Source organism: Sus scrofa, chromosome 6 (genome assembly GCF_000003025.6).
Source record: "Sus scrofa isolate TJ Tabasco breed Duroc chromosome 6, Sscrofa11.1, whole genome shotgun sequence".
Classification (NCBI taxonomy): Eukaryota; Metazoa; Chordata; class Mammalia; order Artiodactyla; family Suidae; genus Sus; species Sus scrofa.
The window spans coordinates 55734800-55793581 of record NC_010448.4 but is presented as its reverse complement, the minus strand read 5'-3'; the positions used below and the strand labels follow the sequence as shown (position 1 = coordinate 55793581).

At 53.2% G+C, this 58782-nt stretch overlaps 4 protein-coding genes across 16 annotated transcripts; 2 read left to right on the top strand and 2 right to left on the bottom strand.

The window, feature by feature from the left end:
- On the bottom strand, positions 1628-12144 carry LOC100515551 (sialic acid-binding Ig-like lectin 5). Of its 2 annotated transcripts, none has more exons than XM_021094843.1 (9): positions 11622-12144; positions 11179-11556; positions 10686-10970; positions 10433-10477; positions 6202-6459; positions 5821-6117; positions 5201-5297; positions 4808-4889; positions 1628-2555 (listed from the first exon to the last, which is right to left on the bottom strand). In XM_021094843.1, exons 1-9 carry the CDS (start codon positions 11656-11658, stop codon positions 2379-2381), a joined length of 1656 nt encoding a protein of 551 aa, XP_020950502.1. In that variant the 5' UTR covers positions 11659-12144; the 3' UTR covers positions 1628-2378. The 2 variants fall into 2 exon arrangements, with proteins under 2 accessions (XP_020950502.1, XP_020950501.1); XM_021094842.1 differs by having other exon boundaries at positions 10427-10477; positions 11622-12131.
- LOC110261034 (myeloid cell surface antigen CD33-like) lies at positions 14593-47718 on the bottom strand. 9 transcript variants are annotated; one of them, XM_021094851.1, is made up of 8 exons: positions 46633-47718; positions 24000-24141; positions 20330-20704; positions 19888-20166; positions 19618-19665; positions 17477-17573; positions 16861-16942; positions 14593-15083 (listed from the first exon to the last, which is right to left on the bottom strand). In XM_021094851.1, the coding sequence occupies exons 2-8, from the start codon at positions 24007-24009 to the stop codon at positions 14913-14915; spliced, it is 1062 nt and encodes a 353-aa protein (XP_020950510.1). In that variant the 5' UTR covers positions 24010-24141; positions 46633-47718; the 3' UTR covers positions 14593-14912. The 9 variants fall into 9 exon arrangements, with proteins under 9 accessions (XP_020950510.1, XP_020950505.1, XP_020950506.1 ...); XM_021094846.1 differs by lacking the exon at positions 24000-24141 and adding an exon at positions 18807-18963 and having other exon boundaries at positions 46633-47657; XM_021094847.1 differs by lacking the exon at positions 46633-47718 and adding an exon at positions 18807-18963 and having other exon boundaries at positions 24000-24024.
- Positions 33794-44358, top strand: CEACAM18 (carcinoembryonic antigen related cell adhesion molecule 18). 4 transcript variants are annotated; one of them, XM_021094856.1, is made up of 7 exons: positions 33802-33973; positions 35380-35736; positions 36948-37217; positions 40406-40681; positions 41560-41698; positions 43626-43671; positions 43974-44358. In XM_021094856.1, the coding sequence occupies exons 1-6, from the start codon at positions 33922-33924 to the stop codon at positions 43642-43644; spliced, it is 1113 nt and encodes a 370-aa protein (XP_020950515.1). In that variant the 5' UTR covers positions 33802-33921; the 3' UTR covers positions 43645-43671; positions 43974-44358. The 4 variants fall into 4 exon arrangements, with proteins under 4 accessions (XP_020950514.1, XP_020950515.1, XP_020950517.1 ...); XM_021094857.1 differs by having other exon boundaries at positions 33820-33973; positions 43626-43683; XM_021094858.1 differs by lacking the exon at positions 43626-43671 and having other exon boundaries at positions 33804-33973.
- CTU1 (cytosolic thiouridylase subunit 1) lies at positions 47839-55366 on the top strand. Its single transcript, XM_021094859.1, is given in 4 exon segments — positions 47839-48012; positions 50453-50997; positions 53631-53966; positions 53969-55366. Coding segments are annotated over 3 exon segments (1047 nt in total). The 5' UTR covers positions 47839-48012; positions 50453-50489; the 3' UTR covers positions 54172-55366.

Below are 58782 nucleotides of genomic sequence, written 5' to 3'. Positions count from 1 at the left end.
CCAAGGCTGGCCTCTGAAAATACAAGCCTGGACACAGTATTGTCCCTGCTGCAGGGGAGCTTATAGTTTGGTGGAAGCTTCAGTTAGAAGCTTACAACACCAGCCGGAATGGCCATCATCCAAAAGTCTACAAACAAGTGCTGGAGAGGGTGTGGAGAAAAAGGAACCCTCGTACACTGTTGGTGGGATTGTAAATGGGTGCAACCACTGTGGAAAGCAGTATGGAGATTCCTCAGAAAACTAAACATAGAACTACCATGGGATCCAGCAATCCCACTCCTGGGCATCTACCCAGAGAAAACCACGACTCGCAAAGACACATGTACTCCAATGTTCATTGCAGCACTGTGTACAATAGCCAAGACATGAAAACAACCTAAATGTCCATCGACAGAGGAGTGGATCAAGAAGATGTGGTACCTATACACAATGGAATATTACTCAGCCATCAAAAAGAATGAAATACCAGCATTTTTAGCAACATGGATGGACCTAGAAATGATCATGCTGAGTGAAGTCAGCCAGACAATGAGACACCAACATCGAATGCTTTCACTGACATGTGGAATCTGAAAAAAGGACAAACTGAACTTCTTTGCAGAACAGATGCTGACTCACAGACATTGAAAAACTTATGGTCTCCAGAGGAGACAGTTTGGGGGGTGGGGGGATGCGCCTGGGTTGTGGGATGCAAATCCTGTGAAACTGGATCGTGATGATCATTATACAACTACAGATGTGATAAATTCATTTGAGTAATAAAAAAAAAAAGCTTACAAAGATCATTTTTTTTTTTTTCTTTTTAGGGCCGCACTTGCAGCATATGGAGGTTTGCAGACTAGGGGTCTAATAGGAGCTGTAGCCTCCGACCTACACCACAGGCACAGCCACTCGGGATCTAAGCTGCGTCTGCAACCTACACCACAGCTCATGGCAACGCCAGATCCTTAACCCACTGAGTGAGGTCAGGAATTGAACCTGCTACTCATGGATCCTGGTCAGATTCGTTTCTGCTGAGCCACGACGGGAACTCCCTGTTTTTATTATCTCAGCCAATGTGGCAGCTATGCGGTGGGACCCCATCATGATTTTAACTGGCATTGCCTTTTCAGCTGCAAAGCTGAACACGTTTCTGTAGGGTTATTGGCCATCTGACTATCTCATCTTTCTATTGGGTTGTCTGCCTCTTTTCTTATTGATTTGTGGAAGATCTTCATGTATTCCTTAAATTTTTTTAAATTTATTTTTTAATTTTTTAATTACTAAAAACACATACACATTCGCTGGCACCAGTGTTGGAAAGTTCCAGAGTGGACTTCCCATCGTGATGCAGCAGAAACGAATCCGGCTAGGAACCACGAGGTTGCATGATATAGAGTGCTGACTCTACTCGGATCCCGCATGCTGTGGCTATGGTGTAGGCTGAGAGCTGTAGCTCCGATTGGACCCCTAGCCTGGGAACCTGCATATGCCGCAGGTGTGGCCCTAAAAGACAAAAAAAAAAGATGAAAGTTCCAGGGCCAAGGGTCAAACCTGTGCCACAGCAGTGATCTGAGCCACAGTAGGGACAAAGCCGGATCCTTAACTCACTAAGCCACCAGGGAACTCCAAAAATATATTCTTAATATACTCTTGAGGTCCTTTATTAGATACATGTATCAGGAAATAGCTTCTCCACCCAGAGAGTTGCATCCAATTAGGTTTATTTATTTATTTATTTGCTTTTTTTTTTTTTGAAGGGCCGCAGCCAAAGCATATGGAGGTTCCTGGGCTAGGGGTCCAATTGGAGCTGCAGCTGCCGACCTCTACCACAGCCACAGCCATGCTGGATCCTTAACCCACTGAGCAAGGCCAGGGATCAAAGCCACATCCTCATGGATACTAGTCGGGTTTGTTGACTGCTGAGCCACGACGGGAACTCCAATTAGATTTACTTTTTAAAAATAATACACGTTTGCCTCACCCCCCCAAAAAAAAGAAAAACAAAAAAAACCATAATGCATGATCTTAAGCATCATCAAATAGAAGTACATGAGAACGCCAAGAGCTAAGTCCCCCTCCATCCTGAGGCCAACTTAACACGTCAACAATGCAGTTTTACCACTGAACCATCTATTGACTAGATTGTCTCCCCATTTTATAGAGAAGGAAACTGAGGCACAGAGAGGTAAAGGGACTTGCCTGATACCACATCAAGAGCGATTTGAACCCGGACTCTCTAACTGCGACCTGCAGCCACTCCAAGGAACTTGACGCTTTCACAGAGAAGCTCTGGCTCAGAGGACGGGTGAGTCTTCCAGAACCGCTGCCAGACGCATTTGTCTCAGGGCGGCATTTTTGCCAGGCTCCTGCCAGCTCCCGGGGGGCGGGGCGGGGCCTTAGGGCCCGAAATGGATCTCTGAATACTCGGCCTCCGGGTCCTGAGAGTTCTGTGACTTCCGCACGTGGAACTTGAGGGTGGCGTAGTGGAGCTCCTCCTTGTCCGAGGCGGAGTCGGCTGGAGCGGGGGTCCCCTGGGCCGAGGGGCTGCCTGCGCAGGGTTCATTGAGGTGACCCTGCGCGGGACGAGAAGGGCTCCAGAACTGGCCCTTGCGGTCCGGGGACGGGAACGTGGGACCGGAGGGGACATTTACTCACTTAGCAGCAGCACACCCATTTCCTGAGGATGCATCCATTCATTCATACCTTTCCTTTTTTTTTTTTTTTTTTTTTTTTTGTCTTTTCTAGAGCTGCACCCGTGGCATATGGAGGTTTCTAGGCTAGGGGTCTAATCAAGACACCGGCCTACGCCAGAGCCACAGCAATGCGAGATCCAAGCCGCGCCTGCAACCTACACCACAGCTCATGGCAAGGCCAGATCCTTAACCCACTGAGCGAGGCCAGGGATTGAACCCTCAACCGCAGGGTTCCTAGTCGGATTCGTTAGCCACTGCGCCACGATGGGAACTCCCCTACCTTTCCTCTTAATGGTCTCTTCTTCCTACTACTCATCTCACTGAATCCTTCCAGCCGCCCTCTGAAGCTAATAGAAATGCTATCCCCATTTCATACATAGGAAAAGTGAGCAAGCTCAAGGGAGTGAACAAGGGCACATGGCCAGCAAACAAGATCCTTGACCTTGGACAGTCTGTCCGGGCAAGGAGACAGCATGAAATTGTCATGCTTGCAAAATGTATTCCATTGCAAATTGTGATCTGATGGACAGAGCGGGGAGCTGTGGGTGACTCCGTGCTGCCCTCCAGGGGCTCACGGTGTAGTGGGGACAGGCCTGTGATTTTTACAGGGATGCCTAGTGACAGACCACCTGGCACAAGGCAGGGGAATATTTACACTGAGGCATGCCATAAAAAAGAACGAAAAAATGTCATTTGCGGAGTTCCCATCATGGCTCCGTGGAAAGCAATCTGACTAGCATCCATGAGGACGCAGGTTCGATCCCTGGCCTTGCTCAGTGGCTTAAGGATCTGGTGTTGCCATGAGCTGTGGTGTAGGTCACAGATGTGGCTTGGATCCTACACTGCTATGGCTGTGGTGCAGGCTGGCAGATAGAACTCCTATTCAACCCCTAGCCTGGGAACTTCCATTTGCCAAGGGTGTGGCCCTAAAAAAAAGAAAAAAAAAAAAAAACCAACAAAAAAAAAACCCAAACCAAAAAACGGACAAAACAGAAACAGACTCACAGACATAGAAAACAAACTTAAGTTTACCGAAGGGGAAAAGGGATCAATGGGTAAATTAGGAAGTTGGGATTCACAGATACAAGCTAGTATATGTAAAACAGATAAAAGACCAGGTCCTACTGCAGAGCACAGGGAAGTATATTCAATATCTTGTAATAAACTATAATGGAAAAGAGTCTGAAGAAGAATATATATAGCTGTGTCACTTTGCCGTATACCAGGAACTAACACATTCTAAATCATCTATACCTCAATAAAATATAACAACAGGGAGTTCCCTTGTGGCTCGGCAGGTTACGGCCCTGGCATTGTTGCTGAGGCTTGGGCTGCTGCTGTGGCACAGGCTCGATCCCTGGCCTGGGAACTTCCACATGCCCTGCGTGTGGTGAAAAAAACAAAAAAGCAGTAGTCAGGGGGTGGGACTGAAAGTTCCAATCCCCCAGTCAGGCAGTTGGTTCTCCTGGCAACCAGCCCCACCCTTAGGTGCATTTCAAAAGTCACCTTATTATCATGACAACAGAATGTCTTTATCACTCTCCTCTCAGGAATGGGCACTTCTCTTTTGTTCTTTCTTTCTAAGGCTGCACTCTCAGCATATGGAAGTTCCCAGGCTAGGAGTCCAATTGGAGCTGCAGCTGCAGGCCTACACCACAGCCACAGCAATGCCAGATCCCAGCCGTGTCTGCCACCTACACCACATCTCACCGCAAGGCCGGATCCTTAACCCACTGAGCGAGGCCAGGAATCCAACCCACATCCTCATGGATCCTAGTCGGGTTCCTTAATGCTGAGCCACGAAGGGAACTCCCCAGCTGGGGAATTTCTTGCTGAAAGCTTGTTGCGGGGGACAGATGGGAGCCAGTGACTCAGGAGGAGACAGCTGGGGCTCAGCAGGGAAGGAGCCAAATGGGAAAAAGCTTTGCTCAAGGGAAACGGACCCAACGTGGGAAGTGAAGGAGACCCGAGAGTCATCTGAGTGCAACAGGAAATCCGGCGGGGGGAGGGGGGATGGGTGGGCGGAGGGACTCCTTTTTGGATGTAAGCTGCCTAGTTGGGAGGTGGCGGCATTTGAGGGGTAGGGGCGCCCAGGGGAGATGCCCGGACCGAGAGGGTCCCTCGTCACTCACCTTAGAGACCGGGCTCAAAGCGGGATCGTTGCTGTCCGGGTTCGATGCCTTCTCCGCCAACTTCCTGCGGTAGATTCTCACGCTGCGGGGTGGGGGGAGACCCGCGTCTTTCAGCCTGGCCAGCTTGGGGCTGGGAGCCTAGAAGCACAGGCTCGTCCCTCCTCCCCCACGGCGGGCACCAAGACGCCACCGTCCTGGTGGAGATGCCAGGAGGCTAACTTCCCGAGGCCAACTAACCGCACCCTTTCCTGGCTTCCTTGTCTCCCCAGTTCTGGGCTTTGAGGGGTGAAGACTCCCACCTCCCCACTCCTCCCCCATCCCCAACCCCCACCCCACCCCCAACCCACCACCTCTCCGCCGAAATCTTTCTCCCAAACCGGGGCCACCACTCACATGAAGAAGGTGACGCAGAGGCAGAGAGCCAGCAGGATGGTGACAGCAACTCCCCCCAGGGCCCCCAGAACCACACTGCTCCTGGCTCCTGGTCTCCCTGCAGACAGAGGACCTGTGGTGACCTCCAGTCCCCCTAAGCAGGCACCCCAGCATCCAGCCTTCTCAAATCCATGACCCACTTTCTTCCGGGACTCTGACCATCAACCCCCCTCCTTGTACAGGATGGCAGCCTCCCGTTCTCCCAGCCCCTTCCCCAGCCAACCGCCAGAGGACTCTGAAGGCTAGGACTTTTTGCTTTGTTTTTGTTTCGTTTCGTTGTGTGGCATATGGAGGCTCCCGGGCTAGGGGTGGAATCGGAGCTGCAGCTGCGGGCCTACACCACAGCCACTTGGGATCCGAGCTGCATCTGCAACCTACACCACAGCAACACTGGATCCTTAACCACCTGAGCGAGGCCAGGGATCCAACCTGCGTCCCCATGGATACTAGTTGGGTTCGTTCACCGCTGAGCCACGACGGGAACTCCTAAGACCTTTCCCTTTGAATCAGGCCGATTTCTCTCCCTCTCGGTGTCTTCGAGGACGCAGAATTTGTCCTCTTTCCCTGGACACGGCACTTACCGGCCCCCGGAGTTGGCAGCAGCAGAATCGTCCCGCTCTGTTTCCCGTGGGCATTTTGGGCCTCGCAGCTGAGCCTGAGGTTGGAGCCCAGACCCTCGTGGAGGCTCAAGGAGCTGTTGGCCCAGGGCCCGGCGGAGCTGGAGGTGATCTTGAAGGAGGCGTTGCTGAGGTTGCCGTCCAGCAGCTCCTCCCGCAGCCGCCAGCGCAGGGACGGGACCAGCTGGGATTGAGCAGAGCAGCAGCAGTGCAGACTCTCATCCTCCCAGGAGCAGGAGGGACCCAGTAGCTGCGGGGGTTCTGTGGGGAAAGAGAGAGGGGTCAGGGGAGCCTCCCCTCTCCCTGGAACCCAGGCATCCTTCCCCCAGCGGTGCACCCACTCACTTTTCACCAGGAGGGTCAGGGAGCTTTCCCTGGAGCCCAGTGGGTGGTGAACTCGGCAGGTGTATTTCCCATGATCCCCGAGTTCTACCCGGGGCAGGTCCAGGACCCCGGAGTTGAAGGAATTTGAAGGGCTCAGAGGCAGGCTCCCCCGGAACCAGCTTATCAGGGCAGGAGGGTTGCTGTCGGCAGCACAGAGCAGGCGCAGGGACTGGCCCTCCTGGGCTGGAAGAGCTGGGCTATTGCCCAGAGTTTCAGATCCTGGCAAGACAGAAATCTAGCCTCAGGCAGTATGTCTGTCTGTCTCTCTCTTCCATTGCTCATGGCTCATACTGTCCTGAGCATTTGTAGCATTTGTCAATTTCCTCTGTGTTGGAGTTGCTACCGTGGCTCAGTGGGTTAAGAATCTGACTGCAGCACCATCCCTGGCTGGTGCAGTGGGTTAAGTGCGGTGTGCCACAGCCGCAGTTGTGGCTGAGATTCCATCCCTGGCCTGGGAACTTCCACATGCGGTGGGTGCGGCCATTTAAAAACAAAAATTCCTCTTTGTAAAAACTCCCATCTTGGCCAATTTCAGGCACCTAATTTGAAACCCACTGAACCCACAAGTGGAAAAAGATGGACACAGTTGCAAAATTGGCTCGTGCCATACCAGTACATCACTGAAGGCAACTTTTAAAAAGTGGCATGATTTTGCCTGGCAAAGTCACCATACACGAAGTCCGAAGTCCGTCACTAGGCTGGAAATCATTCCTTTCAGCTAACATACCACTGATCGCCTTCATATGAAAAGAGCTTGTTCAAATCATTAAGAAAACGTCCTCAAAGAAATACAAGTGGGGAGCTCCCTGGCAGCTCAGTGGGTTAAGAATTCAGAGTTGTCACTGCTGTGGCTTATGTCGCTCCTGTGGCATGGGTTCCATCCCTGGCCCAGGAACTTCTGCATGCTTTGGGGGCGGCCAAAAAAAAAAAAAAAAGTAGAGTTTTTAAACATGATGAAAGATAATCTCTCTACAGAATCATAATGAAAGTTAAAATGACAGTGAATTCACTTAGAGTATCAGCAAGAATGACAACGCTTAGCAAGGAAGACAACGCTTAGCAAGGAAATAGACATATAGCCACAGGGTGGGGAGGGGATTATGAACAGAAAACTTCCCTGTTACTCAATTTGACAATATCTGCAGAAATTACAAACATACCTTTTAATTTTGTTTTGTCTTTTTGTCACTTTAGAGCCACACCCGCGGCATATGGAGTTTTCCAGACTAGGGATCTCATCAAAGCTGTAGCTGCCGGCCTACACCGAAGCCACAGCAACTCGGGATCTGAGCCATATCTGCGACCTACAGCACAGCTCATGGCCAGATCCTTAACCCACTGAGCGAGGCCAGGGATCGAACCTGCAACCTCATGGTTCCTAGCCAGATTCATTTCCACTGCACCACGACAGGAACTCCCTACAAACATACCTTTTGATCCAGGACTTTCTTCTCCCTCCAAAATTATCTTCCAGACACATTCATTTGCCTTATTTGTCTTAGCAAAACAATGGAAACGCCACAGTTTTCCATTCAGGGGATCAGTCAAGTAATTTACCGCATAACATACTTTTAATTGGAGGACCACAGGGTCATTATTAAGAATGAAGAGGTTTCCAGAGTTCCCTTCGTACCTCGGCAGTTAACAAACCCAACTAACATCCATGAGGATGTGTGTTTGATCCCTGGCCCTGATCAGTGGGTTAAGGATCCGGCTTTGCCATGAGCTGGGGTGCAGGTTGCAGACGCAGCTCAGATCCGGCGTTGCTGAGGCTGTGCCCTGGCCTGAGAACCTCCATGTGCCTCGGGTGTGGCCCTAAAAAGACAAAAGAAAAATAAATAAATAAAGGGGTTTCCTATGTACTGACACAAGATCATCTCCAAGATTAAATCTGAGAAAACAGCCAGTTTAGTTTGTAGAAATGTACCAACGTCACGTCCTTAGTTGACAGATGTGCCCTGTTGATGGAAGATTTTAATGGTGAGGGGAGCTGGGTAAGAGATTTGTGAAAAAGCTCTGTGCCATGTGATCTAAAATTATTCCACATGGAAAGGTTATTTTAAAAGTTGGGAGTTCTCAAGAAAAAAAAAAAAACATGGAAAAAAAGGGGGGGCACATAAATAAAAAAAAGGGCACATTAAAAAAAAAACAAAAAACAGTTGGGAGTTCCCATTGTGGCTCAGTGGTAACAAACCCAACTGGTGTCCATGAGATGTGGGTTCAATCCCTGCGCTTGTTCAGTGGGTTCAGGATCTGGAGTTGCCATGAACTGTGGCGTAGGTTGCAGATGAGGCTCAGATCTGGTATTGCTGTGGCTGTGGGGGAGGCCGGCATCTGTAGCTGCGATTCAGCCCCTGGCCTGGGAATCTCCATGTGCTACAGGTGCGACCCTAAAAATAAATTTTAAAAATAATAATAATAGGAGTTCCCGTCATGGCACAGTGGTTAACGAATCCGACTAGGAACCATGAGGTTGAGGGTTTGATCCCTGCCCTTGCTCAGTGGGTTAAGGATCTGGTGTTGCCGTGAGCTGTGGTGTAGTTTGCAGACGAGGCTCGGATCTGGCGTTGCTGTGGCTCTGGTGTAGGCTGGGGGCTATGGCTCCAATTCGACCCCTAGCCTGGGAACCTCCATATGCCGCGAGAGCAGTGCAAGAAATGGCAAAAAGACAAAAATAAAAAATAATAATAATAATAATGATAAAGGTACAGGAATTCTCTTGTGGCACAGCATGTTAAGGATCCAGTGCTGTTGCTGCAGTGGTGTGGGTTGATCCCTGGTCTGGAAACTCCACATGCCATGGCTGTGGCAAAAAAATAATAATAAAGATGCAAAGCAGTGTGGATATCAGGGTCTGCACCTGTGTCTGTGTGTGCACCTGCGCCTGCAGCACGTGGGAATTCCTGAGCCAGGGATCGAGCCCATAGCACAGATGTAGTCAGAGCCGCAGCACTGACAACTCCAGGTCCTTATCCCACTGAGCCACCAGGGAACTCCATGTATGTTTTAAAATGTATACGTGTGGATTACATATGTGTGGAAAGATAGCCAAGAGGGAAGGCGCACAGGTGCTGAAGAGCATCTTACTCTTCAGTTTTGCTAGGGACTCAGCCGTGTTCCCCTCAAATTCATACGCCAAAGCCCTAACCCCCAAGGTGATGGTATCTGGCGGTATTTGGGAAGTTATTAGGGTTCAATGAGGTCCTGAAAGTGGGACCCTCATGGCCTCTGAACTGTTGTCATAAGAAGAGATAGCAGAGAGCTCGCTTGCTCGCTGTCATGGGAAAACGGAGCCAAAAAGCAGCCATCCACAAGCCAGGAAGGAAGCTTCCCTAGGAAGCCCACCAGCCAGCACCTGGACCTTGGACTTCCCAGCCTCCAGAACTGTGAGAAACGAATTCCTGGGGTTTTGCTTTCTTTTGTTTAATTTTTTGACTGTCCTGCAGCATACGGAGTTCTGGGGCCAGGGATCAGACCGGAGCCACAGTGGCAACCTGTCACAGCAGCTGAAGCAATGCCTGTTCCTTTAATGTGCTGTGCCAGGCCAGGGATTGAACCTGCATCCCAGAGCTCCAGAGATGCCTCTGAACCCATTGTGCCACAGGGGGAGCTCCAAATTCCTGGGGCATGTTTTGTTTTGTATGTTTTGTCATTTGTCCATCCCATAGCATATGGAGTTTCCAAGCCAGGGATCAGATCCAAGCCACAGTTGCGACCTATGCTGCAGCTGAGGCAACACCCGATCCTTTAGCCCACTGTGCCGGGCGTTGCAGAGATGCCGCTGATCCCCTGGTGCCTCAGCAGAAACTCTAAAATACCTGTTTTTTAAGCCACCCAGACCGAGCTGACTAACCACATGGTCCCCTCACCATTTGAAATGATAACATCACCATGGGTCTAGATCCTAAGGAGAATGAGGCAGGATTTGGGACCAGGGTGTAGCCCTGGGGACAGCCCCATCCATCAGGCATGGGAGAGGCCTTGCATACCCCTGAGAGCAGGGTCCAAGGAAGAGGGGGGTGCCAGTTTAGAGGCTGATGAGAGAGTTGGGGGGTATGCCCACCCCTGCTGTCCCCACACCTGGCCTGAGCCACTCTCCTATGTGAGTTCTGAACTCCAGCTCTGCTCCGAAGGCAGAGACAGAGCCCACCTCCTCGACAGCCCAGGAGCAGAGAGGGTCCCCCACCTGTACCTTCTTTCCGTGTCATGCTGATGGTCGGCGACTTCTGGGGCCCATCTGGACAGAGAGACACAATTGCCCCCTTTTCAGGGACAGTTTCTTTTGCCCCAGAAGCATTAGAAACAGGAAGGGGGTGGCACAGGGGGTCCTGATTCCTTCCTCCTCGGGGCAGCTCCCAGGGCTCAGCACCCAGTAGCCCTGGGCCCCCCTCCCCATTGGCCCCTGCCCACTGCCTCAGGGCCCCCCATCGTGGCCCAGCACTCACATGACACGTTCAGCCTGATGGTGCTCTGGGAGCTCACACCGGCTCCAGCTCCGGGGAAGGTCACTCGACACGTGAGGTCAGTGCCGTGGTCCCCGGGCCCCGGGGTGAAGGTCAGCGCTGAGGAGCGGGGGAGCTGGGACCCCAGGGAGCGGAGGGCGGCCCGCGTCCAGGAGAAGGTGGGGGGTGTGCCCCACTCACAGGCTGCGGGCGGGGCACAGGTGATGGTCCCGGGGCGGCCAGATTCCAGGGTCCCCTGGACCTGGATGTCAGGTGTCTGGGTCAGAGCTGGAGAGGAAAGAGACACGGACCCCGGCCCTGGAGGTGGGAACCCCGAGGGTGCCCCCAAGAGCAGATGCTGCCTCAGGCCAGCCCCTGTGTCCTGTCCCCTGGGTCCCCTGATCCCTCCCAGGATGAGAAGACAGAGTATCCCCTCCTGGGCCTCCCCTGGGGACCCCAGGGCCCCGAGTGGGTCCTCTCCTTGACCCGTCCTTACCCATCACCCGCACAGAGAGCTTGTTCTCTAAGTAGTTATGTCCCACATTAGGACTGCCCTCCACCCTGAAGAAGTATGTCCCGGTGTCCCTCGTCTGTGCGTCTCTGATGTCCAGGGAGCAGCTCTTGTTCCGCGGTTCCCCGAGGAGGCGGAATCGGCCCCGGGTCTCCTCCCGCACTTTAGGAGCTGGGTTGTTTGTGGCCACGAGGGTGTCCCAGGAGGGATGTGGCCCTTGGCGGAACCAGTAGCCGTGAACAGGCGCAGACCAGGAGATCCAAGAATGGAAGAAGGAGCAGGGCACGCGGACACACAGGCCCTCCTGCACCGTCACGGTCTCCTGCACGTCCAGCCGGTAGCTCAGGTGCCAAGCCAGGGACCCTGCGGGGGGACGAGGATCAGCCGCAGCCCCGCCCCGCGCGGCCCTCTCCCAGCCGCCCACTCACCTGCCCACAGCAGCGGCAGCAGCAGCAGCAGCCGCATCGCGGAGGGACAGAGTCATGGGGCCTTGGTGTCTCACGGGAGTGAGAGGAAGCCCCAACAGGAAGCCCGGGGCCGAGGTCTGAAAGTGACCGACCTCAAAAGAGGAACTGGGCACCCAGGCGCTGCCGGCGCTGCGCGGCCCCGGGGGGTTGATCGCTTCTACTTCCCGAAGGAGACCCCGCCGAGGGTCCTGGGCAGCGAGCACGGCCGGGCCCAGGCTGCTGGCTCCCTGTCCCTCCCCGAACCCCTGGTCCCAGCAGGAAAGCGGGGGCGAGGGGGTGGTCAGTCGGCGGTGGGGGAAGCACGAGGCCTGAAAGATGGGGCTGGTCCTCCCTCCGCGCGCCCGCGCGCGCGCGCGCGTGAGGCACATGGGGATGGATGACGGAATGAACAGGACAGCGGCCTGTGAGCATCTAACCCTCTCGGGGACTGGAGTCAAAGGGGGGCATGGGACACTTGCTGTCGGTCCTTGAGAAAGTCTCTGATGCCAGCGCTGGCGGAGGAACCCCGCTCCCTTCACCCACCCTTGACCGCGGTGGCGGAAGCACAGGCGGGGGCAGGCGAGGAGGAAGCCCCATACTCTGTGCAGCTGGCAGGCGAGTTCCCAGAGCGCCCTGGTGGCCGAGTGCTTAAAGGATCAGGCGTGGACCCCTGTGGTGGCCTGGCCTGGGAACTTCAGCATGCCACAGGGGTGGCAAAAGACAAAAAAAAGGAAAGGAAAAAAAGAAGGAAAACAACCACAAACCTCAGACGAGTTCCCAGGTATAATCGGCCAGAGTGGTTGGGACCAGGATTCCAGGGGGTCCTGGAGTTTGCTTCATGGCTCAGCAGTAAGGAACCCAACCAGGATCCATGAGGATGGGGGTTCCATCCCTGGCCCCGATCAGTGGGTTAAGGATCCGGCGTTGCTGTGAGCTGCGGTGTAGGTCAGCAGCTGTAGCTCTGATTCGACCCCTAGCCTGGGAACCTCCATATGCCTTGGGCGAGGCCCTAAAAAGCAAAAAGAAAATGAAAAATAAAAAGCTTCCAGGGGCTCCCAAGCATATGACCCGGGAGGTGGACCTGGGGCTTCCTGACCTGCTCCAGGCATCTCAGGTGTTGACTGCAGATGCCAGGCCCGGGGGCTGGGCCTTGGGAGCAATGACAGCCCAGCGAGACACTGGGGGTGACAAGGGATGCTGGCTTTGGAGGCAAGTGGGCCTGGCCTCCTCCCCCCACCCCACCCCACCCCCCGCCGGCCTCAGTTTCCTCCTCATGGAAGGATCCCAATTTCCAACCCTTGTGTATGGGAGAATCTGATTCCTTTGCCTGTGGACTCTCCTGGGGCCGTCTTGCAGGTCACTGTCCTTTGCCCTCTCCTCCCTGGTCATTCTCAGTGTTCCACCCCCCCCCCCCGCCCGCCACCCGGTGGTCAGCCCTTCCCTGGGGCTTCCTCATGAGGCCTCCAACCAGGGCGTCAAGAGCACATGCTCTGCAGCCAGACGGCTCCCTCAAGGCTCGCTGTGCTGCCTTGGGGAGGGGCTTGACCACTCTGTGCAGAATCGAGTGTCTATGCTCACGGGGTTTGGGGGGCTGACTTGGGTCCCCCCAACATTCATATGGATATGTCTCAAACCCCACTGCCTCCATACGCGATTGCATTTGGACACAGGGCCCTTAAGGAGGTCGCTAAGATAAAACCAGGTCACGGGGGGCGGGCTTTAACCCAGCAGGACCGGTGTCCTTGTGAGAGGAAGACAGGCACCCTGAAGACCCCGTGAAGACCCCGGCAGAAGACGAACGCCTACTAGCCAGGGTCCAGGTCTCAGAAGCCGCCAGCCCTGCCAGCACCTTGATCTCAGGCATCTAGGCTGCAGAACTGCGAGAAAACGAATTTCCGTTGTGTAAGCTGTCCAGACAGCAGTACTTCCTCAGGGCAGCCCTCGCAGAGACACAAGGCTCTCGGGAGGATCCGACATGCCTGGTCAAGAGGTGTGCCCTGGGTCGGCCTGGTGGCCCGTGGTGGACACAGCCTACAGAGCGGCCGGAGGTCAGCCCGCTGAAAGGGGCCGCTCTCAAGACGAGGGGGGAAATTGATCTGTTAGACAGTCAAGATTTCTGGCGTTTTGCTTTTTTTTTTTTGCTTTTTGTCTTTTCGGGGCCGCACCCATGGCACAGGGAATTTCCCAGGCTAGGGGTCCAGTCGGAGCTGCAGCTGCCGGCCTGCACCACAGCCACGGCAACGCCAGATCCGAGCCACTTCTGTGACCTACACCACAGCTCATGCAATGGCAGATCCTTGACCCCCTGAGCGAGGCCAGGGATCGAACCCACATCCTCCTGGATCCTCATCAGCTTCGTTAACTGCTGAGCCACGACGGGAACTCCTGAACTGAGATCTTCCTCCTCTGCTCAGGAAGGGAACCTGGGCAGCCTGGGTGAAAACCAGAAATCCTAGCTGCAAGACCAGCCTGAGGCTGAAAGCACAATTGTCCTGATTTTTTTTTTTTTTTTTTTTTTTTAAGGGCCGCTCGCAGGGCATATGGAGGTTCCCAGGCTCGGGGTCGGATCTGGGCTCCAGCTGCCCGCCTACACCACAGCCACAGCAGCACCTGATCGGAGCCGTGTCTGTGACCTACACCACAGCTCGCAGCAACACGGGATCCTTAACCCACTGAGCGAGGCCAGGGAGCGAACATGCATCCTCGTGGGTACTCGTCTGATTCTTGACCTGCTGAGCCACAAGGGGAACTCCTGTTTTGTCAGGTGAAACCTCTGAAGCTCCCTGCTATCCCCTGTCAAGGGAGGACAGTTTTGAGGGCATTAAGCGGCTGTGGTCTCCTTTGCCTGGCACAGCCATGCAGCTGTTGCTTCTGCTTTACTCAAAACTCTGTCTCCAAGACCTAAGAGGTGCCAGTGTACAGACGGCGCTTTCAGCTACACACGTACCAAGACTTCTGTTGCATCATTGCCAACCACGCTTCCATTTAATCCTCACAGCAAACCCGTGAGGCTGGACTCCTCACACCCCCTTCCCCAAAGCAAGACACCAAGACACAGAGGGGTAAGGAGGCTGCCTGGTGTCCCGCTCTTCCCAAATGGAAGCGCCCTGGTGGGACCTTGAGTCTCTGATCGCAAAGCCCAAGACAGTGTCCTCCCAGGCGGAGCGCTGGAGACAGCAGTTCGGAAACCCACTGCCCGCAGGGAGACGTCCGGTCGCCAGGCGTCAGCCTGCGGGGCCCCTTCTCGCAGAGACCGGGAGCTGCATCACCTCCTCACCGGGTCCCGATCTCTGTGTATTCCGGGTTGGTGTCCTTCTGCAGCTTTACCCCGTGGAAGACGAGGGACGCATAATGCACGTCCTGATCCAGCCCCAAGGTAGGCGCGCCCCCCGCAGAGCTGGCGGGGCCCGGAGGACCCTCGTCCCGGGACTCCTGCTGGCGACGCTGTGCGGAGAGCAGAGAAAGGGGTCCGGTCAGGGCAGCTGCCCTAGGAGAAGGCGGAAAGAGCCCAGGAGGTGAGCTGGACTCGCGGGCAGAACCTCAATTCCTCTTTCCCTTCTTTTTACCAAACTTGAAGATTTTCGTGCATTCAATCGGCCAACACAGAGCATGCCACGGACTGTTTTCCAATCCGACTGCGCCCTCACCCAGACCCACGCAGAAAATACTGCGATGTCACCGGGAGAGAAACTGAGTCTCCGCGGGGGTGGGCAGGTACTTCCCGAGGTGCCACATCTACTGGTCACGAACGCGTTACCTGGGCCCTCCGAGGTCTCCCGCGAGCCCGGCCCTGGACACCCCGAGGGCCCTTAGGAAGAACTCCCTTCTCCTGGCTGTGCCTCCGTTACCATCCCCCTCACAAGACCTCTGACACCAGACGGGTGGCTACTTCTTCCCGAGCAGCCAGGCGTCCTCACACGCCAGCTGGGTGTACTACCATCTGACGCCGCTCCACCACCGTCTGCCCGGGGAGTGTGTCGGACCCCACGGGGGAAGGGCTCAGTCCCCCAAGCCTGCCCGTGCCCCCTCCACTTCAGATGCCAATCACCAGTCCAGGCTGTCACCCACACTTCGGACCAGAGGCCTGTCCATCAGAGCTGCCCGTGACCTTCTCCTCAAGTTCACGTGATTTGCCAGAGGGACTCACAACACTCAGGAAAACCATCTCCTTACGAGATACACTGGGTTGCTGTTGGGTTTTTTTTGTTTTGTTTTGTTTTGTTTTGTTTTTGAGCTTTAGAATAGGATAGAGCTCAGGAAAGCCTGAAAGGCCAGATGAAGAGACACACAGAGCAGCTTATATGGGAAGAGGTGCAGGATGTCCCCCCCTCCCCAGTACCTCCGTGCGTTCACCAGCTAAACGCTCCCAGAACCCCACCCACCTGGGCTGTTTATGGGGCTTCATCGGATGAAGGGATACCTCGCCCAGAGGCCCCGGGCTTGTCCCAGCCCCCGAGCCCAGCGCTTGGCTCCCTCCATTCAGAGCCTTGGTGATCCTCTTTCAACAGTGGCATCCTTGACTTCCTGCAGGCGTTTCCTCCAAGGCTCCCCCGACCCCCGGCTCCCCCAGGACTGTCCTCCTCACTCTCCATCGCACTTCCCTCCAGAGCTCTTGTTCCCTGCGTGTGGTCTCTACTCTCCTGCTCGCTGCTGTCACCCCTCCCCTCCCTATAAACGACCCACAGCAGGGACAAGTTTCACGGGTAACAGGGGTCTTTGTGAAAATACCCAGATCCTGCCCGAGCACCCAGGACAGTCACGTGCGAGCTCTGTGATGAAGGAACAGGTGATCGCATGGGTGACTGCTGGGCTCACAAACCTCAGCGGTGGGAGTTCCCATCGCGGCTCAGTGGTTAACGAATCCGACTAGGAATCATGAGGTTGTGGGTTCCATCCCTGGCCTTGCTCAGTGGGTTAAGGATCCGGCGTTGCTGAGAGCCGGGAAGTAGGTCACAGACTCAGCTCGGATCTAGCACTGCTGTGGCTGTGGTGTAGGCCGGCAGCTGGAGCTCCGATTCAACCCCCAGCCTGGGAACCTCCATATGCCTCGGGTGTGGCCCTAAAAAGCAATAAGTGAATAAATAAATAAAAATAACCTCAGTGGGGACCACACGAGTCCGTGCTCAACAAGTTAATGAAAGCCAGGGAGTGGAGCCTGGCTATGGGCCACCCCGGATGATGTGGCCAGACGGCTGCACACCAGGGTGTCCCCGTCACTCACCAGGGGAGCTGGCCCAAGGGCGGGGTGCTGGTCGTCCACACCCTCTGTGGTCCTGGCTGCCTTCTTCCTGCAGGTCTTCGCTCTGATGGGAGACACCAGGGTCTGAGACCCAGAGTCACTCTTTTGAGGCTCGAGTGAGGGGCTTGGGCAGGTCAAGGGTAGGTAGGGCGAGCCCAGGAACCAGTATAACAGGACTTTGCAGGGAGTTCCTGCTGTGCTCCAGTGGGTTAAGAATCCTACTGCAGAGGCACGGGTCCGATCTCCGCCCAGCCCAGCGGGTTCAGGATCCTGTGTTGCCATAGCTGTGGCTTAGGTCGCAGCTGTGGCTCAGATTCAACCCCTGGCCTGGGAACATGCATGTGCTGCGCCTGGGTGCCACCATAAAATTAAAGGGGGGGGGGCTTTGTAACAAGGTCCCTCCAACCGGCCCCTGACTCCGGGATGTCTGGGACCAGCGCTGGGAATCCACACACACAACCGGCTTGGTGGCAACAAGCTGGACTCTCATGGCCCCTGTTCGCTCCCCAACCCTTGCTCCAGGTGCTCACAACCCTCTCCCCTGCTCCGACTTCAGGGCCCCCTTCTCTGCCACTGGCCCGCATCCAGTCCAGCTCACATGAAGAAGACGAGGCAGAAGCAGAGAACAAGCCCCATGGTGACGCCGGCACCCGCAACGGCCCCCTTCACCACTGCTGCCCTGGTCCCTGGTTCCCCTGCAGACAAGAGAGGCGTGGCAGAACTTCAGCCGGAAGAGCAGGCACCAGTGCCTACCTCTCCAGCAGGTAGAGAGGGGGTGCCCCTCCCTCCCATCCAGGGTTCGGCCCCTGGCTGCCCCCACACCTCGCAGCACCTCGGGCTCTTCCAGGAGAATGCAGTCTATGCCACACCTCGTCTCCAACCCCACCCTCCTGCCCAGGAAACTCCAGATCTCCCTGGAGCCAGCTTCCTCCCCACCCTCAGTCCCTCTGCATCAGACCCCAGATGCGGTCACAGCTGGACCCCGAGGCTCTGGCTCCTATGGGCATTCCAGGGAGACAGACAGACAGACAGAGCGGGCTGTGGGATGCTTGTCTTTCCTTCCTTCCTTCCTTCCGAGGAGGAGGAGGAGGGGCTCTGAATCTGCTCTGGTCGCTCAGGGTCCCCGGTGGGTGTTGGTGCCTCCAGAGGAGGTGGGAGCCGGAACCTTCTCAGACCTTGAGGTCAGACCCAGGCAGCTCTCCTGGCTCTGCTGGGCCCCCCCTCCTGAGCCCCCAGCCCTCATGGGGAGGGATGTTTGTTTGGGGACCACCTGTCGACAGTGCGGCGGACACTGCGAGACAGTCCTCAGGGAGCTCACTGTCCACTTGGGGGACAGATGTCATGACCAGTGAGAATAAAGCAGCGAGGGCAGCGCTGGGCTCCCGAGAGGGGTGAGGGTGAGGGCTGGGCGGGTGGCCGACAGTCCAAAGATGGCCCAGAGAAAAGATCCCCCCGTGGCACCACGGGATCGGCAGCATTTCTCAAGTGCTGGGATGCTGGTCCACCCCCGGTCCTGCGCAGTGGGGTAAAGGATCTGGTGCTGCAGTGCCGGACCTGGTGTAGGTCACAACCATGGCTTGGATCTGAATCCTGACTCGGGAGCTCCATATGCCGCAGGGTGGCCAAAAATGACAAAAAAGAAACCAGAACAAACAAAAACACCATTAAAAAATGGTGCAAAGCAATGCTGGGGCCACGAAACACCTCTGTGTGATACTGCGATGGTAGACGTGTGTCCTTCTACACCTGTGCAAATCCATGACACGTGCAACACCAGGAGCGAACTGTAACGTGAGGAGGGACTGAGGCTGAGAACGACCCGTCCGCGTGGGTTATTCGGGGGTGACGCACACACGCCGGTGGGGATGCTGACCTTGGCGGCAGTGCGCGGGTGGGCGAGTCCAGCTAAGATAAGAGAATCTCTTTACCTTCTGGTCGCTTCTGCTGGGAATCTAAATTTGTTCCAAAAGTAACGTCGGGAGTTCCCATCGTGGCGCAGTGGATGACGAATCCGGCTAGGAGCCATGATTGCGGGTTCGATCCCTGGCCTTGCTCCATGGGTTAAGGATCCAGCGTTGCCCTGGGCTGTGGTGTAGGTCTCAGAGGAGGCTCGGATCTGGCGTTGCTGTGGCTCTGGCATAAGCCAGTGGCTACAGCTCCGATTAGACCCCTAGCCTGGGAACCTCCATATGCCGCAGGTGCGGCCCTAGAAAAGGCAAAAAGACAAAAAGACAAAAAAAAAAAAAAAAAAAGTAAAGTGTGCCAAAAAAAAAAAAAAAAAAAAAAGGCAGGGGAGTTCCCGTCATGGCAGAGTGGAAACAAATCAGACTAGAACCATGGGGTTTTGGGTTTGACCCCAGGCCCTGCTCAGTCGGTTAAGGATCTGGGGTTGCTGTGACCTGTGGTGTAGGCTGCAGATGTGGCTCGGATTCCACCCCTAGCGTGGGAACCCACATATGCCGTGGGTGCCACCATAAAAAAAAATAAAGGCCTCCAAGTCCTTCCGTGACTGGAGAAAGATAAAGAGCATGTTTAGAAGGGGCAGGGAGGAAGGTGTGGGTGACTCCAGCAAGACCAGAGCTGGAGAATGTTGGCGGAAGAGACCTAATGGGGGCTTCTCATGTCTCATCACAGGACCCCACGGGAACCCCAGCATTTGAGCTCCGAAAGGCCAGCTCTGACCCAGCCTGGAAGAGACTCCGCCTAAGTCCAAGCCCCATGGATGGGCCTCCTTCCTACCTGGGCCTCCCCCTGGGCAGACACCCATCGTTGAGTTTAGCGGAGCACCTGCAAGGGAAGGGGAGGGGTGGAGGGTGGAGGAGGGGAGGAGAGAGGTCCAGGTGGGCATCCCCCCACCCCCAGGAGCCACGGAAAGACAGGAGGGACAGGGCTGGTGTCCTTCTGGCCCCCTTCTCAGCTAGGGCTCCAGGGCAAAAGCACCCAGCATCCCCAGCCCAGCCCACCTGCTCCCCCCTGCGCCCCCCCCCCCAGACCCGGCCCAGCGCTCACAGGTGACATTGAGCTGGATGGTCCTTCCCACGGTCACGCCACTTGCGGGGAACATCACCTGACAGGTGAGGCTGGTGCCGTGGTCCTGGGGCCGTGGGGTCAGGGTGACCACGGAGGAGAGGGGGGTCCTGGGGCCCAGGGCGGGGAGGGCAGCTGAGGCCCAGGAGAAGACGGGGGGCGTGCCCCGCTCACAGGCCCAGGGCACAGAGCAGGTCAGGCGCCTGGGGCGGCCGGACTCCAGGGTCTCGGGCATGAGGATGTAGGGCGCCTGGGTCAGGGCTGGTGAGGAGAGGGGGAGACAGGGTTCAGGAGGGGGGATCCAGGCGGGCCCGAGAAGCCTCAAGCTTGGGACTGAAACCCCCTCAGGAGGGGCTCCCAGCCCAGCCCGGTCCTGGGACCCCTGTGTCCCTCCCTGTGGCCTCTCCTGGACCCGGCTCCTTACCTGTCACGTGCACGGAGAGCTGCTTAGACTTGTAATTCCATTTTGTATTTCCTCTTTCCACCCGAAAAAAGTAAGAGCCATTGTCACTCCTCCTGGCGTCTCTGATGCCCAGGGAGCAGTTCCTGTTCAGAAGATCCCCAAGGAGGTGGAATCGGCCCCGGGTCTCCTCCTGCACTTCACGAACTTGGTTGTTTGTGGTCACTGGAGGGTCCTGGTCCGTATTGGCCCCTTCGCGGAACCAGTAGCCGTGAACAGGCGCAAACCAGTCCTTCTCGGGATAGGAGAAGGAGCAGGGCACGCAGACACACAGGCCCTCCTGCACCGTCACGGTCTCCTGCACGTCCAGCCGGTAGCTCCAGTCCTGAGCCAGGGACCCTGCGGGGGGACGCGGATCAGCCGCAGCCCCGCCCCGCGCAGCCCACTCACCTGCCCACAGCAGTGGCAGCAGCAGCAGCAGCGGCCGCATCTCTCAGACCCGGGGGTGTCTGGGCGTCCTGGGTTTGAAGAGGGAAGGGGAAACCCAGTGGGAGGCGGGGCTGCGGGGGACCCGTGGAAGCTGGGGAGGAGCCCGGGACTCACCGGTCTCAGAAGAGGAACCTCAGAGCGGAAGCTCGTCCCCACTCTGCCCAGAGCCCGTGGTCGCCCCTCGGCCCAGAGACCCGGGGACCTGCCCAGAGAGGAGCCGACCAGGGGGAGACCCCCGTCCTGTCCCCCATCTCTGCCGCCCCCTCTCCAGCGCCTGGACCACAGATGTGGGTCCTGCCTGCCAGGCTCTGGGCCGTGATGGAGGCCCACCCTGCCTCCCTGTGAGGGATGAGCCCGGGGCTCTGCAGCCCTCTCAGCCTTAAGAGACAGGGGGCTGGATATCTGAGTCCTGCTGCCTCATCAGGAGACGGTCACACTCTGGTCCAGATGGATGGTTCTTACCCTGCCCCACCCCTGGGGGACATGTGGCAATGTCCGGACACTTTTTTTTTTCCCTTTTCCTTTTTCCTTTTCAGGGCCACTTACTCAGCATATTGAGTTCCCGGACTAGGGGTCAAATCAGACCTGTAGCTGCCAGCCTACACCACAGCCACAGGATCTGAGCCGGGTCTGGGGCCTACACCACAGCTCACGGCAACTCAGGATCCTAAACCCACTGAGCGAGGACACGGATAGAACCTGTGTCCTCATGGATCCTAGTGGGTTTCATACTGTTGAGCCACAACAGGAACTCCCCAGACACGTTGGATTGTCACAGCTTGGGAGTTTTGTGTGTCTCGGTGGTTAGAGGCCATGAAAGTTTCTAAACCCCTCTCCCAATAAAAAAAATCCTGCAGCCTCAAGAACAGCAGTGCTGGGGTTAAGAAACCCTAGGCTGGACGCCAGAGACAGTTGGCCGACCCTTCCAGATGTAGCACTGAAATTGAGTGAGAGCCTGGGGGACCTTCCCAGGGACAGACTCCCTCCCCCACAATGTCCCCTGCCTCTTGTTTGTTAAAAAAAAAAAAAAATCTTTAGCCTCCTAGACCTTCACCAAGTTCCAAAGAGGAAATTAAAAAATATTTTTTTAGCAAAGAGTAGTTGATGTTCAATGTTGTGCCAATTTCTGCTGTACAGCAGTATGACCCTGTCATATATATATCTGTATTCTTTCTCTCTCTCTCTCTTTTTTTTTTTTTTTTTGGTCTTTTTAGGGCCAAAGTTCCCAGGCTAGGGACTGAATCGGAGCTGTAGCCACTGGCCTCCACCACAGCCACAGCAACGCCAGATCTGAGCCGCGTCTGCGACCTACACCACAGCTGGTGGCAATGCTGGATCTTAACCCACTGAGTGAGGCCAGGGATCGAACTCGTGTCCTCATGGATACTGGTTGGGCTCCTTAACCACTGAGCTACCACGGGAACTCCTCTTTTCTTATCTTATCCCCCATCGTGTTCTATCCCAAGAGACTGGAGCTGGTTCCCCGTCTTATACAGCAGGACCCCATCGCCCATCCATTCTAAATGTAAGAGTTTGCATCTACTAATCCCCAAATGCCTCTCCATACAACTCTGTCCCACATCCCCCTTGACAACCACAGGTCTGCTCTCTATGTCTGTAAATCTGTTTCTGTTCTGTAGATAGGTTCATCTGCGGCTTATTTTATTTTATCTTATTTATTTTATTGCTTTATGGGCCACACGAGCACATACGGAAGTTCGTTCCCAGGCTAGGGGTAAAATCAGAGCTACAGCTGCCGGCCTACACCACAGCCACAGAAATGCCAGATCTGGCGTGTGTCTGTGACCTACACCACAGCCCACAGCAATGCCAGATCCTTAACCCACGGCACCGAGCCAGGGATCGAACTTGCATCCTTATGGATACTAGTCGGGTTCATTACTGCTGTACCATATTTTAGATGCCACATGTAAGTGACATCATATGGTACTGGTCTTTCTCCAAAAGGCAGTTTTAATCAGAGCAGGGAGAAAATGCAGAAACAAAGAAAAGCAGTTGAGCAAGACAAGATCATGATAGTTTAGCCATAAAACAAAGTCAAGGACCCTTAGTTCCTCCTCAAGGGCTGTAGCTAACAAACATTCTGAGCCATGACTTTGAGTTGTTTTGCAGATGCTAAAACCCCCTCCAGGTGAAAGAAGTTAACTGCGTGTTGACCACAAGTACTTACAGATCCCACAGCAGTTGGAAGCAGGTTAATGATGTTGACTCTTGAAATACCACCCTGGTACCGCCCCACCAACCAATCAGAAGGATGCTCACAAGCTGATCAGACACCTGGCAACCCTCTCCCTCACTTTGTCTTTTAAAACCCTTCCCTGAAAGCCACTGAGGAGGGGAGTTCTGGGCTTTTGAGCATGAGCAGCCCATTCTCCTTTCTTGACGGCCTGCAGTCAACGCTGTGCTTTCCTTCACCACAACCTAGTATCAGTAGATTGGCTTTGCTGCGTGGCAGGCAAGCTGAGCCTAGTTTGGTTCATTCACAGAGTGTTGGCGGTTCTGTGTGGGTGTCTAGGGCATAAAACATGAGTAAGGATTTTAGCTAAGTGTAGGAAGTAGCTGTTCACTCATTCATTCACTCAACAAACACAGAGTGAGCATCTGGTCTGCTTTGAGGCGGGAGGCCAAGAGGAGACAGAGCTGACCCCGTTCATGCCCTGACAGTCCTCTTCCTTGGGGGAAGGGGTATCTACAAACATCCTCAGATGGCCCTAAAGGTGGAAACACACTGGGGCAGCAGGGCTGCAGTCTGTCCACAGGTTGCTTTGCACACAAGTGATCAACTGGAGGTGGCCAGGACTCTTTGGGGACGGAAAGGAAGATTTCCAGTTCTAGGACCCCGAGGTGGGCCCAGGGTCAATGAGGTGGCAAAATTGCCAAGGAGGTAGATGGGGGGGGCCCCCTTCTCACTCCCAAGTCAATCTCCCTGCTCATGTGACAGCTGGTACTTCACAGCGCCCTCTGCTGGCCTCTATTGGTCTTGCTTTATTTCTCACCTCCCTTCCTCCTGCTCTGAAACTCTTGTCATCCTGTCCCCCCTGCTGGAGGCCACACCCAGTACCCATGATTGACCCTTGGTTCCCGCAGGAGGATTCAGTGGGCTTGCTTGAATAATTCCGTGGCTGACAGGGAACTTGTCTTAGCTCAGCTCCTATAACAAAAGACTGTCGACTGGGTGACTTACACAAAGACATATTTCTCACAGTTCTGGAGGCTGGGAAGTCCCAGATGACACTGTCCACAGATTGGTTCCTGGTGAGAGCTCACTTCTTGGCTTGCAGATAGCCACCTTCCTGCTGTGTCTTCACAAATGCTTTCCTCATAGCCTGAAAGGGCGGGGGTGAGGGGGAGATCACGCTCTCTTCTTCTTTTTTATTTTCTCTTTGTTTTCCAGCTGCACCCGTGGCATATGGAAGTTCCCAGGCCAGGGATGGAATCCGAGTGACAACTGTGACCTACACCGCAGCTGCAGCAAGGCTGGATCCTTAACCCATGGTGCCACAGTGGGAACTCCTCTCTTCCTCTTACAAGGCCATCAGTCTTAGGACTCCACCCTCATGGATCTGCTTAATCTCAGCTCTCTCAGAAAAGCACTCTCTCTGAATAAATCAACCTTGAGGGTTGGGGCTTCAACATACAAATTGGAGGGGACACAACTCAATCTACAGCATTCAGGGTCCAGAGGGTCCCTACATGCTGGCCTTGACCTCCTCATAGGCGAGGCCATACCTGGCAGTAATTATCTCCTGCATTTTCTCTTTCCACTGGGAAGAAGTAGGTTCCATCCTCCCGCATCCTGCTGTCCATGGTGCTGGAGGCACAGCTCTATTTCCCCAGGAAGTTGGAGTCATCTGCGGTGTTTAGTCTAGACGGGTCATGACCACTAGGATACCTTTTTTTTTTTTTTTTTTTTTGGTTTTTTTGCCTTTTTTAGGGCCGCTCCCGAGGCATATGGAGGTTCCCAGGCTAACAGCCACAGCAACGCGGGATTCGAGCCGTGTCTGCAACCTACACTACAGCTCACGGCAACGCCGGATCCTTAACCCACTGAGCGAGGCCAGGGATCGAACCTGTGACGTCATGCTTCCTAGTCAGACTCGTTAACCACTGCGCCACGATGGCAGCTCCCCACTAGGACATCTTTACTAGAAACCATTAAGGAACCAGTAGCCACAGGCAGGTGTGGATTTGTTCCAGCCATTCCCAGGGTAGGAGATGGTGCAGGGCACACGGGTGCACAAGCCCTCCTGGATCCTTAAGGATCTATTCACTTCCAGTCTGAAACCCAGATGCTAAGCCTGAGACTCTCGGGATGAGAGGCTTGACTTCAGCCCCTGCCCCATCCTACTTACTCATGCCCCATTGGCAAAGGCAGCTGCAGCTCTGGAGTGGGAAGGGCCAAGCCCTTTTCTGGAACTGACATCTAGGTTTTTGCTTACAAGGAATCAAGAGCTGTGGGGCCAGGGAGAAAGTCCTGGCAGGATGCACGGGCGTGGGTGTAATATCAGGTGTGTGAAGAAGATGAGCTTCAAACTGCTCTCCATGAGAGCGAGGCTGTCTTGGGACATTCTCACTTATCCATTTCTCAGGGAGACACTGCAGTCCAGAGAGGGCAAAGGACAGGCCCAAGACACCTGGACGGTAAGACCTGCTCTCCCATCTCCTGGCTGCCTCCCCATATTCTGTCCTTTGGAAACTGTTTTCTGTACCAGGGACCAAGGCACGCCCCGGGAAGAGAGTCACTACTACTAATTTTCATCAGGCTGGCGTATCCTGTTTTTTTGGGCTTTTTTTTTTTTTTTTTTTTTTTTTTGGTCTTTTTAGGGCCGAATGTGGAAGTTCCCAGGCTAGGGGTCAAATCAAAGCTGCTGGTGTAGCTACTGGCCTACACCACAGCAATGCCGGATCCGAGCCAGGCGTGACCTACACCACAGCTCATGGCAACCCCAGATCTTCCATTCACTGAGTGAGGCCAGGGATCGAACCTGCGTCCTCATGGATACTAGTCAGGTTCATTACTGCTGAGCCACGATGGGAATTTCCTGGCCTGCTATTTCTGCAGGGGATTAGTTCTGGGGTGGCCCGAGTAGGATTTAAAGGCAGAAGAGTGTGGAACAGCCTCAAGCGAGTTGAGGGAAGAAGATTTCCAAGCCTTCATGTAATTAACAAAAGACACATTCACTGCATTAGGGGCAGGACAAACCTGACCTCACCTCTCACTCTAGTGGGGTGGCCCTTTGGCAATTCCTGAATTTCATGATAGGCTCTGGAACAGGGGAAAAGTAGGCTAGGCAGATTTTGGTCCCTAACTCTTCGAAGTTTTCACCTGGATCTCCAGGCACCTGTTCCTAACAACTGCTTAGTTTTAAAGGAAAAAAAAAAAAAGGAAGTCATTACTGGTGGCCACACCCTGAACTTCTGGTTCTGCAAATTTCCTGTGCGAAGCCCGTCCTTCCTAACAGCAGCTCAACACAGGTGTCCATGAAAGGACGCTTGAAAATACATGGAAGAAGCCTGTTCCAAACTCTCCGCCGAATTCGGAGTGCAAAACTGCTCTGGGTCTTGTATCTCACATCAATCTTTTCCTTGCAGAGGCTTTTGCTGTGAGCAGCACCTCCTTCCGCCAAGGTTCATAGATGAAGAGGTTTTTCTTGCTTCTCACATGCTCTCAGCACCCAGCACGCCAGTCCCCAAACACCTGTTATCACGCAGTGCCCTGTCTACTCTGTGGTTAGGCCATCTAATTTTGCTTCCCCAGGAATGCAGGAAATAGGTCTGTAACAGTGTGCAATAAATTCTGTTACACCACTTCCTGTGTAGCAACCATGAAAAGCCCTCCTCTCCGCAGAGGTTCCTGGAATGCTACTTTCCAATACCCTCCCATCCAAAGACAAGCAAGCTAAAATGGAGCTTACTGTGAAACCGGAGCTCAGACAGAAATTTGTTTTGTTTATATTGAAGTTCCCAGTCTAGGGGTCTAATCAGAGCTACAGCTGCTGACCTTAACCCACTGAGCCAGCCCAGGGATCAAACCCGCATCCTGGTGGATCCTAGTGAGGTTTGTTAACTGCTGAGCCATGAAGGAAACTCCTGATTCTTCAATTTCTGATCCTCTTAAACCCAACAGCTATTGGAAAGGTTATTTGAGACTTCAGTGTTTAGTTGGATGCAGTCTGGTCATGGTCCAGGCATGATAGTGTGAGCATATAGTGTCAATTGATTACTGTTCTAAAAGATTTACCTACAAAAGATCTTTTGAGACTTTTGATCACCTGCTGAGGTCAGTAGTAATGACCCCTTTCCATATTCCAGTGATAATGACGAGGTTCACAAATATCATCTCACTTTCTTTTATTTTAAACAGATTTATTGAAATAAGTTTATATATGAAAAACAGGACATAGTTAATGTATATAATTTGATGAGTTTGGACACATGCATATACCTGTGAAATCACAACCATGATTAAAGAAAAATAGGGAGTTCCCCTCGTGACTCAGCAGAAACGAATCTGACTACTATCCACAAGGACGTGGGTTTGATTCCTGGCCTCGCTTAGTGGGTCAAGGATCCGGTGTTGCCATGAGCTATGGTGTAGGTTGCAGAAGCAGCTCAGATGCCACGTTGCTGTGGCCCCTTGCGCAGGCCAGCGGCTGCAGCTACGATTTGACCCCCTAGCCTGGGAATCTCCATATGCCGTGGGTGCGGCCCTAAAAAGACCAAAAATAAAAAGATCCCAGGTTAATATCCTTGTGCTCTCCAGGCCTAATAAATAGGTAGGAGCAGAGGTTTATTCATGTCCAGGCTGGCTGCATGGGGCAGAACTTTGCCCTGGGAGGGGCTGTAACGTTTTTCTCTTCTGCTAAGGACAAGGCAGGGCTCTTTGAGACAGCTCCTCCGGCTGCTGCCTGCCCCCAGGTGATCATGGATCTGGCTAAGGAGCTTACACCCAGTATTAACCTGTCTTTCCGGAGGAAGTCCATTCCTCAACACCTGTCAGACTTCTCCGATTTGGGATGTTCAAGGGCTGGCCATGTAGGAAGCCTCACGACATCCCGAGTTATAGAGAATCCAGGGTGCAATGGGCCAGGTCCAGCTCCGGGGTTGGCTTGAAGGCAGGAGAGTGAGTTTCTGGGATGCATTCCAAGCCTGTGGTCACCTCTGGTGGGGAGAGGCCTCACGAGGGTCTCTTCGCCCTCAATGCTCAGGTTCCTGCCAGAAACTGGAACTGGGCTCTGAATAAAATCGCTTCTGTCTATCTGTTTATCTCGGCCCTGACTCACCAGACCAGCCATCATTGGCCATGGACAGTCTGGATAAAAGGGAGGGACATTTTTCTGCAACCACTCAGCACAAAGCTCCACCTAATAGTGTAACACAGCAGGGCCCCATGTGACTCCTGGGCACACAGGGCTTTCTCTGTCTCCACTTCTTGTTATTAGGGAATGAGCTTCAGCCTGCAGGACCCTCCCTGAGTTCCAAAGGGCACCTGCTCATCAGGGAAGGGAGGGGACGCAGAGACCCGGGAGGAGCCATCCAGAGACAAGAGTGCCACCTTGGGGCAGGGTCCTGGCTCCCCCTCAAGGCATGTACACAACACTACCTTGGAGCCCTTCTGCAGAACGAAAACCCCCAACAAACGGAAGCTCTTAACTGCTGGACGAAGCCTTCTTCATTCTGGGGGGAACAAGGAGGACCACCAGAGCCAGTCCTGGGGCCACTAAACAGCAGCTCTGAGAAACGATGCAAGCTTGCCTCTTCCCTGATCCTTATCTGGGGCCCTATTTTCCTTTCCCCAAACTATAAAACTGATACCAGAAAGATGTCAGCTTCCTAGAGCTAAAGAATGAACTTTGGAACACAGAGGCAGCAAGCAAGCAAAAGTCTTCATTACAAGAAAGCAAATAGCTCCCAGCACAGACACTGGGAGGGCGGGGACGAGTCCCCTCCTTCCTATTATTCTATGGAGGTTTTTATTTCTTAAGGATGGGGGTACCTCCTTGGGGTCCAGGCATCATTTCTTGTTTCCCATTGGCCCTGTCCAGTCACCTATATCAGGCCGGATCCAGTAGGGGTCTTAGAGCTGGGTGTGCCCCATAAGTTTTACAGCTACTTTGTTCTCTCCCCTAGACTGGGAGTTGCCATTCCTCTCATTCCTTCCCTATCAGTCAAGGGATGAGGTAGAGACTAAAGTCTACATAGACGGAAAGCAGATATACTAGAAAACAAGGCCCAAGAGGGGCAGAGTAGGCACAGGCTGTTAGTACTGTCAATTTCAATAGATACTAACCAACGACTATTACAAAAAATACCTCGGAGCTCCCAGGGTGGTGCAGTGGTTAACAAATCCAACTAGGAACCATGAGGTTACAAGTTTGATTCCTGGCCTCGCTCAGTGGGTTAAGGATCTGGCGTTGTGAGCTGTGTAGGTTGAAGACACGGCTCAGATCCTGCGTTACCGTGGCTGTGGTGTAGGCTAGCAGCTACAGCTCCAATTCGACTCCTATGCTTGGAACCTCTGGATGCCGTGGGTACAACCCCAAAAAGACCAAAAAAAAAAAGAAAAGAGAGAGCGTTCCCATTGTGGCGCAGTGATTAACGAATCCAACTAGGAACCATGAGGTTGAGGGTTTGATCCCTGGCCGTGCTCAGCGGGTTAATGATCCGGCGTTGCTGTGAGCTGTGGTATAGGCTGGAAATTAGACCCCTAGCCTGGGAACCTCCATATGCTGCGGGAAGCGGCCCTAGAAAAGACAAAAAGACAAAAACAAACAAAGGCCAGAGAACTCCAAAATCAGAGTGATAGGGATAGAGTAGGCACAGGCTGTGAGTGCTGTCAGTTTCAATAGATACTGATAACAACTATATCAAAGAATACACCGGAGCTCCCGTCGTGGCTAAGTGGTTAACGAACCCAACTAGCATCCAAGAGGCTGCGGGTTCGATCCCTGGCCTCGCTCAGTGGGTTAAGGATCCAGCTTTGCTGTGAGCTGTGATGTAGGTGGCAGACACGACTCGGTGTAGGCGGGCGGCTGGCTATAGTTCGGATTGGACCCCTAGCCTGGGAACCTCCATATGCCGAGGGTGTGGCCCTAAAAAAAAAAAAAAAAAAGACAAAAAAGGACAAAAAGGAACCAAAAAATAAATAAATATAGTCCTTAAAGGGAAAAAAAAAAAAAAAGAATACATGGAAGCCCATGTTTCTACACTAACTACCTAAATCATTATTCATTACTCTGCCTCACCTCCTAATCTCTCCAGAGGGGGGCACAGCCTTTAAGGCATTAGCCTGCTGAGGCATAACACCAAAGCTGTCTTTTTCTCCTTCACCCAAAACTCTGTCTCCACGTTTCTATTCAGCACAGGTGGCAGAGGCCAAGTTTCAGCAACGGTTGGACCTCATAGGGTCAAATTCTCTCTTAGCCGATACGAAGGCGGAGCTAATGATGTAAGCTGTTCTTTACTCCAAGAAAGAGGAAGAGGCGGTCTTTTCCCACTCCCCGCTTTCCTCGGATCATAAAGATGTAGCCCACCAAATGCTTGGCACAGTGCTTCTTTGTCTGCCCACATGTATCTCTCACAAGCATCTTATCTTAATAAATCTATTTCTTGCCTATCACTTTGTCCCTCACTGAATTTCTTCTGCACTGAGACACAAAGAACCTGAGCCTCAGTAAGTTTAGAAACGAGGTGAGTGATTCTAATTAAAAACTGTGGGTTTGGAGTTCCTGTAGTGGCTCAGTGGTTAATGAATCCAACTAGGAACCATGAGGTTGTGGGATTGATCCCTGGCCAGGCTCAGTGGGTTAAGGATCTGGTATTGCCGTGAGCTGCGGTGTAGATTGCAGATGTGGCTTGGATCTGGTGTTGCTGTGGCTCTGGCGTAGGCCAGCGGCTACAGCTTTGATTCGACCCCTAGCCTGGGAACCTCCATATCCTGCAGGTGCAGCCCTAGAAAAGACAAAAAGACAGATGAAAAAAACCCAAAAAAACCCTTTGCGTTCAAGTCCTAAACTCTTCAGGCTGGGTTTGAGTCTTAAGTGTTGTCGGTTTTGATTCCACGGCAGGTGAGTTGGATTTGAACTCCAGCATTGGGGGTCAGGGAGCCCTGCTACAATCACACTCTCTCCTCAAATTCTCTGTACCATCCAGCAGTCCTGCATAGTTACGGAGCCACCTCAGGGGTCCCCAAGACCATCCTTGGTTTGCTTTCTGTTGTATTTTTGTTGTTTTTGCTTTCCAAGACCACACCCACGGCATGCGGAAATTCCCAGGCTAGGGGTCGAATTGGAGCTGCAGTTGCAGGCCTACACCACAGCCACAGCAACTGAGGATCCAAGCTGTGTCTGTGACCTACACCAGGGCTCATGGCAATACCGGGTGCCCGACCCACTGAACGAGGCCAGGGATTGAACCCACATCCTCATAGACACTAGTTGGATTCAGTTCCACTGTGCCACAACAGGACCTCCCCACCCTTGCTTTTGATAATTCATTGGAGGGACTCACAGAAGCCACGCAAAGCCATCAGCCTCACGGCTAGTTTATTACAGCAGAAGGATACAGATTCGAGTCAGGGAGGAATCCAGGGAATTCCCAATGTGGTTTCCAGCTCTCCACTGGCGTCCCAGCCAGCCTCGGCTCTTCCCAGCATTGATGTTTGACAATGTATTGGCCAGGAGGTTCACCTGAGCCTTGGTGGCCAGGGTTTTTATTGCGGCTCTGTCACATGGATGTGGCGGACTGCCCACATCGCTGATATCAGACTCCAGCCTCTCAGAAGCAGAGCTGACACCTCTCGACCCGAAACCTCCGAAACCTCTGTCACATATCCTGTGGCTAGACTGTCTGTTGTGGCCCGAGGCCCCGGGGTAAACAAAGAAACTCTTGTCAGGAAGGAGGCTCTACAGGCTGAGAAGTTCCCTCCCAGGAGCTGAGGGCAAAGGCCAGACCTCTCTCGGCCACGGCGAAAGCCTGTACCACACCACTCTTGTCTCTGGGGGTAAGCAGATAGAGCGGGGGGTGTCCCCAGCGAGAGAGAAGCAGGTATGGCTTTCTTAACATAAGAGAAGCCATTTGGGGCTTAAGCCACGTTGTGATCTAAGCCTGGCCCCAGTGCTCCTCCTTGAACGGGTCTCAGTCATCCGCGGTATTAAGGGAGGTGAGGGAGGGCGGGCGCGAAAGGCTGTTACCAGGCAAAAGAAGTCACAAAGGTGATAAATCAGTTGTAGAGACTCCCAGTTCCGGGAGTTCTCATCATGGCGCGGCAGAAACGAATCCGACTAGGAGCCATGAGGTTGTGGGTTCAATCCCTGGCGTCCCTCCGTGGGTGAAGGATCCAGCGTTGCTGTGAGCTGTGGTGTAGGTCGGCAGCTGTAGCTCCGATTTGACCCCTAGCCTGGGAACCTCCACATGCCACGAGTGCAGCCCTAAAAAGAAAAAAAAAAAAGACTCCCAGTTCTGTTGTAATGGAAAAGAAGAGCTGTTGTGTAGACCTCAAACCCTCTTGAGCTCCACCACCAGATCAACTGGAACCTAAGGAATGACGATGTTGACCTTTTCGGACCCTCAGGGCTTCAGTCAACTAAAGCTTGGACTCTGCCAACCTGTGCCCCAATTCTACGCTGAATTTTCCTCCAAGCCCCTTCATGAATATGCATATACCCTTAGTTTAAAACTTCCCCAGGTTTGCTGTTTGGGGAGACGCTGCTTTGGGAAAGTTCCCCAGTGTCCCTCTTACTCACTGCAAGGAATAAATCCCTCTTGCGCTGTTTGGCTTGGTGGTATCTTTTGACTCAACACCCACCAAGAAGTGAACCCAGTTTTCAAGGAACAGTGGGGCTAGCCACAAGTCGTTCCGGTGCTGTCTGTATAAAGGAGAAAACACTGAAAAAAGGTAAATGCTTCCGTAGGGATCACAGTGGAATACTACTCAGCCATGAAAAAGAATGAAATAATGCCATTCTTGGCAACATGGATGCAACTAAAGATTCTCATACTAAGTGAAGAAAGTCAGAATGAGAAAGACAGATACCATGCCAGAGCAATTCTATGTGGCATCTAAAATATGGCACTGATGAACCTAACCACAAAACTGAAACAGACTCACAGACATGGAGAACAGACTTGTGGTTGCCAAGAGGAATTGACTGAGAACTGGGGGTTGGTAGATGCAAACTATTACATTTAGAATGAAGAAGCAATGAGGCCCTACTGTGGAGCACAGGGAACTATATCCAATCACTTGTGACAGAACATGATGGAAGATAAGATGAGAAAAAGAATATGTATGTATGTCTGGTCACTTGGCTGTACAGCAGAAACTGACAGAACATGGTAAATCAACTATATTTTAACACAAAATTTACCAAAAAAAAAAAAACCCCATGAAATAGTTATAGTTCAGTGTAGAAATAGTTCTACACTGAAAAATACAGAACATCATTGCCGAGAGAAATTAAAGAAGATCCAAATGAATGATGAAATAGACCATGTCTATGGATTGGAAAGATGTCCGTTTTCTCCATATTGATTTGAAGTAATCCCAATCAGGAGTTCCCATGTGGCTCAGCAGTAACAAACCCGACTAGTATCCATGAAGTTGCGGGTTAGATCCTTGGCCACACTCAGTGGGTTAAGGATCTGAATTGTGCCATGAACTGTGGTGTGGGTCATAGACGTGGCTCAGACCTGCGTTGCTGCGGTTGTGGCTTCTGCTGGCAGCCACATCTCCAATTCAACCCCTGGCCTGGAAACTTCCATAAGCTGCGGGTATGGCCCTAAAAAGACAAAAACAAAAAAAACAAAACCAAAAACCAACAAAAAAAAGTGAGTTTGGGACTTCAAAATTTCCCCATAATGGCCATTGACATTATCAATGGCCATGGATCCCCAGGCCTTCCTCCTGCTCCTAAAGCCGTAGAGATAATGCCTGACTCAGCAGGGGCCTCGCCCGGGCCCCTGCCACCCTGGTTCAAAGTCCATCCCTGAGCAAGGAGAGGGGCGGAGACACAGCTCAGAGCCTGAAACAAGCAGGTCTGTAAAAGGGCCCAGGAGGCCACCGGGCCCCTGGAGAGACCCCTCCACCAGGAGGAGCCAAGCAGCTCATGGACCTTTCCAGACAGAGGTGCAGACTCTGGAAGGAACTAGTCCTTGTGGGTAAGAGAGCTGAGCTTGTAGGACAGGGGAGGGGGAGAGGGAAAGTGAGGGGCCCGGGAGCCTCCCCAGGACTTTCATGAACTCATACCTGGGGCACATCTCCCCCGGAGAGACACACGCGCACACACACACTGTGTTCACCTTGATCCACCTGAGGACTGGTGAACTTGGACGCCCGCCTCCCAGCAATCCCCTCCTCTGCTCGCCCCATCTGCCCTGATCCGCGCCCCCACCTCTCCAGCTGGACCCCTCCCAAATCCCTCCCTTTCCCCCAGGACCCTCTGCTTCCTCCTGACATCCTCGACGCTCACATTTCCCTGGTGGTTGTTCAGACTCTCCTCACACAGTGTAGGATACACGCCTGGAGCCCAGGAGCAGGGGCTCTCAGCTGTCTCTGCCTCTTCCAGGGGCCCAAGGCTTAGGGTTCCCAGAGCAGCCGATGGCTGCCCGGGTCTGAGGTGATAACAGTTCCCCATCCCCATTCACTCCACTGAGTTTAGAAGCTAAATCCAAGACCTGTGTCAACCGTCTTGGGAGAGCTTGATCCACCCAGGTAATTATGTCAGGCACTCCTGCTGGGTCCTGCCCTGTGCTCAGGGGTCTGGGGACGCTGTGGTGGTCCGAGCAGCCGGGGAGCTCACAGTCCAGTGAGAGATGCAGATCTGTCACCAGACTCTGATCACCCAGAGTGGTGGGGACGGGGAGGAGAGGGGCTCAAGAGACTGGGGTGCCCTGAGGGATCCAGAAGCTCTGACTGGGGAGGAGGAGACACCACAGCAGAACACTGAAGGCTGCAAAGAAATGAGTCAACGAGGAGGAAGGAGGTGGGGAGGTGAGAAGGGATCAGTGTGCCGGAGATGTGGAAGAGCATGTGCAAAAGCCTGAGGGTGGGGAGAGTGTGGTGGGTCAAGAGAGCGGTATGCGTGATGGGGACACACAGCGTGGATGCTGTTCCTTCTGATGAGTGAACAGATGAATGAATGACTAAATAAACAGAGCGGGGCATGAGGTTATGGGGAGGGTAGATGTGATCCAAGAAAAGGCTAGAAGGGTCCTAAAGACAAGTTCTTTCTAAGAGTGTCTCATAAGCCATGCTAAGAGTTGGCGCTTGATCCTGAGAGCACTGGGGAGCCAAGGAAGGTACTTGAGCAGGGGGAAGGTTACAAGTAGGGCTTTATAAGAAGGAACATAAGTTTCCTGTGAGGAACGATGGGAGGCTGAGTTTCCAGGGAGGAGGCCAGACGGGAAAAGGATGAGGCAGGGGTGGACTAGGCCAGGGGTGAGGCGATGGAGAGGAGGGGACAGGCCGGGGAGTCCTTCAGGAGCTGGAACGCTTGGGTCACTCTCCATGGCCCACTGCATGGGGGTGTAAATCTGTGTGTGTGTCTTCTCTTCGTCGTCCTCAGCCAGCCTGCTAGCCTTGGGGATCTGCCAGGCCTCTGGCCAAATCGACATCAACCCAGACTCACTGATAGGAGTGGAAACATACCGGACCCGCCTGGTCCTTGAAAACGGCCCTGAAGATGCCCAGGCCTATAGCTGGCACCGCGGCGCAAATGACACTGAGGAAAACATGATTGTCAGCTACAACGTCACCTCTGATTCCCAGCAGAACGGGCCCATGTTCACCGGCCGGGAAAGTGTGCTGAAGACGGGTGACCTGCACATCAGGGGGTCTCAGTTAAATGACACAGGGAACTACACAGTGCGGGTGGACGCCATCAATGGGACCCAGAGAGCAACTGGCTGGCTCAAGATTCAAGGTGAGTCAGCAGGTAGCCCCGCTGCCCCCACCCTCTGCAAGCACAGGTGGACCTGGAGGTTTGGGGAGTGAGGTTCCCTGGAGCTCATATCATCCAACCTCCCTCCTGCCTCCAGATGACATTCGAAGCCTTGGCAGATGCTAGTCTAGCTTCTCCCCAGAGATGGGGCACTCACTACCTTCAAGGGCTCTAGGTTCCCTGTCACTGTATCAGTTATCTACTGCTGCACGACAAATAGCCCACACACGGAGATGCTTCAAACAACACCCATTCCTGGGAGTGAGAAGTCCAGGCATGGCTCAGGCCATTCCTGGCTGAGACTTATGTGGTGTTGGCTGGGGCTGTGTTCTCCTGGGTGGCTCTGCCCACGGGGATTTTACATCATGGCTCTTTGCCTCTTCAACATCAGCCAAAGTATCTCGCTCTGGTCTTCTGAGAAGGAGTCTAATATCACAAAAGCTAGAGATGGGCAAGATGGCCCATCACCTTTGCCATATCTTATTGGCTAGAACAAAGTCATGGGTCCCACCTGCTTTGGAGGGGAGGGGATTACACAGGGCATATTGCAGGGGGTAGAGATCACGGTGCCATGCTGGAATTCTGTCTACTGCAGACAGCTCCTGGAGCCTCCATGGGGCTAAGGCAGGACCCTGTGGATTTTGAGGACTGGAAGACCTTTGTGTAACTCTACTCTGTGTACACCACATGTCCTTTGTCTTCCCTCTGTGATCCTCAGCTTTCCCATCTGTCAAATGGGAATATCAGCCACCACTGAAATCTGTTTTAAGGTTAGAGGAAGTTTTTGCCAAGGGACTCTCAGATAATGTGAGATATTTTTACAGAAAGTCCAAATACCACCTCTCCCTCTGAATTCTATCTGGCTCTATGGATGGGTGTGTCCTGATTAGGGGGTTCAGAGGCAACCTTTATGCCTTATGCCTATGGTAAGAACTCACTATTATTGCAATGGATGCCACAGTGATGGCTCAGCAAATAGGACAAAGGGCTCAGGAGAGGGGTGAATCTCACCGCCTGTGCCAAGTCCCTGCTTCTCTGTCCCTCAGAGCCAGCAAGGCTCTCCTGCCACGACCCCAACTCTCATCTTGCAACACTTGGCTTTTCCCCAACATACTCTGGAACGCCCTTTGGGGAGGAGCAGAGCTTAGGGAGGCAGATCCAACCCCTAATTTTTCCCTTCCTACTTCACCCAGAATTGGAAATCCCTGGGATCTCAGTCAACGCCACTTCTGTGGTCGAGGACATAGATTCCGTGGCTGCCATCTGCTACACCAATGACACCAACGTCATGTGGTATGTGAATTCTGCACCAGTGTCCAGCAATAACCGGATGACAATCTCCCCAGACACCAAGACACTCATTATCCAAAGGATTGAACGCTTTGATTCACCACTTCAGTGTAGCATAGAAATCATCCCGGAGATTTTTGGGAGAAGTGAGCTGATCCAGCTGACGGTAGCCTGTGAGTGTTATGGCGTTATGGGAGTGAAGGCGCGGGTCGGCTCAGGGTATTCCGAGGACTTGGCAATGAAACAGAACCGGAGAGCACGGCATGTCCCAGCCTGAGGACAGCTACCCCGGGTTCAAATCCCTCTTCTGAATATTTCACACCTGGACTTCAGAACCATCCTCACTGCTCAGAACAATGGTTCACTCAATTTAAAATGGGGACTCTGGAGTTCCTGTCGTGGCACAGTGGTTAACGAATCCGACTAGGAACCATGAGGTTGCAGGTTCGGTCCCTGCCCTTGCTCAGTGGGTTAATGATCCGGCATTGCCGTGAGCTGTGGTGTGGGTTGCAGACTGAGCTCAGATCCCGCATTGCTGTGGCTCTGGCGTAGGCCGGCAGCTACAGCTCCGATTCGATCCCCTAGCCTGGGAACCTCCATATGCTGCGGGAGCAGCCCAAGAAATAGCAAAAAGACAAAATAATAATAATAATAATAAAATAAAAAATAAAATAAAATAAAATAAAATGGGGACCCTGGAGTTCTCATTGTGGCTCAGTGGAAACGAATCTGACTAGTAACCATGAGGTTGTGGGTTTGATCCCTGGCCTCATTCAGTGGGTTAAGGATCCAGCGTTGGTGTGAGCTGTGCTGTAGGTTGAAGACACAGCTTGGATCCTGCGTTGCTATGGCTGTGACATAGGCCAGCAGCTGTAGCTGCAATTTGACCCCTAGCCTGGGAACCTCCATATGCCACAGGTGCAGCCCTACAAAGCAAAAAATAAATAAATAATTTAAAATAAAATGAGGATCCTAATTCCTACTTTCCAGAATAGAAAGAGTATAAATTTGATGACATCTGGCTTTTGTGTAAAGAATCGACTGCTTATAACCAATCTTTTCTTAAATTGACATTCCATTTCTTGTTTTCAAAACCCAACTATTCCCAAGCCTTCAAATTCAGCTCACTGATCATTTTATTCTGTTTTCTAAATTTAGTAAAATCACTTTCAGTTTTGCTTTGACTGGGAAGGAATTGACTATACCTCCCCCCAAGAAGTTCAATGTTTTTTTTTTTTTTTTGTCTTTTTGCCTTTTCTAAGGCTGCTTCCGCGGCGTATGGAGGTTCCCAGGCTAGGGGTCTAATTGGAGCTGTAGCCATTGGCCTACACCACAGCTCACAGCAATGCCAGATCCTTAACCCGCTGATCGAGGCCAGGGACTGAACCCACAACCTCATGGTTCCTAGCCGGGTTCATCAACCACGGAGCCACGACGGGAACTCCAGAAGTTCAGTTTTTAAACTAAATTTTTGGAGTTACTGCTGTAGCTTGGTGGGGTAAAACCAGGCTTAGGTCCCTACAGAGGTGAGAGTTCCCTGGCCTGCCACCGCGGGTTCAAGGGTCCGGCATTGCCACAGCTGGGGCATAGGTCACAGCTTGGTGTAGGTCAAAGCCGTGGCTCAGATTCAATTGCTGGCCCAGGTACTTCCATATGCCATGGATGCAGCCATAAAAAACAAACAAACAAAAACCACTAAATTATGTACTTCACAGACACTCTGCTGCCCACTGGGCAAGTTGGCAACCCGGCAAGACCTGCTCAAATTCTCAGACAGGTCTTGTCAATCAAAGACATTGAACTTAGAAATGCAGTGAAGGGAGTTCCTGTTGTGGTTCAGCGGGTTACGAACCCAATTGGTATCCATGAGGACTCGGGTTCAATCCCAGACCTCACTCGGTGTGTCAAGGAACAGCATCATCGTGAGCTGTGGTGTAGCTTGCAGGCTCCACTCAGCTCCCGTGTTGCTGTGGCTGTGGTGTAGGCTGGCAGCTGCAGCTCTGATGCAACCCCTAATCTGGGAACTTTTATATACCACGGGTGCAGTGCTTAAAAAAAGCAAACAAAACAAAAACATGCAGGGAAACTCGGATTCTTTGAAACATCTAGGATGGTTCATGTTTATCCAACTCTCCCTTATCGCTTTCAAGGGGGTAACATCCCAAGTGTAGAAATCATTTTCACATTTAAATCTGGAACCACTCTTGCCTCCCTTCAGATTTTAGGGCATGCAAGCTCTGGCCACAGTCCTGAGAAAGCTCTCACGAGCTGACAGTTTCTGAGCTTCATACTCTGCTTACTGCTCAGATGTTTGCCACCAAGACCTGGGATCCGGGGGCTGCAGCTGTTCCGGGAAATTCCTCCCAGGTCATAGAGGGTATTTGCTTAGTCCTTCGGCTGGTCAACAGGGGACCATGGAAGCCCCCTATGGAGGCTCATTTTCCTCATTTGTGAAATGGATCAAGAGTGGGCTGGGTCACAAGGGGTGTGTGGGAATTGAGTGGAGGAACATGTAAAGTGTTTAGAGCTGTGCCCAGCATGCAGTTGGTGAGATACTGGCTGCTTATTTTTTTTTATTTTTTATTTTTTGTCTTTTTAGGGCTGTACCTACAACACATGGAAGTTCCCAGGCTAGGGGTCAAATTGGAGCTACAGCCACCGGCCTACACCACGGCCACAGCAATGCCAAATCTGAGCCAATTCTGCGACCTACACCACAGCTCACAGCAACGCCAGATCCTTAACCCACTGAGCAAGGCCAGGGATCGAACCCCCATCCTCATGGATACTCCTTGGGTTCTTTAACCACTGAGCCATGATGGGAACTCCGGGATGCTGGCTTCTGCTCCGTCCCCATTTTATTACATGAAGGGAAGCCAATGGGATGGTCCATAGTAAGTCTTTTTCTTTTTTCTAGGGCTGCACCCACAGGATATGGAGGTTCCCAGGCTAGGAGCTGAATTGGAGCTGTAGCTGCTGGCCTACACTGCAGCCACAGCATCACAGGATATGAGCCACGAGATCTACAACCACAGCTCACAGCAACACCGGATCCTTAACCCACTGAGGGAGGCCAGGAATGGAACTCACGTCCTCATGGGTACTAGTTGGGCTCTTAACCCGCTGAGCCACGGCAGGAACTCCCCCTTGTAAGTGCTGAAACAGAGGACACTGTTGTTCTTGTCATGGTGATGGGCCAAGCTGCCTTGCCTGGAGTGGGTCTGGGGTCCTCTTGGGGTGCAGAGTGGGGGCACCTCCTTGCGGGGGCAGGGAGGGTGACGACTTCCTGTGGATTGAGGGAAGGAGACGCGACCCCCATGATCAGAAGCACGGCTCAGGCTGTCCTGCCCTCTCTCTGTAGATGGGCCCTACGGCATGACCCTCACCAGCATGCCCAACCACCTCAGCGGCGTCGTGTCTGCCGAGATCGGCACCCCGGTGGAGATGAAGTGCACAGCCTATTCCAGACCGGAATCCCAGTACCGCTGGTTCCACAACGGCTCCCTGCTGAGCTTCTCAGGGGAAAACATTAGCCTCCCAAGCCTGACCTGGGACCAGATGGGCAGCTACAGATGCGTCGTGGGGAACTCCGTCACCCAGCTGACCTTCTACCAGAGACTCCAGGTCCAGGTGCCCTGTGAGTGCGGCACCTGTCCCCTGGGGCTCCGTCCTCCTGATCTCCCCCAACCCCTGCCTTTGCTGGGGTGGTGCCTGGCAGCAGACAGGCCCACTCCACCTTGCGAGGCCATGTTGACAAGGGCTGGCTGAAACCCCCCACCCTCCCAGGTCTGAGTCCAAACCGCCTCCTTTTTTTTCGGTCTTTCTGGGGCCACACCCATGGCATATGGAAGTTTCCAGGCTAGGATTCTAATTGGGGATGTAGCCGCCGGCCTATACCACAGCTGCAGCATTGCAGGATCTGAGCCTCGTCTGCAACCTACACTGCAGCTCACAGCAACACCAGATGCTTAAGCCACTGAGAGGGGCCAGGGATGGAATTCAAGTCCTCATGGATCCCAGTCAGGCTCGTTACCACTGAGCCACATCGGGAACTCCCCAAATCCCAGCTTTTAAGGATGTGGTCTCTATGAGGATGCGGGTTTGATCCCTGGCTTGCTCAGTGGGCTAAGGATCCGGCATTGCCTCAAGCTGTGGGGCAGGTCTCAATGGCAGCTCCAATTCAACCCCTGGCCCCCAGGAATTTCCATGTGCCCCAGGTGTGGCTGTAAAGAGGAAACTAAACATGCTGGTTGGGAAGCGGACAGTCAAGAACTAAGCAAAGAGATGCCTATTATTATGGCCAGCAGCGATAAATGCTCCCAAAAAGCACAGACCCTTGGAGGGGAGAGAGAGCTCCCGGGCAGGGGTGCTGGTTACACAGGGTCATCAAGCCATTAGCCTGAGTCACCAGGACACGGTCCAGTGCTTGGCACGTGGCAGGTGCTGATAAGCGTGTGGGCGAATGGAAGGATGAGCGAGCGTTGGACCTGACCTCCATTATACCCTCTCTTCTAGGGCGCCCCAAGCCTGCTCAGAAAAGAGTCTTCACCGTCTCAGGATCCTATGTGGTGGTGCTTATCGTAGTGACAGTCCTGGGCGGTGTCGTCTTTTGTGCAACCCTGATCTACATTCTGTTCAAACACTACTCCACCAGGTACCTGTTGCCCTGGGCCCAGGGTGGGACACTGGCTGGGAACTGGGACTCCACAGCCGGCCCAGCCTTGAGAGGGGGAGGCGGAGCCAGAGTGAAAAGGCACAAGCCCGGAAGTGGGTTGTCAGGGATCATCTGGGCAGACAGGTAGGTCTCAAGGACCCAAAGTCCCAGGAGAGAGGGAGGGTCTGGAATCAGCCTTGTCTCTCCACAGCAGTGGGGTTTCATCCAGGGACTTCTTTTCAGCCCAGTTTCTGTGAGTTTACAGTGTTAGTTATTGAAGGTCCACCCAGAAGGGCAGGTGTGAGAATGACCTGCGGGGAGCATGTCAAACCTACAGCATGTGTCTGGTTCACGGTAGTCATGAGTTCCCAAGTGGAGCTGGGAAAGAGGTAGCAGAGATCAATGGTGCAGGGGGAAAATGATTCAATCTGGGTGTAAATCCCAGGTCTGCCTACACCCGTCTGGGTGACCTTGAGCAAGTCGCTCCTCCCCTCACATCCTCCTGGCCCCACTTGGGGGACGTGAAGAGTGACACCTGCCCTGGAGGGTGATGTGGAGGGTGACACACACTGTGGAGGAGGAAAGGATTAGCAGTAGTTACGGGCACAGAGTAGATAAGTTATTCAACCTCAGCATTAGGAACGTTTGGAGTCAGATAATTATTTTTTTTTCTCATTTCTTTTCCTGGGGTTGATTTCTACTTTCATGTCATTGTGGTCAGAGAAGATGCCTGACATAGTTTCTACACTCTTTAATTTGTTTACTTAGTTTTGCCCCAATCCAATCCTGTGGTCAATTCTAGAGAGTGTTCCATGTGCACTTCAAAAGAATGTACATTCTGTTGTGCTTTTTTTTTTTTTAGATGTAATGTCCTGAAAATATCAATTAAGTCTAACTGTCCTATTGTGTCATTTAGGGTCTCTGTTACCTTACTGATTTTCTGTCTAGAAGATCTGTCCATTTATGTGAATGGAGTACATTTTTTTTTGTTTTTTGCTTTGATTTTTAGGGCCACACCTGTGGCATACGTTAGTTCCTCAGGCTAGGGGTTGAATCGGAACTGCAGCTGCCAGCCTACACCACAGCCACAGCAATTTGGGATCTGAGCCATGTCTGTGACCTACACCACAGCTCACAGCAATGCCGGATCCCTGACCCACTGAGCAAAGCCAGGGATCAAACCCACATCCTCATGAATACTAGTTGGGTTCATTACCACTGAGCCACAATGGGAACTCCCGGTCACCTCTTTTCTACATCCTGGAAGCAGCCCCCTGGCCAGGCATAACCCCTCCTCACAACCAGGAGTCAACCTGACATCTCCACTCTTCCGTTCCCCTCAGAGGTGCCACGTTCTCTGCTGCCTGAGGTCTCCCTTCTGGCATGAGAGCAGGGGGCTGGGAGTCAGAGGGGCTAAGTTTAGGATATTGGTGTCTGTCACTGTCTTGTTGTGTGACTTTGGGCAAGTGCCACCACCTCTCTGAACTCATGTTTCTTCATCCACAAAGTGAGGTTAAAGTATTCACCTGGAGTAACTGTTGGGAGGATTCAGGATAATTTTTATAAATCATCTATAACAGTGACTGGCACATAACAGGTGTAAAATTAATTTTCATCATCATCATCATTAGCAGTAATAGGCTAGGTAGTGCCCACTCCTTCCCCAGGTACACCCAGCCGCTTCCCTCCCCCATCCTCTGCCCCATGGTATCTCCCTCCAGTGACCTTAAGACCTCAGAAATATTAAAAGTGTGGGGAGTGTTAGGGACTCTTGATGTAGTGGTTAAGCCCATAGATGCATCACCTCCCTTAGAGGAATATGGGTGTGGGAAGAAGAAGCTGAGTCCTTATCTACTGAGGACTCTCCTGTTTCTCATGGTTTCCTCTGGATCCCAAATCTGATTTCCTCTCTAATTTCTCCCTGCAGGACAAATAGGCTTATATGACGGTCCCCCTCTGACCTGGAGGACCAGGTGGGCAAGGAGGTGAGGGGGGAATGAGAGTCCCTATAGGGGCAGGCTAGGCTGGAAGGGGCCGCCCAGGGTCTGGCCAAAGTGGACAGTCAGGAGAGGGATGCCACCAGTCACAGTGAAGTTAGGAGGTGGAGGTTCCTGAAGAAAGTCTACAGACCCCGCCTACAGCCTGGGGGTGGGACATCATGGGCACATGGCCATTGGCCACTCCATCTGCCAATCAGATCTAGGCAATGGGAATGCAGGCTGGGGAGGGACGCACAGAACTCAGTGCTCTAATTCCAACGTCTCTTCCCCGCCAGGGGATAGGATTCCAACTTCTCCACTTCCTTAACCTCACCCCATGGGACCATGAGAGATGCTGCAAAGATGCCCCGTCTCAGCATTGCCAGTGACAGAGAACCAGAACAAACTATGCAGGCCCTACAACCTGGAATTGCTTAAAGGGGGCACAGCACAAGCTAAGCAATACTCATTAACAGAGGCGGACACACTATTTCTATCTCTAAACCTGCATCTCCTTAAAAATATCGAATCACTCTGATGTACACCTGAAACTATATTGTGAGTAAACTCTACTTCAGTAAAAATAAGTGAACCTGTGTCTTGCTATCTTACAATTTTAATTAGGTATGGCTGTTGAATTTTATCCAAATCCTCTATTTTATTAAAAATTTTTTAAATTTTCTTTTTGTTCATCAATGTACAATTATATAGAGTGAAATGCATACATCTTAAATGCATAATTCAGTGAGTTTTGATAAATACATATACTCATGTAACTACTATCCCAACCAAGATACAGAGTATTTCCAGCATTCCGGAAACTCACCTTGGGTTCCATTTAAGGTAATACCTGCTCCCCAACCAGAAGCAGCCACTGTTGTGAATTTCTGTCACTATAGATTAATTTTGCCTCTTCCTGAACTTCACGTAAGGGGAATTATTTCTTTTGCCTCTGTTTTCTTTCACTCAACATGTATTTAAAATTTATTCATCTCGTTACATGCATCAACCTTTCATTCTTTTATTTTGAAGACTAGGATTCCATTATACGGATATAAACTTTGGCTATCCATTCTCTTGGGGTTTGGGGGTTATTTCCACCTTTTGGCCATTGTGAATAACGCTGCTGTAAACATTCACATACAAGTGTTTGTGTGCATGTTTGCTCTAATTCTTCTTGAGTAAATCTCTAGGAGCGGAATTGCTGGGTCACGGAGTGGTTATATTACGCATAACTGTATCCCAAACTGTCACACGGTTTTCCAAAGTGATTATAGATTTACATTGCCCCCAGAAATGTCTCAGAGGGCCAGTTCCTCCACGTCCCCCTCCAATTGGATAGGCTCATGTATTTTTTTATTTTTATTTTTTAGTTTTGTCTTTTTTAGGGCCACACATGCGACATACATATGGAAGTTCCCAGGTTAGGGGTTGACGTGGAGCTATAGCTGCAGGCCTACACCATGGTCATTATGCTCAGGTCTTACAATTTTAGCCATTAGAGCAGATGTGATAGGGCACATATTGTGACCTTAATTTTCATTTCCTTGGCATCCAACCATATTGATGCATATACTTACTGGTCATTTGGATCTCTTATAAAATATATGATTATTTTAAAAATAATTTTAAAAATTAGGTCGTCGTTGCTGTTAAAAAAAAACCCACCTGAGTAAATCTGAATATCTAATTGGCTTTATTAACCAATGCACGAATCAGGCAGCATCCCCCTTGATACGCAGAAAGATGCTCCAAGGAGCTATACAAAATGGAAGACTTTTGTAGGCAGAAGGGATCATAGACAAGGAAAGAACGAATTACCTCACCTTTCTTTGGGGTGATGGAAAAAAATCTAAATGGTGTATCATCTCACTAATGCTCAACAGGAAATTCCAGATTCACTGGTTAAAGGGCACATTCCTGGGAAGCCGAGACGGTGGTTAGGTGTTAGGTGTTGTTTGCTGACATGAGGCTTGCCGCACATGACTCCATTTGGGGCCTCTCCTTTATTTAGCACTGGTTTGCTAACTAATAAGGATTCTTTTTACCCCCCATTCTTATTCTCTTACTGTCTTTTATTGATGTATAGTTGATTAACAATGGTGTGTTAATGTCTGTGGTACAGCAAAGTGATTCAGTTATACATATATACATTTTTTATATATTCTTTTTTTTTTTTTTTTTCCTTTTGAAGGGCTGCATCTGCAGGCTCATGGACGTTCCCAGGCTAGGGGTCAGATTGAAGCGGTAGTCGCCAGCCTACCCATGGCCACAGCAACGTGAGATCTGACCTGTGTCTGCGACCTACATCACAGCTCAAGGCAACGCTGGATCCTTAACCTATCGAATGAGGTCAGGGATTGAACTTTCATTCTCACGGATACTAGTCGGATTCATTACCACTGAACCACAACTGAACTCCTATATATTCTTTTCCATTATGGTTTAATCTCAGCATATTGAACATAGTTCCCGGTGTTATACGGTAGGAAAGAATTCTTTATATATTTAAGTTCAACCTCCCTTTTGGAAAAAGATATCTATCTACTTATCTATAACTACTTATCTATATCTATAGCTCTGTAGATATAGACTGATATATAGATATGATTTTTTCCCAATGTATGGCTTACATGTTCATTTTCTTTCTTTTTTTTCCCTGTTTATGGCCATACACGTGGCATACGGAAGTTCCTTGTCGGATCCCCAACCCACTGAGCAAGGCCAGGATTCGAACCTGTATCTTCAGGGAGACCATGTTGGGTTCTTGACCCGCTGAGACACAATGGGAACTTTTTTTTTTTTTTTGGCTATGCCCAATATATGTGGAAATTCCAAGGCTGAGGATGGAACTTGTGCCATATCTGACAATGCCAGATCCTTAACCCACTGAGGCACCAGGGATTTCCCAGGAAGTTTATATTAATTTTAGAGGTAAGAAATGTCAACACTTACCGTGAGGTGAGAGAGGAAATTTCATTCATTCACCAGTCGTCTACACTGTGCCTTCAGGTTTCTAGTAAAGATCCAGCCCTTGTCTCTGAGGAAAGTAACATCCGGTTGGAAGGCAGGTTACCTGGCAATCCAATGCCATAGCGAAAGTGCCTGTGATGAGGGCAGCAAAGGCCAGGGATGGGTGGAGTTCTAGCTCTTCTGGACTGGAAAGGGAGTTCTCAGAGAGGTACAGGCCAAGTAAGGGCTCTCAGGCAGTCACAAGGGATGTGAGTTCTGCAGATAATCTTGGGCTCGCAGGTGTTACGTTCTCACTTTACCACTGTGCTGGGAATCCTCCACCAGCTACCAAGTTCTGTGATCTGTTTGTGACCAACCCCACCTCTACCCCAGCAGGGATGGGGCCTCTGCCCAGGACGTGCTCTGGCTCCTGGGTTGGAAAGGGAGGAGGGGTGTGTGCTGTCCGCGGTGCTGATTCAGAGTTAAGCGCTGACTGCATCTCTGGCGGGGGGCAGGGCAGGGGGGGCTGATCACAAAGAACAGAGACCCTATGTCTGGATCCAAGAGGTTCAATATGACAGATGTGCTGGTTGGTGAGAGCTGCCTCTCGAGTCCCCGGTCTCTTGGCTCCTTTAGTTCAAGGGTCTGAGTTTCTGAAACTCTGAGTCTCTATGACACTGGGCGTGGGGACTGGTGGGTTTCAGGAATCTGAGTCTTTGGAACACTCTTCAGAAGACGGAGTGTCGACGGCTGACGCACGCGCAGAGGCCTCGGCTCTCAAACACACTGCTCCCTCTCCCCAGCCGACACGCTCAGGCGCACCATGAACCAGTCCTGCAGGGCACGCGTGCATCCAGGGCGAACCGCTCCTCTCAGAATCTCTGTACTGCGCATGTCCCATCTCCTCTTTTTACACACGCGACCAAACCTTCGGTTCCCACCGAAACCCCATCGCAGAGGGTAAAAACATTATGCTCTATAATCCCTATAAAAGCCTAGCTACAAAAATATATAATTTTAACACAGTCACTTCGCCTTTTAAGCGTCCAGCACGGTGAGAGAGCACTACCACAGCAAAATAACGCATGCGCTACGGCCTTTGCCCCCTGCGCAGGCGCAGAAAAGAAAGAGGGCGGTGCATGCGGCAGTGCATTTTGGGAGCGGTAGGCAGAGTGAAAAATGGGGCCACAAAGGTTGCTGGGAGTTGTAAGCCAAGAGGACCTGGTAACCATAAGTGCCTCAGGAGCCGTTGCATGGGATTCTGGGAGCCGTAGGCAAGGCAGCCTCCAAGGTCTTTTGGGAGTTGTAGTCTCCGGATCCACTTCCGTGCCGGAGTTCCGCGTGTCAGACGGTTTGGACGATCCACCCCCGAGTTCTCCTCAGGTGAGTATTCCCCCGCCTCGAGTTGGTCCGCCCGTGAGCGCCCGCTCTTTGTTGCGGTGTCGTCTGAGGGTTGAAGGTCTCTGTGGGAGTGATGACACTCGCCTCAGTTTTCCCAGCGCCTGTTATCCCAGAGGCCTTCTGGCCACCATCCCCCTTCGGACCCTGCGGCCTGGCCTGTCTCTGGCCCGCACCCTCCCTCCCCCCCTCAGGTTGAGTTTCGACCATTTCCCTGCCCCTGACTCTAGCTGGGTACGTCCGCATTGCCCCTACTCTGTCCTGATAGAATGATGTTACATCCCATGGGTCCTTCTGACAAGGCTGCAATCCGGAGGCATCCCTGAGGCCTGGGCCCCGTTTTCCGGGGGCATTTATCATTCCCTCATCCCTCAGAACTTTACTGAGCACCCATCCTGTGCCAAGTCCACCTCGAGGCAGGGGAGGTCAGTGGTGGAGGAAGCAGACCCTGTCCCTGCGTTTATTGGGCTTGTTGCAGGACTTACGCACAGGGAGACAGGACACCGAGACCTTTTTGCCAGGCAACAGCATATATTCGTGCCCGCACTGGCTTAGCAGGTTCATATCCAAAGGCTGAGCCTCCAACACAGTGGGGCGTGGTCTTACATATCCTCCGTTATTATGATTATTTTTTTCCCTGCTTTGGTCTCTTTGTCCCCCTTATAAGGTAACATACATTCTGTAATTTCTGAGTGGACAGTTATAGATCCATGGATTCAGGTTATGGCACCTTGTTACAGAATCGTGCATGTGCACACAGGTGCTGATGTCACATGTTGCCTTCCCTTTGTTCTCCGAGGGGACTGGGAGGGCCTTCCCCCCTCCCCCCTCCAGGCTCACAGTACAGTACACACCTGTCACCATGAAGGGTAGAGTCGAGATCCAGTGCAGATGGAGGCATACAAGGGGCTCTGCTAGCCCAGAGGGGGCTCCTGACCCAGCCTGGGGTTGATCAAGTCTTCAAAGGGAAGATGCTTAACAGGCACATCAAACCTGACCTGTCCAGATGGAGAATTCTGGTCAGCGTCATCCCCCACCCCTCCAGCCATGACTAAATGGTCCCATCATCCTCCCAGGTGCTCAGGCCAAAACCTCCAAGTCATCCCTCTTTCCTCTTTTTTTTCTCATGACCCTACCCACCACCCCAGTCCAAGTCTTGTGCCAGTCCTGAGGGTGGCTCTACCTTCAAAATAGATCCAAAATCCCACCTTTTCCTGTCCTCTACACTGCCAACCCCCTAGTCCAGGCCACTGTCATCTCACTGGCTACTGCCATAGCCTCCTCAGTGGCCTCCCTGTCTCTACCCCTGCCTGCCACTGTCTGTTCCCCACACTGCAGCCAAAGAGATCCCTTTAAAACCTAAGTTACATTATACCCCTTCTTAGGGCAAAATCCTCCCATGGCTCCCATCTCTTTCTGTATCCTGGCTTCTTAGCCTCTGACAATCTGCACAGACCCATCTCCTGCCTGGGTCTTCCTTGTTCTGTAGGCAGACTCCCGGGACCGAGTGACTGTAGATTTAGGGGGAGAAGAGAGATAAATCCAGGGTGGCTTTATGTCCTGCCTTCAGAGAAGCTGGGCGGAAGGTGGTGGGGGTCTGGGAAGACAGGGAACAGCTGGGCAAGAACAGGTTTCTGCCTGGGGGTCCGTTTGGGCACCCAAGATCCAAGGGGACCATCAGGGATCCTCAATGGGGCATCTAGAGGACCGGCCGGGTGGACTTCATCATCCAGAGTCACCCACGAGGAAAAAATGACCTGGGCAGGACCTGAGAACCATGAAGAGGACTCCAAAAGAGACTAGAGGCTGAGCAGGAGATAAACCAGGAGAGGGAGGGCGAATCAAGTCAAAGCCGGGGGAGGAGGTGGGGTGAGGAGATTTCAAGGGGTCGCTGCTCAGCTGTGACAGATGTGCCGAATGGTCACGGCCATGGGTCCTGAGGGCTGGTTGCTGGGCCCAGTGACAGGGAAGAATCCTCTGGGCAGAGGGAAGGGCACTGCGGACACTTTGCAGTAGGCGTTTCCTGGGATGCTTGAGAGTAGAGACCAGAGCGGCTGAAGGCAAGTGGGACGTGAGGTTAGAGCAAAAGGCCATAAGCTTTTAGGAAAAGTGAGGTAAGATGCTTGGGAGGATGAAGAGAAGATACAGCACTGCTGTGAAATCCGTGGATGCGGGATCAGGAGCGATGTGGAGGGCCGGCTGCAGAGTTAGGCGGATTTTAACTGCGTCCCTATCCCCCACGTTGTTCAAGGATCACTTGTGTGCGTATTACCCTCTCTTATTCTGGGAGACACCTACTCTGCGCGCATTCTGCTGGCCCTGGTCTGTTCCTGACACGGACACCATGCCGGCAGCCTTTCTGTGGGCAAGGACCCCGGCAATCCAGAATCCTCGTGTAACCCTTCTCCCCTCTCTCCCCACCCAGGAGAAGCCGTCCCGTCCCGCCTCACCTGGACCCCACGATGCCCGCCCCGCAGTGCGCCTCCTGCCACAAGGCGCGCGCAGCCCTCCGCCGTCCCCGCTCCGGCCAGGCGCTGTGCGGCCCCTGCTTCTGCGCCGCCTTTGAGGCCGAGGTGCTACACACGGTGGTAGCGGGCCGCCTGCTGCCGCCCGGCGCCGTGGTGGCCGTGGGCGCCTCGGGTGGCAAGGACTCCACTGTGCTGGCGCACGTGCTGCGCGAGCTGGCCCCGCGCCTGGGCATCTCGCTGCGCCTCGTGGCCGTGGACGAAGGCATCGGCGGCTACCGGGACGCGGCGCTGGCGGCCGTGCGGCGGCAGGCGGCGCGCTGGGAGCTCCCGCTCACCGTCGTGGCCTACGCAGACCTCTTCGGGGGCTGGACGATGGACGCCGTGGCCCGCAGCACGGCCGGTTCCGGCCGCAGCCGCGCCTGCTGCACCTTCTGCGGGGTCCTGAGGCGCCGGGCTCTGGAGGAAGGGGCGCGCCTCGTGGGAGCCACGCACGTCGTGACGGGTGAGCGCAGGCGCAACGCCTAAAGGACGGCGTGGGAGGGAACGTGCGCATGTGCGGGCGAAGGGCAGGCACAGTAAGGGGCCTGGGGCGCGCACAGTAAGGGGCCTGGGGCGCATGCCCAGGAAGTGGTATCGCCGCCTGTACGTTTTAATTGAAGCGTCTCAGGAAGAAGTGGCTCTCCACGCCCACGGAAGATTTGTGAGCGTAGTGTGTACGTGTCCAATGGGCGGTCATGGCAAGCTTTTGAGTCACTGCCATCATCTTGGTGTACACACACACACACACACAGGCAAACGGGGCTGGGGAGTTGGTACTCTATAGGGGCTAGGGCCATGGTTGTCTGCCCTTTTTTTTAAAATGACATTCTTTGTATCCCTTTTCACAAAAGGAGGGGTGTAAGGGGGTGTCTCCCATCACAAGCCTGTGAGTTCCCGTTGTGGTTCAGCAGGTCAAGAACCCGACTAATACCCATGAGGATGAGGTTCGAACCCTGGCCTTGCTCAGTGGGTTAAGCGTTCTAGCAGTCTCTGGCAAAAGTCACATGTGAATGGGATCTGGCTTGCCGTGGCTGTGGCATAGGCGCGGCAGCTGCAGTTCCAATTCTGCCCCTAGCCGGGGAACTTACCTATGTCTCAGGTTTGGCGAAAGAAAGAGAGGGAGGGAGAAAGGAAAGAAAGAAAGAAGGAAGGAGGGAAGGAAGGGGAGGAGGAGGAGGAAGAAAGGAAGGAGCCATCCATTGTCTGAAACACAATTGTGTCTTTTAACTCCTTTTCTCTACTGGCTTCTCTTCTCTGATAACTCTCTTATTCTGCCCCAATTATTACTTCAACTAATAATCATTGACCAATTATTGTGTACCAGATGCAAGCCATGTAGCCCAGAACAAACCCCCTAACCTCTGTTTCCTTTTTTACATAATAGGGGTATTAATAATATCTAGGACCTTGAGTTATTGGGAAGTTGGGTGAATTACGGGAATTACATGCAAAGCACTTAGACAAGACACTGAAACGGTAAATGTTACATGGCAACCATGTAAGTTTTTGCCATTATGAAGCTGCACAAGGCAGTCTCTGCTCCTGCCCGTTTCTCACATGCATAATTATAACCTAGTAAGTACTACTAAGAAAAATTATACAGGAGGGCCTAGTGAAAGGGTGGCTAGGTTGAAGGATAAAGAGGGAATTAGTGTTCTGAGCAGAGGAAACAGTGTGTGCAAAGGCCCTGAGGAGGGGAAGTAAGGCCCATTTGAGAAGTCCTAAGACCAGGCTCAAGTATGACAAGCTGCAGAATAAGTAGAGATTTAGCTTCCATTTTACCGTGACTGTTGTGTAAATATGCACTTATATATATATATATATATACACGTAATAAATATTGTAACTTACTAGATGTATATCATCATATGAAGAGATAATTTCCCTTTTATTCTTAATATATATAATGTGTTGCAATATATATTTGGCCTTTTTTTTTTTTTTTTTTTTTTTTTTTGTCTTTTTGCCTTTATCTAGGGCCACTTCCCGTGGCATATGGAGGTTCCCAGGCTAGGGGTTCAATCGGAGCTGTAGCCACCAGCCCGCACCAGAGCCACAGCAACGCGGGATCCGAGCCGCGTCTGCGACCTACACCACAGCTCATGGCAACGCCGGATACTTCACCCACTGAGCAAGGCCAAGGATCGAACCCGCAACCTCATGGTTCCTAGTCGGATTCCTTAACCCCTGGGCCACGACGGGAACTCCCTTTTTTTTTTCTAAAGGGCCGCACCCAGGGCATATGGACGTTCCCTGGCTAGGGGTCAAATCGGAGCTACAGCTGCCAGCCTACACAGCAACAGGCTAGGGGTCAAGTCAGAGCTATAGCCAGGGCCACAGCAGTGCCAGATCAGAGCCGCATCTGCGGCCTACACCACAGCTCACGGCAACACAGGGATCCTTCACCCACTGAGCGAGGCCAGGGATGGAACCCACAACCTCGTGGTTCCTAGTCAGAGTCGTTTCCCCTGCGCCACGACGGGAAAGCCCTCCCTCATCTTTCCAAACACCGTCATCTGCCTTCCCAGAGGCACTTGCATCAACAGCCCACTTGAGGATCTCAATCAAATGCTGTTTTGACTTCTGCCCAGTCTAAAGTACGCTTTTTTTCCCCCCCCTAGGGTCACACCTGCGGGATATGGAGGTTCCCGGGCTAGGTGTCAAATCGGAGCTGTAGCCACTGGCGTACATCACAGCTACAGCAATTCAGGATCTGAGTCGCGTCTGCGACCCACACCACAGCCCATGGCATGCCGGATCCCTAACCCAGTGAGCGAGGCCAGGGATCGAACCTGCAACTTCATGGTTACTAGTCGGCTTCATTTCCGCTGAGCCACAACAGGAACTCCTGAAGTACACTTTTGACTGAGACTGAAATGATTTTTGTAGCATTAAGTGCTTTCCCTCCCTATATGAAAGGGCACCTAGCGCGGTTCGCAATAAGTGGGGGGCAAATGAGGACACCCCAGTTGCTCCGAGCTGTTCTCTTCTCCCACCCCGCCGCCACCACGGTGCCCCGGGGGTCTCCTCCCGCGGACCCTCCGGGCCCCGGCGCCCCCTCCTGACCCGCCCCTGTCTCTCCCCCCCTCCCCCCAGGACACAACGCCGACGACATGGCCGAGACGGTGCTCATGAACTTCCTGCGGGGCGACGCGGGCCGCCTGGCGCGGGGCGGGGGCCTGGGCTCGCCCGGCGAGGGGGGCGCCCTGCCGCGCTGCCGCCCGCTGCAGCTGGCCTCGCAGAAGGAGGTGGTGCTGTACGCGCACTTCCGCCGCCTCGACTACTTCTCCGAGGAGTGCGTGTACGCGCCTGAGGCCTTCCGCGGCCACGCGCGCGACCTGCTCAAGCAGCTGGAGGCGGCGCGGCCGTCGGCGGTGCTGGACCTCGTGCACTCGGCCGAGCGCCTGGCGCTGGCCCCGGCCGCGCGGCCCCCGCCCCCGGCGCCTGCAGCCGCTGCGGGGCGCTGGCCAGCCGCGCGCTCTGCCAGGCCTGCGCCCTCCTGGACGGCCTGAACCGCGGCCGGCCCCGCCTGGCCATCGGCAAGGGCCGCCGGGGGCTGGACGAGGAGGGCCCGCCGGGGGCGCCGCCGCGGGAGCCGTCCGGGCGCCCGGCCTCCGAGCGCGCCCCCGCCTTCTAGAGACGCCCGCCCGCCCGATCTGCGCTGCGATCCCGAGGGACGTGGCGATCCGACGCCGTGGCGGTGAGACTGTGAAGAAACCCGAGTCACCCTCGGCCGGGCAGCGCGTGAGCTTGGAAGGGGGCCGGGATGCTGTTACCTGGGACACTGAGGAAGCTGGGGCTCCGGGTGCCTGGGGCTGGGGAGGAGGGACGGGGGGCTGGGGTTGCCCCTGGGTCTCAGACAGGAGAGGACTCAACGACTTTCGACTCTGGAGCAAGTGGAAATGAGGGGGCCGCTTGCCGGCACCTCTGTGGGGTTCTGGGCCTGCTCAGGCAGTCCTAGCCCTTCTTGAGCGCCTACTGTGTGCCCGATGGTCCATGTTTGCCTACAGTGGGATAAGCAAGCCCATGTGACTTGATGGACACATGTCAGTTACAGTAACCATGACCTTGTGCAATCTGGGTGAGCGGCCGCTTACTGTAGGCGCTGCGCCAGCTCATTTCATCCTCACCACCATCTCATTGGCTGTAGCCTGCGGCTCAGTAACTGACCTGAGGTCACCTCGCTGAAGAGGGACCCAACTCGGGCACCCAGGTCTGCTTGGGGCTCTTCGGGACCGTGGATTTAGTCCTTAGCCCCTTCCCCAGCATCTGAATTTCTGCGTGATAGGTGAGGAGCGGCTGGGTGAGCCTGAGTCAGTGACTTAACCTCTCTGGTCTTGCCTTTCCTCCTCTGAGAATGGAATCAGAGCCTTCCATCAAAGCACTGTTTGTGAATATTTGATAAAGTGTTCCATAAATGGTGTCTGACTTGGTTGTCATTTTAAGGTTTGGCCACCAGGGGGCTCTAGATGTCAAGTTGCTGCCCTGCGTCTCCCCACCGATGCGAGGCTCCCGAGGCTTCCTGCCTGACCCCTGGAGAGACTTGGAGTGTTCAGTCCCAGCGCCAAGCTTTGCTGGCCTGGTCCCTTGTCAGAATTGCCCTCCTTTCCCATCTTCCTGCTCAGCATCCTCCTGGAAGCCCCCCTGATTCTCTCCTCTCACCTGCCCAGCCCCTGGGTCCTGTCCTCTGTGTGCCACCCCCACCCTTTGGGTCTCGCTGTTTCCAGACAGATCGGGCTGGAGGGCAGGGACCAGAAGCCCTACCTCCCCCATGAGTTACTCGAGTAATAATAATTAGGTTAATTATTCTTTCAATAAACGTTTATGGAGCACCTCATGTGTCTCAGCCTGGGGGAAACCGACAGTACGTCAATAAATATATAATGTCAGGTAGTGATTAATGCAACAAATTAAAGCAGGATAAGGAGGGAGGGAGACAGCAAGAGCTGGTGTCCACAGGGGTCAGGGCGAGGCTTCTTGGAGAAGGGGGCATCTAAGCAGAGACCTGAATGAATGAATCATAAAGCCGTCTCAGGAAAGAGCTTTCCAGGCAGAGGGAACTGCCGATGCAAAAGCCCAGAGGTGGGAATAACGTTGGTAGAGCCAAGGAACAGCAAGGAAATATGGCCAAGAGGAAAGTGGGCAAGGAGAAGTATAGCAAGAGATGACCTTAGGCAGGAGTTACTGTCATGGTGCAGCGGAAATGAATCCGACTAGGAGCGGAGCCATGAGGTTGTGGGTTCGATCCCTGGCCTCACTCAGTGGGTTAAGGATCTGGTGTTGCCGTGAGCTGTGGTGTAGGTCGCAGACATGGCTCGCGTCAGCTCCGATTCAACCCCTAGCCTGGGAACCTCCATGTGCCGCGGGTGCAGCCCTAGAAAAGACACACACACACACACACACACACACACACACACACACACACACACACACACACAAGAGATGACCTTAGGCAGTGGTCTGGGGCGCATCCTGCAGAGCCAGGATCCCATTCCCATTTTCTAAAAATCCCTGCAGTTGCAGGGGAGAGAACTGGCTGTAGGGGGCGCAAAATGATTGCCGTCACCTGGAATGACTGCAGTGCGCCAGACGTTGCGGAGCATTCTAGAGTTAGCCCAGCGGTGCAACGGGATGCGTTTCGAGGCCCAATTTTACAAAGGATAAACTTGTGGCTTAGAGAGATGAAGCGACTTGCCTGGGGTCACACAGGAGCAAATCCGTGAAGGAGCTGGAGTTCTTGACCCTTGACCCTTTCGTTATGCTCCCTGCTGGAAGCCAGGGGACCTGGGTCCTTGTTGCCGGCTAGCCACTGATTCACTGCATGGTTTGGGGCCAGGGACTTTGTGTGTGTTTGCTTTTTTTTTTTTTTTTTAGGGCCGTACCCGCGGCATATGGAGGCTCCCAGGTTAAGGGTCGAATTGGATCTATAGCTGCCTGCCTACACCACAGCCACAGCACCGCCAGGTCCCCGACCCACTGAGTGAAGCCAGGGATCGAACCCGTATCCTCATGGATACTAGTCGGATTCGTTCCGCTGCGCCACGATGGGAACTTGAAAGGAATTTTTCTGTAACCGAGTTTCTCCTCGCATGCCAGTAGGTAGATGGTTGGTTCGATTTCTGTTGTGGTTTAGAGCAGTTCTGTCAAACAATTAGCATGACAAGAACTCTAGTGGGAGCTGGGGAGGATGCTATTCTCAGCTCCAGCCACAAGGAGTCACTGTGACCACACCTATGCATCGGGCGGCCATAGACCGCCGAGAAAGGTCTCTTGCCGAAAGGTCTCTGGGTCTGGAAGCTCTGCTCTCTCCTCCCAATCCCCCCCTTCCCCGACACCTCCCACCCCTCTCCCCGGCACCCCCCTCCCCGGTCTGAGCCGACCTGCAAGGGCGAGAGATACGGTCTGGCAGAAATCTGAAGGTCCCATATGCACTGAAACCTTCCTTGACCTCAAGACCCCTGTGTCCATTCATTCCGCAAATTGTATTGAGCGCTCGATTTGTGACAACAGTGAACCTAACACAAACCTGCCCTCGTGGAAGAGGCCAAGAACGAAAGGAGCAAAGTGTATCAGCTGGTGACAAATTGATTATTTGGGGGCTGGGGAGCATGCCACCCATTTAAGTAGGGTGGATAGGAAAGACCTCGAGGCGAAGGTGACATTTGAGCAAAGAGGCGGTGAGCTTTGCAGATCTGCGGAAAGAGCGTTTGTGGGCGAGGAACCGCCTGGGCAAACTCAGAGGGAGGCGGGGACGTGATGGAGGGAGGGGGGGGAATGGAGGAGGGAGGTGAGGGGCCAGATCGCCTGGGTGCGGCTCTGGTTTGGAGCGCGGGAAGCCACCGGGGAGCTTTTTGAGCAGAGGAGTGATAAGGCTCGTCCCTTAATTCACGAAGCAAACATGTGCCGGCGCTTCCCAAGAGCCAGGCCCTGCAGTGGGCAGTGGGGAAACAGAGCTGAGTCAGCCCCACTCCCTGCCCGCAGTGGGCTCCCTGTCTGATGGGGGAGGCGGCGCAGACGGACACGGGCCAATCAAGACCCAGAGGGATGCGTGTCACAGCGAGGATTAGTAAGGGCACAGGGGAGCCCAGAGGTGGGGCGGCTAACTCAGCGTGGGGCGTCGTGGAATGCTTTCGGAAAGAGGTAGTGTTTAAACCGGGACCCAGAAGATGAGTAAGAATGAGCCGGAAAAGAGGTGGAAGGGAGGGCAAGTGTACTTTTGCTGCGCAGAGAACAGCAAGTGCAATGGACTCCAGGCAAGAAAGCACCTTGAACGCCCCCCCCACACCCCGGGGATGGGGTGGGGGAGATGGCTGCTTCCTGTGCAGGATCGAGCTGGGGAGGGCAGTCAGCCCCCTATCTCCCACCCCCCAGGAGGGTCGGGAGGCCACTGTGCAGGACAGACTTGCCACAGGAGTGAGGAGGTGCCAGGAGAACAGGGCTTGCGCCCCTGGGGTCAGCAAGAGCTTTCTGGGGTGTTCCCATCGGGGCCCAGCGGAAACAAATCCGACTAGGAACCATGAAGTTGTGGGTGCCATCCCTGGACTCATTCAGTGGGTTCAGGATCTGGCCTGCCTTGAGCAGAGGCGGCTCGGATCCCACGTGGCTGTGGCGTAGGCCGGCAGCTCTAGCTCTGATTTGACCCCTAGCCTGGGAACCTCCATATACTGCAAATGTGGCCCTAAAAAGCAAAATAATAATAATAATATTAAAATTAAATAAAAAGAGGTTTCTGGAGTTCCCGTCGTGGCGCAGTGGTTAACGAATCCGACTAGGAACCATGAGGTTGCGGGTTCGGTCCCTGCCCTTGCTCAGTGGGTTAACGATCCGGCGTTGCCGTGAGCTGTGGTGTAGGTTGCAGACGCGGCTCGGATCCCGCGTTGCTGTGGCTCTGGCGTAGGCCGGTGGCTACAGCTTCAATTCGACCCCTAGCCTGGGAACCTCCATATGCCGCGGGTGCGGCCCAAGAAATAGCAACAACAACAACAACAAAAAGACAAAAGACAAAAAAAAAAAAAAAAAAAAAAGAGGTTTCTGGGGCCAATTCTAGGAGGACTGGATGGGGGGAACCTTACAGGCCAGGAGGCCAGGGGGAAGCCAAAACCAAGGCAGTAACAAGGGGTGGGAAATGGTGGGAATAGACACAGGGCTCTTTAAGAAGTTTGGGAGTTCCTGTTGTGGCTCAGCGGTAATCCGACTAGTATCTCTGAGGATGTGGATGCCGTCCCTGTGGGTCAAAGAGCCGGTGAGC

Excerpts from the sequence above, each read along its gene's own strand:
- CEACAM18 (XM_021094855.1), top strand. The coding sequence starts at position 33,922 with ATGGACCTTTCCAGACAGAGGTGCAGACTCTGGAAGGAACTAGTCCTT. Across the intron at positions 35,737-36,947 it reads TGGCTGGCTCAAGATTCAAG|AATTGGAAATCCCTGGGATC; the intron begins GTGAGTCAGCAG and ends TACTTCACCCAG. Across the intron at positions 40,682-41,559 it reads ACTCCAGGTCCAGGTGCCCT|GGCGCCCCAAGCCTGCTCAG; the intron begins GTGAGTGCGGCA and ends CCTCTCTTCTAG.
- LOC110261034 (XM_021094845.1), bottom strand. The coding sequence starts at position 20,795 with ATGCGGCCGCTGCTGCTGCTGCTGCCACTGCTGTGGGCAGGTGAGTGG. Across the intron at positions 19,666-19,887 it reads CATCCAGCTCAATGTCACCT|GTGCTCCGCTAAACTCAACG; the intron begins GTGAGCGCTGGG and ends CTTCCCTTGCAG. Across the intron at positions 18,964-19,617 it reads CTGCCCAGGGGGAGGCCCAG|CCCAGGGCAACGCTGGATCC; the intron begins GTAGGAAGGAGG and ends CCTACACCACAG.
- LOC100515551 (XM_021094842.1), bottom strand. The coding sequence starts at position 11,658 with ATGCGGCTGCTGCTGCTGCTGCCGCTGCTGTGGGCAG. Across the intron at positions 6,460-10,426 it reads GACACGGAAAGAAGGTACAG|GATCTGAAACTCTGGGCAAT; the intron begins GTGGGGGACCCT and ends CTGTCTTGCCAG. Across the intron at positions 2,556-4,807 it reads CTTTGAGCCCGGTCTCTAAG|GGTCACCTCAATGAACCCTG; the intron begins GTGAGTGACGAG and ends CGTCCCGCGCAG.